At 39.1% G+C, this 68,574-nt stretch overlaps 8 protein-coding genes across 11 annotated transcripts; 4 read left to right on the top strand and 4 right to left on the bottom strand.

Annotated features, from left to right (window-relative positions):
• Positions 1-1,955: 1,955 nt before the first annotated feature.
• Positions 1,956-2,957, bottom strand: ccl20a.3 (chemokine (C-C motif) ligand 20a, duplicate 3). Its single transcript, XM_014984758.2, has 4 exons — positions 2,793-2,957; positions 2,555-2,663; positions 2,369-2,443; positions 1,956-2,279 (listed from the first exon to the last, which is right to left on the bottom strand). Exons 1-4 carry the CDS (start codon positions 2,866-2,868, stop codon positions 2,231-2,233), a joined length of 309 nt encoding a protein of 102 aa, XP_014840244.2. The 5' UTR covers positions 2,869-2,957; the 3' UTR covers positions 1,956-2,230.
• Positions 2,958-8,764: 5,807 nt separating this feature from the next.
• Positions 8,765-9,604, top strand: ccl20a.4 (chemokine (C-C motif) ligand 20a, duplicate 4). Its single transcript, XM_014984759.2, has 4 exons — positions 8,765-8,907; positions 9,055-9,166; positions 9,256-9,336; positions 9,445-9,604. The coding sequence occupies exons 1-4, from the start codon at positions 8,844-8,846 to the stop codon at positions 9,491-9,493; spliced, it is 306 nt and encodes a 101-aa protein (XP_014840245.2). The 5' UTR covers positions 8,765-8,843; the 3' UTR covers positions 9,494-9,604.
• A 2,341-nt stretch (positions 9,605-11,945) lies between these two features.
• Positions 11,946-25,925, top strand: capn10 (calpain 10). 2 transcript variants are annotated; one of them, XM_014984779.2, is made up of 13 exons: positions 11,946-12,258; positions 12,489-12,680; positions 14,875-15,006; positions 15,101-15,297; positions 15,449-15,681; positions 15,772-15,913; positions 18,370-18,536; positions 18,640-18,896; positions 18,969-19,171; positions 20,121-20,376; positions 20,580-20,764; positions 23,730-23,775; positions 24,695-25,925. In XM_014984779.2, the coding sequence occupies exons 2-13, from the start codon at positions 12,549-12,551 to the stop codon at positions 24,722-24,724; spliced, it is 1,980 nt and encodes a 659-aa protein (XP_014840265.2). In that variant the 5' UTR covers positions 11,946-12,258; positions 12,489-12,548; the 3' UTR covers positions 24,725-25,925. The 2 variants fall into 2 exon arrangements, with proteins under 2 accessions (XP_014840265.2, XP_087870560.1); XM_088014434.1 differs by lacking the exons at positions 11,946-12,258; positions 12,489-12,680 and adding an exon at positions 12,707-12,852.
• Positions 25,926-26,727: 802 nt separating this feature from the next.
• On the top strand, positions 26,728-36,671 carry eif4e2 (eukaryotic translation initiation factor 4E family member 2). Of its 3 annotated transcripts, XM_014984784.2 has the most exons (9): positions 26,731-26,901; positions 31,747-31,855; positions 32,276-32,410; positions 32,513-32,617; positions 32,720-32,872; positions 32,960-33,096; positions 33,525-33,579; positions 35,481-35,557; positions 35,656-36,671. In XM_014984784.2, the coding sequence occupies exons 1-8, from the start codon at positions 26,882-26,884 to the stop codon at positions 35,514-35,516; spliced, it is 750 nt and encodes a 249-aa protein (XP_014840270.1). In that variant the 5' UTR covers positions 26,731-26,881; the 3' UTR covers positions 35,517-35,557; positions 35,656-36,671. The 3 variants fall into 3 exon arrangements, with proteins under 3 accessions (XP_014840271.1, XP_014840272.1, XP_014840270.1); XM_014984785.2 differs by lacking the exon at positions 33,525-33,579 and having other exon boundaries at positions 26,728-26,901; XM_014984786.2 differs by lacking the exon at positions 33,525-33,579 and having other exon boundaries at positions 26,728-26,901; positions 32,960-33,100.
• Positions 36,672-37,031: 360 nt separating this feature from the next.
• LOC106916468 (phospholipid scramblase family member 5) lies at positions 37,032-40,987 on the bottom strand. Its single transcript, XM_014984782.2, has 6 exons — positions 40,444-40,987; positions 40,150-40,227; positions 39,847-40,039; positions 38,223-38,334; positions 37,832-37,931; positions 37,032-37,216 (listed from the first exon to the last, which is right to left on the bottom strand). The coding sequence occupies exons 1-6, from the start codon at positions 40,790-40,792 to the stop codon at positions 37,032-37,034; spliced, it is 1,017 nt and encodes a 338-aa protein (XP_014840268.2). The 5' UTR covers positions 40,793-40,987.
• A 2,620-nt stretch (positions 40,988-43,607) lies between these two features.
• On the bottom strand, positions 43,608-49,834 carry chrng (cholinergic receptor, nicotinic, gamma). Its single transcript, XM_014984760.2, has 12 exons — positions 49,061-49,834; positions 48,257-48,393; positions 48,120-48,164; positions 47,910-48,034; positions 47,596-47,751; positions 46,742-46,839; positions 46,434-46,634; positions 45,683-45,797; positions 45,473-45,587; positions 45,132-45,381; positions 44,855-44,988; positions 43,608-44,772 (listed from the first exon to the last, which is right to left on the bottom strand). The coding sequence occupies exons 1-12, from the start codon at positions 49,122-49,124 to the stop codon at positions 44,578-44,580; spliced, it is 1,635 nt and encodes a 544-aa protein (XP_014840246.2). The 5' UTR covers positions 49,125-49,834; the 3' UTR covers positions 43,608-44,577.
• Positions 49,835-51,417: 1,583 nt separating this feature from the next.
• On the top strand, positions 51,418-52,467 carry LOC148154794 (C-C motif chemokine 20-like). The gene is made up of 3 exons (XM_088014933.1): positions 51,418-51,858; positions 51,987-52,095; positions 52,204-52,467. The coding sequence occupies exons 1-3, from the start codon at positions 51,783-51,785 to the stop codon at positions 52,280-52,282; spliced, it is 264 nt and encodes an 87-aa protein (XP_087871059.1). The 5' UTR covers positions 51,418-51,782; the 3' UTR covers positions 52,283-52,467.
• A 1,930-nt stretch (positions 52,468-54,397) lies between these two features.
• On the bottom strand, positions 54,398-62,113 carry prss56 (serine protease 56). The gene is made up of 14 exons (XM_088014952.1): positions 61,790-62,113; positions 60,049-60,207; positions 59,700-59,954; positions 59,425-59,614; positions 59,209-59,317; positions 58,982-59,138; positions 58,429-58,571; positions 58,095-58,254; positions 57,788-57,976; positions 57,485-57,676; positions 57,131-57,333; positions 55,750-56,299; positions 55,559-55,665; positions 54,398-55,474 (listed from the first exon to the last, which is right to left on the bottom strand). The coding sequence occupies exons 1-14, from the start codon at positions 61,890-61,892 to the stop codon at positions 55,295-55,297; spliced, it is 2,697 nt and encodes an 898-aa protein (XP_087871078.1). The 5' UTR covers positions 61,893-62,113; the 3' UTR covers positions 54,398-55,294.
• Positions 62,114-68,574: the final 6,461 nt, after the last annotated feature.

The raw sequence follows: 68,574 nt of genomic DNA, 5'->3' as shown, positions 1-68,574 counted from the left end.
TCTTTTCTAAGAGCAAAAGTGATATTACGTGAGTTACGTGGGTCCTGGATTTTCCCAGGTTGAGTATGCCAGACTGGTTCGTGGAAATTTTATGTCAGTGATTCGTTAATTAAAATTTAACCTTGTTTTGAATTCACAGCTTAAAAAAACATTTGTGAATTTAATTTGAATGTGCTCTACAACATAATAGAAATGACAAGATCATTACAACATCACTGGTAGAACCTGCTGCTGATGTAGACTGGAGATGAATATTATCTTATTCACTCTGTAAAATCATAATCCTACTAATATTAATAAATGCCACGAACCATGATGTGAGGTTGAAAGGAAACCTCACATTTTTATTGAAAAGTGATGGTTAAAAAAGCAGCACAGTTAAATCACGCTCTTCAGGAGTCTGATTGTTGCCAAAATAATTTAGAGCTTTTAATGATGGAAGTGTCATGGTTACACCTACAGGTTAAACTATAATCTAGTTATGTTTTATAAATTAAACTGTGCTCTGATGAGGTTTGGTTGTCAGAATAAAAGGATCTTTTGAAAATAATCTTTTCATTTAGTCCACATTTCTTTATTAAAAATGTTGTTTATTGGTCTGCTGTAATAGTCTAACCTTAAATGTTTTGTTTTTTCATCTGTAAGCAGAAAACTAAACTAAATGAACAAGAATTAAAGTCTGAAAACATCAGTCTTTGAGTAATTAATCTATATAATGTATTTCACTCAATGAATTAAGTTTCTGAAATCAATTAACTTTCCAACAATGCTTCAATCAGCTGAATGGGTTTGTTTATAAACTGCTAATATGCGGCATAATTCTGGCTTAATCTAAATTCATCTCAGTTTGTTGGCTTCCAGTAACAAGCTTAGCATTTATTGAAAAACCACACATTTTAAATAAAACTGAAGTCAAGAAGCCTAATGTTAGCCCGACTCGTCCATCTGAAAAACAGTTTTGTGTGCTTGGGGTCTATGTTGTGTTGGAACAATCAAGTGTGTCTTTGTTTCAACAATCGAGTTGTTGATTTGAAATGAAGTTGATTTTTAATAATTACAGGGGTAAAATATCCAGCTGCAATTATAACAGACGTCTGATAGTGGCTACAAAAGGTGTGTGGTTTGTCTGAAGCGCTCTAAGGGATATTTATATGAATATTAGTGGAGTGGTGAGTATTTGAGTCTACATAAATAATCTTTACCCAGTTTGCATTAATGAAAATCCACAATAAATTTAAACTTGTTCATGCAGATCTCCTAAAAATCTCACAAAAGGTGTCAACTACATAAATAACCCATCCAGCAAAAAGAAACGTTCAAACTCATCATTAAAAGACCATTTTTATTAAAATTATAACCATCATTTATAACGATGCATGTAAACGTCTGACCGGTTTTTGTGTCTTGCATCACATAGCTGCAGAACAGGTTGGACCTAAAACCTGTTCTGCATGGGGGAAAAACAACACATCAACCAGCACAAAACATTAATTTGATCTTAGATTTTCATTCACTAATTACAAATAAATCACCCAGCATATAAATAAACGCAACTGAGTTCAAGCTGACATCAGCATTGATACAACAGCTTTGAATATCCGCATGAAAAGCCGGTTCTGTTGTGTGCTTTTAAAGAAGAGATTATCTGTAACTTCCTCTAGATTGCATCACCTTCAGGGCTTTCATAGTTGAACTCGTTTTCAGCTCCCGTGACGTTACTCAAAACTCAAAACTCCCAGAGGTGGAACTTCCTGACAGGTAAAAAACTGACGAGGAAGTTTTACGTTTACACGCTGCTTAGATGTGCTGCTGATTGGCTGCTGCTGTACAACAGATTCTCCCATGTGGGAAAATAAAGAACTGAACTGAACTTTTAAAGGACCAAAGAGGGTTTTTTTTTCTATTATCCAATGTCATTTGGATTAAGATTTTTTATGAACTCCACAGACAGATGATTCTTTCCAAAGCAAATCTTTATTTTGTGTAAAAGTGAATACAAAATTAATATAAAGAGCATAATATATAATATATAATATGTACAGTGCTCTTACAACTGAGCCACTATGAGCATTGCTTTTACAGCATTACAATATCAGCTTTGCTTTTTTAAGCTGGTGTTCACAAAGCAGCAAAGCTTTTTCTGTTTGTGGATAGCAGGCGAAGCGAAGATTGTAAACAGGTTTGCAGTAGCTGGCCTCGGCATCCTCTGCAGGTTATTCCAATGGAAGCTCTATTTCTTCCTCCCTTTTGATTTCTTATGAACTTTCTGTGCCTCATATCTGCAATGAGATCAGTTTAAAGATATGTTAAATCTCTTGATTTTTTTTTTGGTCAGATAATGTTATTTTTGGGGTGAAATAGTACTCACTCCATTTGTTGGACGTAGTCCAGCACCCATTCAAGAGCGGGGTCAGCACATCTTTTGCCTTTCTTTGTGTGGAAACTGGATCAAAAAGGAGTAAGGTTAATTAAAAATGCATGCATATTCACTAATGGAAAGTAAATGTAAATACATGTGAATTGTGAATCTTTGTCAAAACATTTAATCACTCACATGATGGCATTGATCGGACATAATTCTGTGCTTTTCTGCACCGAGAAGCCCTTGATCTCTGAGAATGGTATTTTCCAAGGTAAGTATCTTCTACAGCAAAAAATATAAGCTGCCAGGAAAGATAAGAGATGAGTAAGGCATAAGTATCTGTGTCCGTCATTTATGTTTGTATAATCAAGAAAACAAGAACATAAAAAAAGACAAGCTCGAGAGAAGAAATCTGAAAGCAAATGCTTACCTCCCTGTGTGTTTGTCGCCAGGGCACAAAGAGTAACCAGTGTCACCACCATCACTGTTACTTTCATTGACGCCATAGTTTCAGTTTGCTGGCTGGAGCTGGTCTGGTCTGAAAGTGGTCTCTCCTTCCCTCTCTCGGGTTTCTGTGAGCTGCTGATCACCGAACTCTTTTATATACACCTCAGAGCAGGCTCTGCCCACTCGGCCAGTTGTGTCATAGCATGACTGAAATTCCCCAGAGTTTGCCCCAAGCAAAGCCTGAATAAAGTTCACCTGGTCACGTGCTGAAGTAGTGAAGTGGTAAATTTAGATGTTAATCTAACCTGGTGTTGTTGTTGACACATGCTGTCGGAATGAAAAAACAAACAAACAATAAAACAGAGGTGAAAAAAAAAACATTTGGTTGTAAAAATGTTATGCTTATAGCAAAAATTATAAAAGGTTTGCTTAATCCTTCACAATCACATGAATACATTTCATTACTTTGATTACAGTTTTTTGTCCATTCAATCAAATTCCTCATCTTACAAACAAACCATTAAGCTGATTTCATATATAGATCTCAGTAAGTGATACAGCAAGAGACACAAATGACTAAGTTTATAAGGAATGTGTGGGCATGTGGACATATTTTATGAAGGTTAGTGAGAGGAGAGGACAGGAAGATCTCAGGTGAAACACAGCGATCTCATGTTGCACGAGTTTTAAGTTACTCTTTACCAGTGGAATGGTGATTATTGGCTTGCAAATGCCTAGTTAAAAAAGTATGTATGGTCATCATGAAACAGCATAAAGATAAAAATGCTTCAACCTTTTAGTTGATCATAATTTTTATTAACTCAGTTAAACTCAAACATAGTTATTTGTTTGGAAGGCCTTCCCTCTATTACACTTGTCGGTTTGGCTATGAGTAACTATTAACGAAATGCCAGAGGCAATTATTAACAAAGTCAGTTATTCAGGTTGAAATGAACAAGTAGGAGCATCACCAGATGATCAGGAATAAATAGTCAAAGAAGCGATCAGTTTCAGTGAACTGATGTTTTATGAATGCCTCCCTGGTGAGGTGTGGTGTGTGGAACATCAGAGGAATAAAATAATTTGCACACTGGTATTCTCAAATAGCATGCTCTGCTAACAGAATAAACAACTTTTCTCACAGACGTAAGAATGTGCTAATAAAATACTTAAACTTCAAGTTAAAATACTTGGTAACACTTTATTTGAAGGGGGTTGAATAAGACTGTCATGACACTTTCATAAACATGACATAACACCTGTCATGAACATGAATAAGCCTTCATGAATATTTATGACTGTTGTCATAAAGCGTCATTCGGTAAATTATGACACTTTTAATACAAAGTTGACATTATTCAAAATGTCTTTGTTATGACAACTTGACATTAACCAGGGAATCATTATTCTTTAAACTTTACCTTTAATAACATAAAGATACCTCATTTTTAAAGTGAAATCAGTAATACTTTTATAACAAATTTATATCAGTAATGATTTCCTTTATTTATGACAACAGTCATAAATATTCATGAAGGCTTATTCATGTTCATGACAGGTGTTATGTCATGTTTATGAAAGTGTCATGACAGTCTTATTCAACCCCCTTCAAATAAAGTGTTACCAAATACTTTAGTCGACAAACTCCTTAATTAGGCTAGTTTTAAACTCAGTAAAACGCAAAGAATAAGGAAAACTAATAAAGTACAAAAAGTAAAAACAAACAACAAAGTAAAAGACCAATAACCAATAAAACGATGCATTAAAATTACAGTTCAGTGAATCAATATGTATGTATGCGTAAAGCAGGCTTGATTATGTGACACAGAATTAAGATCTCAATTTACCAAAGAAACTATTGAGAAATCCTTTTAAGTTCTACATGCACTTTTAAGCACCATTAATAATATCAATATACTGTCAGATTATGTGACTTTTTTCTCCATGACAACTTTATTTTTGGCCAGGCTGTGTATGTTTTTTTCAAAGAGGCAGTCTTTTATGCTGCCAGCGAGCGAAATGATTTTACGTGTGAGTGTCCCCAAAGGACCACCTGCAGCCTACGGGAAAACAGAGAGGAAGCACTCTGGAGCGCTGATGTTTTTATTCTTCTGTGAAGCTCCTCCTTTCTGGGAACAGCGGATGAAAATGGGTTAATGCAGTGTATTCTGGCATCCATCTCTTTTGTTCTCTGTCTTGTTCAGTCCTTTCTATTCCTCCCACTGCCGGCTCCAACACCGTAATCTTACAAAGTTTCTTTATCAGACTCAACACTCAGGCGGGTCGCTTCAAACTGTAAATATTACTTCCTGTTAGGAGAAACATCCTGGTTGTCTTAAGTCTAAATCTTTTAGGAGTTTGAGTATTTTTGGACTTTAGTGTAAGTGAAGTGTAGTCAGAGGTGGAATAGAAGAAAAATGAAACTCGGAGAGAGGTGGAAGAGCGCGATAAGGCTCTGGTGAGGATTTCTAGAAAACAGAGGCAGAAGTTCAGAAATGGCAAAAAAAAAAAAAAAAAAAAAAAAAAAAAAACCCTCAGAGCATTAGAAATGATTCCCACACAACTGCTGACTTCACAACCAGAGAAGACATGTTGCACCTCCTTGAGGTAGAAAAGTACCACAGCAGCAGAGGAAAAGGGAAAAAATGACTTACAGCCCACACTGCCACCTCAAGATCGGGACAGCTGACGTTAAAAGAAAGACGTTTATACGACCGAGAACAAATACGCTAGTAAAATGGAAAGCAACTGTAGAAATTCTTAAAGTACGGGATCGAACATTTACGTTAATGATTTTTGAGGTCAAAGGTGACATTAACTAATAGGTGTGAAACAGTTTAAAAAGTTGTGTATGTTAGGATATCCGTACTTTTCTAATGACCCTTATCATCGCTAAACTTGGGGATGTTGACATAGAAACAGTATTAAAGAGAAATGAAGGGCTCATGTCTGTTATTTGAGAATAGTGCATGTCACTTATTGTATAAGTCATGAGAATATTTAGTGGAATTGTTTTTTCTTGCTTGAATAATGTGCTTAGTGCATTTTATGCAGTAAAATGCAATAAACTGTCCCAGCGATAAACTAACTACTAAAACCGTTACAAACAGAAAGCTAAAATTCTTTTACTGTAGATTAGAATATCTACATGTAGATATTCTACATGTAGATAGATGTAGAATATCAAGATTGATGACTCAGCTACATTTAATTACTTTTAATTACACTTTTAACAACATCTTAAATAGCATAACCACTTTGACTTCTTCCAAGACTTTAAGGGGCCTCAATGCTTGAGAAAATCTGTTGCAAATTCTAGTTGTTCATAATTTAATACAAGGTTAACATTTTGCATCTTTTGTCAGAGGAACAGCTTATTGGAGAGAAAAGGGTCATAAAGGACTCTCATGTAAGAACTGATGATCAAATCTGTGACTTAATTTGTGAGTTTTGTCGTATCAAATGCGTAATAAAAAGAAAGAAAAAAGTAGCTGCAAGTCATCTCTTGCTTAAAGTAGCCCTTGGTTGGGGGCGCGTGTTGGTATTTCCACCAGAATACTCCATTCTTGCATATAAAATAGAAGAAGCGACGCTAAATAAAACACAATCTAATACATGACATTTAGAGGTAAGTGGAAAACTGGAAGAAGAAAATCTGAGAAGACCTCCGTGCATAAGTCTTAAGTGGGTCGCTTGTTGTGGGTTGGTGTGGGGTTCCGTACAGATTCTTTTCTAGGTCAGAGGAACGTTTAAGCTTATACTCAAGACCCGCACATCAAACACAGAGTGCATTTAGTGCACTGAAATAGGTCACAATAACCTAAAACCTTCTGTCATCAACTTTCCACCCAAACCACAGCAGTCATTTAGGTACATCTGTTGCTTGTACGTTCCTTTGCTTTGTCATATCTATAGAGTTGCGATGTTATATAATGCACGTTGATATACTTTTATTTATAGAATTATTTAGAGTAAAGGGCTCCAATCTTGCTTCACAAGAAAAATGTGTGTTTCTTTGTCTATACTGCATAAATGTTTGTTACTGACTACACAATACTGAAAGACATATTTTTAGAAAACAGTTTAAATGATGTCTTTTATAAAACAGTTTTCGACTCAACTCCTCTTGTTCATTCCAAAGCAAAAGCACACGAAAAAAAATAAAAAAAAAACTAATATGAAGAGTAACTTGAAGGTTTATGGTCAAAAATAAAACTGAAGGTCTTCGTCTGTCTGATTCAAAAAGATCCCACGGTCACGTAAAATCTTGTGAGCATTTTCTTCATTCAGACTCGAGCGTTAAAAATCCTCTGATGTAGTTCATAACTGTCTTTAGCGGAATGGGGGTCTGAGCAGCTCAAAGCCTCACTTCCTTTTACTGATAATCATCTACCACATACAGTACTTGTTCAGACAAAGTCCTTCTATTGTTTGACGTTTTGCTGCGTCACAGCAGAGCACGTGCCCTCATTATATTGAAGCAAATATTGCTATCTAGCAGTCAAGTGTGACTGACATCATTTGTTTTTTTTTTTTTTTGTTTTGTTTTTTTCAGCACAACCAGGTTTGAGTCATTTTAACTGGGATTTTTCAGGAGGAACTCTGACTTATCCAACAGACAATAAAATATGACATTTGTCACCTGAAAGACGTAAGAACAGACGTTAACTTTCAGGTATTAACTTGCATGCTGGTTTCGATCCATAAAATAACCAAACAAAGAGCTGACAAAGACACAATTAACAGCGGGATTTATTGAAATAATAACCGGAATAACTTGCAAGCGACATCAAACGCGCCCGGACAGACCAGAATTCCAGAAAATTCACACATGGATTCTTGTTATTTACTGCTGCTTATGCTTCTGACGTCAAAGAGCAAAAGCAAAACATGTTTGCTTCTACTTGTTGACAGATTGCAATCCATAACACTGTAATCTGTCAACATTTAGATTACCATCTTATACTAAACACATATCTTTCCTTTACATGAGTTTTTAGCTTCAGATTAGGTCGATTTTGTTTTGGTTTAATCAGCTTTCACTGTGCATCTCCTGCTGGAACAAAATAAACTTTTCAATACTGTATTGCAGCTTCTTATCTTATCAGCGAGACACAATTAGTGTGGTGGACAAGAAATAAGGTTCATTAAATGAGAATAGGAAGAGTTTATAGATAAACAAAATGGCTGTCGCACATTGCAACATAATGCTGATGCTGCAAACAATAAGGTCAGCAGGATGTGTTGTGAGGTTTGGGTTTGTAGAATTTGTTTTATACTTTCAGGTCTCTCTTGAATCCTGAAGCGTGGGGGAAGAATTTACGCAACCCCTTGAAGGGCTTCATGTAAATTTGGTTAATATTTAGTAAAATGTTTGCATTAAAAATGTAATTTAACCCCACTGAAACTTTTTCTCATTACATAGTCAGTACTAGACTGTGGTGCAGTCATAACATTCGGTAGCAAATGAAATTACCGCATTCCATCGCTGAGCAAGGTGGAGCTAGCTTGATTGTTTTGTGCAGAGTGAATCACTGATGCAAAATTCCTCACAGCTTAAAGTCAACTTGAAAAGAGATCAGTCATTTCAAGGTGATGAAATATTACTTTCATAAAAGGTAAAACAAGGTTTGCAGCTCAAGTTGCTCCATCTACCTTTTGAATTATCAAATGGAGGAACTGAGTCATCAGTGTTATGTCAACTCCATAAATAGAGGAAATTAAATAGAACAATAAAATAATGTGTAAGTGTAATGTGTAATTGTCCTTTGGATATCAACAAAAGGTGCCAATCTGGGGCCTGAATGGGGGATTTTATGTTACAAAGTGGGTAAAGTACACGGAACATTGTACTTCCCGGATGACCTAAATACATTGTTGCCTTGTGCTTTCCAGCTTGTTTTTTGGTATGTGGTTTGGACAGTTTCCTTCCGTTTCATAACGTATTTAAACTTCACAGCCAGAGGCAGACGTTATCTCGCAATCCCATCTGACAATCCACATCAGCTCTCTGATTTACCTCTGACTGAGAAGGATGGCAAAGCTGGCCGTGTGCGTCTCTGCTGTGCTGCTGCTGCTGGTGGCGCTCAGTGAAACCTGTAAGTGAGATTTTACAGCTTCTTTCTTCGTTTAGGATCATTGAAAAAGTCTGTGCTATTGTTTTTGGGATAATATTATTTCTAATTTGTTAACTGAGATATGAAAAAATTGATTTTCTCTAACATGTCACTGTTTCTTTGTTGCAGCCTACCGTGGACCTTGCTGCACAAAAAATTATGACAAGCCAATTGCGTTAAAAAATCTGAAGAGTTTCACCATTCAAAACGACACAGAGATCTGCAACATCAAGTCAATAATGTAAGAAAGAATTTGGTTGCTATGATGTGTGCAATAGGTGCTGCCACTGTGACTGTATAAATAATTATTTTCCTCTTTTATGATTACAGTTTCCTCACTGTGAAAGACAAACTTGTCTGCGCCAATCCTGAGATGCCTTGGGTTAACAGGGCTATGGAGCATCTGAAAAAGTAAGTTGTTATCGTCACGTAGCAACTCCCAGCACTCCAGCATCACAATTTGTTCAAGATTTAACATTTAATAACAAAATTTTAATGCTCTACTTTTTTGTTTACCAGGAAACAACAAACTGGATCAGTGGAGGGTCTTCTGAGAAGATCAGCTTAGAGATATCAATCTAATTAATCAGAGTATTATATATTTGTGATTTGTGATGAGCATATATTTGTTTTCACTTTTGTACTCATTTATACTCAATAAAGTTTATATTTTGCTAAATGTTTTTGTCCATTGACGTATTTATTTAACAGGAGTTAGTTTTATTCAGATTCAGAAACAGCAGTTTTTATGATCAGTTGCAGTCAGCAGCAACGTGGTCACAAAGGCAAGAAACTATGAAAAATATGGTAGAAGACTGTACAAATCTATTTAATTATAATATTCTCTGTATTTCACATGGCCACCAAAAGAGCAGAGTGAGTCTACAGAACTATTATGACTTTGACACCTGGTGTAGTATTTCAAAATGCCATCATCAGAGAGACAAAAGCCATAAACTCTTTGTACTTCCTCATTGCTGAAAAATGTTCTGTGCAAATAAACTTCACGTGACTTATGCTTATGCGCACAGCTTGGAATATTAAATAACATAATGAAAAATAAATGTATGACATAATTACAAAATAACAGATCAAAGCAGAAGAAACATTTTTCCAAAAAACTTCTTTGAACATGACATTTATTAAACTAATATAGTAGGTAATGTCTACGCACACTGTAAAACATTTGGGCCGCGCTGAGTTGTGTCTACTATCTTTTACTCTTTAAGTCAAATAGCGAGTTTTGGATTTTGAAACCAAATGTGTGAGTTTGTGAAAGATAAACTTACAGTATTAAGTTGTGTTAACTTTTTATTAATTTTGTTAAACCTCCAAGAGTTGAATAAAGAGCTAAACTAGAGTTCTTAATTTAGCACTTAGAAAAACTGAAACATGCCGCTAAGCAAAAACGTGTGCTTAGCGGCACATGTCTGCGCCGTGAGTGACATGGAAGTACGTTACATTGATCTGCCTCTCATGTCATTACGGCAAATGTTTATTTTAATGCAACTCAGTTTTGCAAAGCTGAAGGACAATGTCCTGTTCACACTAAATGCTTTTGAGCAGAATTCCTTGTAACGCTTAATAAACTTAAGCACTTTTCCAAATAACTTCTTTCAACATAAAACTTATTAAATTAATATAGTAGGTAATGTTTATGCACAATGTAAAACATCTGAGCCTCACTGAGAATATAAATTTATAAGTAGTTATTTTAGCTTGATATTGAGTAAAAGTAATAGAGAAATGTGGGCTCTTAAACTAGGTGAGGGCAGTTTTTTCTTGCATATTGTGGAATAATTATTTGGTTTAAATTGCAGCATTAAAATGCACAGTTCAAGATTAATAAAATTAAAAACAATGTTTGGACAACTTCATGAACTTTCATTTCTGAGTAAATATAACTGAATAAAAGTAACTACCTCTGGGAACATGGCATTATTTACTACAAATATATATATATATATATATATATATATATATATATATATATATATATATATATATATATATATATATATAAAGCTGAAATGTGTATGCTACAATATGCATCATGCTGATTTGGGTTTTGTTGTTCTGTTTTTACAATGCCCTGGAAAAGTACTCTTAATTCTTAATCTTTTTCACATTTTGTCACCTTAAAACCACAAAGCTCCGTCTATTTTGAAGCTAAAGGGGTGGTATTATGTATTTTCCATGCATATAGTGCTTTTTTTTTATAGCACAGGCAAGTATGTTACCTCCAGGCATGGTTTAGATGAGGAAATGACATTATAATATCATATCAAAATCCAGAAAGTCAGTCCCTTCCACTTCAAAGGAAAATAACTCAATTTATAACAATATGAAAAAAAATGTGCAGTGCACTTTTCTATTCAGCCCTCCTTTAGTCCAATACTGCTAAATAAAAGTCAAGCAAACATGAGTGTTGTTTAATTTTAATATTTGTCCATCTGCTCTTTGAAGGCCTCAGAAGTTTTTTTTTTTTTTTTTTTTTTTTTTTAGAAAATATTAGCTGCAAAGGTTCACAATTCAGGAGAAAAATGACCCCCAGATACCGAGCCAGAACTAAAATGGTTCAGTGAAAGTTCAGGCCAAAATCAATTTGAAAAACTGTTGGAGTGGAAAATTATCTATTTTCACTTTGAATACAATGGAATTAAAAACCTAGTTATCTATAACCTATTTTTAAAAGAATACGTAAGACTAAGCTACATATTAGCATTATATATTTTTATTAGCTTGTAATGTTTTTTTTTTAAATGTGAAAATGCAATTTAAGTAAATAAAGATTTGATCCTATTTTGTAATCTGACAACGAACATTTTATTTTACACACATATATATATATATATATATATATATATATATATATATATATATATATATATATATATATATATATATATATATATATATAGTACTAATAACATTAAATGTTTTTAACAAAATGTATTAACATTAAAAGCGCCTCATGCTGAACTGTTGCTGCGTTCACTAGACTGTGTAATTTAAGGAACCGAAAGTGGGCGGCAGTGGTGAGCGGCTTCACAGGAAGGATCCTCTATATGAATGGTTTCCGACATGTCTAAGCTGAGGTCGCTTACCTTTAACAGTAAAGCGCTATGTACAACTTAAGTGTTGTACATAGCGAAAGTTGAAAATGTGATAAGACATCCGTGCGGTTGTAGATCTGAAACCAGGATAAGATAAAGAGATACGATAATGTCGGAGTCACTCTGAACGTAGCATAAGCTAGCTGAAGCTAACCGAGCTAGTTGCGCTGTTGATGATGACAACTGCAGAGGGAGAGATGCTGAGAAGACAAGAAAGGTAAGATTAAAAAAAATTAAGGAAATGTCTCTAATTTCCAACTCTTATGCAACATTTCTGTGTTGTTACTGCTTTGTTAGAGAATTATACGAACAAAATGGTGAAAGTAATGCACTTTTAAATCGTCGATTTTCATGCTTCCACTGAGAAACGGCTAACCCCTGCATGCAACCAATTTCTTACAGAAATGTTTAAATATCCAGCTAATGCAGCCATTATTTCCTCTTTAGGTGTCTCACAGATGTGAACAGACTGTGACTGCTGGCAGAGCCAGCAGGCTTCCAGTAGCCATGAAAGAGGAATGTGCAGGTCCGTCTTTGTTCGAGGACTTGGATTTTCCCATAACAGACTCCTCCCTGTTCTCTGACAGCTCCACACCCATCGCTCAGCTGCACGGAGAAATCACATGGCGACGTCCACAGGTTAGTTACCCGGGTTGGGTTGCGGAGAGGAGGAAGAAATTCCTGCTCACTTTGATATTGATGCTTCTGGCAGACGACAAAAGTTTGCTGGTTTGTTCTCTCAGCCAGGGACTGATTTCCCATAACAGGTGTTTGAGCTGGTGCTGATGAAAGATATTTGCACGATCGTCACGTAAGCAAAAAATTCAGTGATGAAATAAATAATATCACCTTACAAAACCGGTTACAGATACTGTGGGACATTCTCACAGTTTAGTCCCTTGCGCAATAATGAGTCTGTGAAATGATTTAATCCAGTGATCTCAAACTGCATTCCTCAAGGTCTGGAGTCCTGGGACGTCTAGATGTGTCCCTTGTCCTTCACACTCGAATTAAATGGTGAGGCCATCTCACTAGCAGGCAGCCAAGCTCTGCTAATAATGGAGTCAGGTGTGCTGAAGCAGAGAGCTTTCTAAAAGTTGCAGAACTTTGGCTTTGATGAATGCAGTTTGAGACCCCTGAGGGTTGAGGCAAAGGAGGAGGCATTATGTAAATTTGACTTTCTTCATCTTTACATCATGTTACAGTGTTACTCCCTCTTCTAGAACATACCTGCAGTGTGGCTTTGATTCTTTCATGCATGTTTGAGGAATCCTTGAATGTCTCTCGGCAGCCATTTAGGGTGCCTAAATGCTTGTCCCCACAAAGCGCTACCTTTTTCTACAAAGCTCTTTCTTGGAAAAGCACAGAGCAGCCCTCCCTGGGCAGCAATGGCAATTAGCAAACACCTGGTGGAAGAGCAGCGTCTGCTGAGATCATTATAGGACCATCTTCTCAGTCCAGTGCTCCTAACAACAGCTGTAAATGGCATAATGGGGGAGCATTGTTCTAATGTCGTGCTAAAGGCAGAATGGTCCAGGAGCTTTTTGCATACACAGAGGCCAACATCAAACTGTCAAATTGCTGTTATGTTTGATGTACAGCATTTTTATAACAACTGAAGGTTGACCTGATTGTGCTATAAAATGGCACCATAGCTAATACTGGGCCTGTCATGTTAACACATTTTCCTGAATGTCATGGTAACAAATTTTGTTGCACCAGAGTGAAGCCCTTTGTCCTCCAGGCTTTGGTAGGAAGAGAGGAAAGAGGAAAAACTAATCACGTGTTTGTAAAATCAACAGACTTGTGTATAAAATGTATGAATGCTTTTCAGATTCCAGGGCTGGGAGTCTTCAGGCGCTTTACACTTCCATTCAATGTGCTTCAGAAGTCTGTGAAGCTGTTCTAAATCAATTATTGACACATCACAAATAAGTGAGAAGTCTAGACTTTGTATTTCTGAAAAAAATAAAAAAATAAGAATGTTCCCAGTCTGCACTGTTTATGTAACCAGAAACAATGATATCAAATATAATGTGCATCTCAGTTTGTTGCATGTTTGGCTGGATTTGGTGTAAAGAATATACTCTGATACCTGTAGTCTTTTTTTTTTTTGGCAGGATAATGCATCCTTGCCACAAAAAGAAAATGTCCAGGTATCATCCGAGAAGCACAACAACAAAGTCTGAAGTGTTAGACTCCAAATTCTAGTAGGATGTCCAAGAATAACAGACCTGTAAAAGGATACCTTTATTATGCAAGCAGCTGTAAAGTCATGCCAAGTCAGTGTGTAGCACACTTTGCTGCTTTGTTAGTATCAGGGTTCTCCATCGTTTTCCAGTTGCTGAGAGCCACTGTCCTTCAACTTTTACATGCATCAGTGCTTGTTACCGGGCCTCTGCAGAACTTAAAGACGTACTGAGGAGGTAATTCATTCATTTGATTCAGGTGTGTTGGAGCAGATATGCATCTAGACGTTCAGGACAGTGGCTCTCAAAGAACGGACCTAAAGTTGGACTACTTTTTTCAAGCAATTGAGGAGAAAGTAAAAGTGTTGCAGCCTTCTTTTAGCCAACTGACTAGCAGCAGTCATGTTACTCTTTGCTTCATAAAGCTTGAGAAAACACAAGTCCCCCCCCCACATTGGCTCTAGAACCTGATTAGGACTTTAAACAGGATTTTTTTTTTAAAGACTTGACACAATAACTTGTTTAATGCCTTGATATTAGCCACCTACTGTTCATTTAAATTGTTCACAATACATTTCTGCAGACTCTCTTTGAGTCTCTAACTTTATTTCTTCTTCGTTTCTACCTTTAATCCATATCTCAAGGAGATCTGCCGGTCGCCGTCTCTCTTCCCCACCAACGCTAACCTGGCTCATGCTAAACAAGGTCTGCTGGGTGACTGCTGGTTTCTCTGTGCGTGCACCTTCCTGCTCAAGAACCAACATCTTTTAGACAAGGTACACAAACACCACTTTTATTGTCCCTTGTCCTACTTGAGTGCTTTAAAATCTTACACATGCATTGCTCAGTATTTTTTTGTTGAATGTGTAGGTGTTTCCTCCTGGCCAGCCCCAGTGGGGCAGCAGCAGGTACAGGGGCTCCTTTCGGTTTCTCATTTGGCAGCAGGGCCACTGGACAGAGGTGACCGTCGATGACCGTCTCCCCTGCATGGATTCCTGTCTCTGTTTCTCACGCTGCCACTCCCCTTCTGCGTTTTGGGTTGCTTTGTTGGAGAAGGCCTATGCCAAGTAGGTAACTTGAGAACTTCCCCCCCGAGTCTCTTATCTTTGTTTGACCTGATAAACCGTCAAGATTTTGTTTCCTTGATGCTTTGTTGAACATTCCCAGAAACATTTTGTTGAGTTATCAGCAATTGAATTCCTGCTCAATTCCTTGCAGGCTGCATGGTTCATACGAGCAGCTCTGGGCTGGACAGGTGTCGGAGGCCCTTGTGGATTTGACCGGCGGTGTCGCCGAGCGCTGGAGCCTGAGGGAGTTTGGTTCAGACAAGGAAGAACGGGAAGCGGTGCTGGACAGTGACCAAGTCAGGAGGAAAAAGCTGGACCTGAACCTCCTGTGCTGTGTGAAAGAAGAGTGTGCATTGAGCTGCTCCACCCACAGCACTCCTGGAGGTTAGGGAAAGTATTGCTTTGTAGATAATCCCACCACTGATCCCCCCCTCCTTGCCTAACTCCGTCTTTGGCATCCCCCCTCGAATTAAGGACTCGGTGAGCTGGATCAGCATCACGCTCTGACTGTGATGGAGTGGTTGGACGTGAGGAAGGTGTCAGGGAGTGAAGTGCGGCTGCTCAGGATCAGAAATCCGTGGGGACGATGCTGCTGGGCAGGTGCTTGGACTTGGAGGTAGAATGTTGTCGTGGGGGATGTTTACAGTCACGTTGGGTTTTTAGGAATATCCAAGTATGCACAAACCTGTTGGTACACCTCTGTAAATCCCCCCAAAAAAACCCTCAATAGTAACTAAAATAGCTTGAAACTGATAATAAATAAAAAATGCACTGAAAATTAACCTATGAAAATCAAACATTGGTTTTACAGAATTTGTTTAGAAAATAAACTAATGCAAGAGGCCTGGATAAAATGATGGTATCTCCAGAAAAGATCCATAGGGATGTGTTAAAACAAAGGTGTGTCCTCTAATTAGCATCCCAGGTGTCTTCAAGTTTGTAACAAAATCAGTCTGCATATTTAAATGTTGACAAGTAGTCACTCTGCTGTTTGCTGACAAGGTGTGCACCTTAGTGAACATGGCCCACAGGCAGCAAAGCAGAGAGTTGCCCCAGGAGATTAGAAAGACAGTTATAGACAAAACATGTTGAAGGTAAGGGCTATAATACCATCATCTAGCAATTGATGCTCCTGTCACTACAGTTGTGCTCATCATTCAGAAATTTAAGGTAGCAAACCTCCCTGACTGCAGGAGGAAAACTGGAGAGAAAGATGACATGTCCAGAACATCCTCCAAAAAAAAATTAAAAAATGACCTCCGATGTGAAGGTGCATCAGTGTCAGACCTAACCATCTGTCAGTGTTTAATCCCAAGTGGATTTCACTCGAGACAATGGAGGAGGACAGCAAATCTCGAAAAAGCCAGACTTGTGAACACGTGCAGAAATATCATCGACGGATAACAAAATTATTTGATCGCCTCGAAAGATTGAGCAACAAAACATTAAGTTGCAGGGATCATCATTTTTGCCCAGGTCTGTTTCTATATGTTTTAAATAATTATTTTGTTGAAGCGCATTCGAAACACAATGTCTGATTTTCATTGGTTAACTTTCAGTACATTTTTTGTTCACCGTTATTATTTTAATCAGTTTCAAGTTACATCAGTGGTACTGTGGGCATTTTGGTCATTAAGAATGTTGTCCACATGTGCATGCTGTTGTGGAAAGTTACTAAAACCTGCAGGAGAAAAAAAAAAAAAGGTCTGGAAGTTTTAAATACTTTTCCTGAGCTTGACTTAAAAAAATAGCTATGCTGAGAATGCAATCAGCTGCTGATCATATGCATCTAAACCTGATTTTGGGAACTTTTGAGAAGTGTTGTTTTAGATTACAGAGGTAAAAATAGACTGAGATGGAGTTTCCCATGGACACATTGAGTTACACCACGACTCCTGCTTTTCTTATTGTTTCGCTCAAACAAAGGGCGTGGAGCTATAGGTGCGTGAGAATACATTATAACTCTCATTTAAAAGGGATACATGAGACGATCATTGACATATAAACATCTGTCACTGTCATGCTTACATAACGATATGAGTCACAATCACTACCTTCCCTGACTTCCTTTTGGGAGTAATTTTTTTTGCACAAAATTTTTCAACATAAAACAAAATATCTGATGTCCACTTCACCGTGTAGTAAAGACCAGGTGGTAGGCTCAGTTTAATTTGTCTCAGGACCGTCCATTTTTGCTCATAATGAAGATTTGATAGCTTCAAATTTGAGGAGACAGTCGAATTGCTTTTTAATTTCACCCAGGGAAACCATAAACAGCAGGCGTGCACTTTAGTGCACTCAAAGCTGCTTTTAGTTAATGTGTTAAACTTGTCTAAATATAGCAAGCTTTTACAAGAAGGACAGAAATATTTTTCTTATCAATCAAGCCCAAAAGATTTTGTAAAGTGATGCCTATCTCATAATGAGGAAATCGCACAAAACCCTTTTTAGATTTTAGATCTGCAACGATGCTCCTACAAAAACCTGACTTCGTTTATTTAATTAAAATGCTCCATGCTAAGTTTAATTTTTGAGCAAGCAATACAATTCATAATGTAACGAATGGAAGTAGTTGTTTCACTTCTCTACATGAAGACGGCAAGCCACATTTTCCCAGCAGAACTTCACCACCAATGCGCCATGTCTCTCCTATGGTGCCCCCTGGTGGTAGGTTTTACTCAGGTCAGCTGCAAACCCTCGCCTGAGACTTCATCCGTTATCAGACCAATCCGGCCTGGTCTGTTGCTCTCGCATTCGTCTTTGATGTGAATGCTGAGGTGCTCTGTTTAAATGCTTTGACCCAGATTAGCATGCAGATTCTGCACAGCTCCGTCGGCTGTGTGCAGAACATCTCTCTGTCTGAACAGTCCCTGCATGTTTTCACTTTTGGTATGAGCTTCACAATGGCACAGCTGTCTTGTTTGTCAAATACCTTTTTGCTTAAAACACTTAATACCAGTTGACTCATTAGCAAAATTAGCAAAAATAATCCGTGTCTGTTGAACTCAGACTAGTGAATGTATTAAACCCTTTTTCGAGTTGATCTCGTCTTTCAAACTGTTTGACTTTCAGCGGCATTGGTTGGAGTTTCCTCGACCCGGTTTGCGCTGCAGAACTGCGAGCCCGAACAGCAGAGGGCGAATTCTGGTTAGACGAGGCCGAGTTTACGTCTCAGTTTGATGACATCACAGTGGGATATCCAATTGGCAAAGATGGACTCTTGAAGAGCGTTTACACAGGTTATTCATCTGTTATCTTTAGAAACTAGTGTCAAACATTTAGTGGTTGGCTGAGACTTTCTGATGTTTAAACGTGTTTTGTAAGTTTCTCCTCCTCTTACAGGAACCCTTCTCACACACAGCCACCAGCTGGCTAGCCGGTGGATTAAAGGCCACTCTGCTGGCGGAAGCCGAAACACCAGCAGCTACAGCAGCAATCCCAAGTTTTGGCTCAGAGTGTGCGAGACAGGCGAGGTTCTCGTGTCCTTGCTGCAGCATCGAAAACGCCGAAACACGGGAAAATACGCACAAGCAGACCCGGAGGACAGCAGTAACACAAAGCACCAGCATTACCAAGCTATCGCTCTGCATATGTGGAAGGTCTGTGCCGTGCAAAACATGATGGTGACGCGTGTGTTGCTGTGCAATTTACTTGGAAATGATTCTCCACAGGTGGAAAAGAAGCGTTTCAGTCTGAGCCGGATGTTAAACAAACCGCCTTGTGCTTCTACTCACTGCCACTCCTACGAGAGAGAGGTGGTCCTGTGCCGGCCGCTGGAGCCTGGATACTACCTCCTCATTCCCAGCACCTACCAGCCAGGAGCCGAGGCCCGCTTCCTCATCCGGGTCTTTTCCTCCTCCCCTACGTCACTCAGGTAGGAATCACCTGTAGGGAGCAGAAAGTGCACCACACATTTACAACATTAGAATAACGATCTTCAATTTATCGTGGGAGATTTTATGTGATAGACTAGCACAGGAGGTTCTCGACTTTCTGCAACCTTTTTGTCTATCTAGGGTGTTTCCTGTTTATATTTCCGTTAAAATTACAATGTTTCTGTTGATTACGTCCTTTTAATCTGAGCATCTTCTCCCGAGGCGAGTGTTGCACAACTTCAACCGACCAAGATGATCGTCAATCTAAACAGAACAGCTGCTTAAGAAGAGTGTAAATAAGAGCCAAGAGTGCTAAAAGTAACTCTGGAGGAACTTCAGAGGTCCCCAGCTCAGCTCCAGGGAAAAATGGATCAAATTTAACGCTCAGTGAATATCTCCATTGAATCTGACTGAACTCGTAAAGAAGAGAAGGGAAAATATCAGACTTGAAATCTGTGAAGCAGGCAGAGACAAATCCATAAAGAAAGGTGCTTCTGCAACTATTTGCACATGTAGACTGAACACAGCTGCGGTTCACATTTTTCAGGTTTCTGTTTAAGAAAATTGACAATCATGCACCAACTTCCTTTCACTTTGCAAATATATTCTGCTTATTGTCGGTTCATCTCACAAAATCCCTATAAGATTTATAGAATTTGGTGGTTTATGAACACGTCAAGATAAGCAAAATTGTGTTTACAAGATTTTGGTTAATTCCCCCACCCCCCAACTTTGGTAGATTTTCTCAGATGTATCATGAGGAAATGACCATGTGTGACTAATTAAAAAGCAAAAGCTGACATTTAAACAATAAAACCTCTTTCTTTTTACAGAGCATGGGTTTATTTGTAAATATTTATGTCTCTATAAATATCACACTTTTCCCCCTTAGAAGAAGTGTGACATGATTGTTTGTTAGTTAAATAACAAGGCCATTGCTTTCCTCAGTGCCCTAAAAAGCCCAGCGCCCTCACTGCCACTGACGTCGGATGGTGAGTGGGAGACCAGCTTCTTCCGCGGCTCGTGGATAGAAGGAAGGACGGCAGGAGGAAGCAGGAACTTCCCGTCGTACTGGCAGAACCCCTGCTTCCCTTTTGCGGTGTGTGATGAGCCAGCACTGACATCTGGAGTTAATGTCAGGATTACTCTGCACCAGAGCCGCCCGGACACCGATTTGCATCCCATTGGTTTCCACGTTTACAAGGTCGGTCAAATATCAAGGGATTAGCCCTGCAGTCTGTTTACACGTGAGCTGAAATTGACTTTTTTTTTTTTTTCCACTTTTTTGTCTAAAGATGACTTAAGTTATTTTTTATCAGCATCAAATAAACTTTAACTCATCTTACAAAATGATGAATCTGAGATAATATTTTAATTTTAGGTTTATAATTTACTCGGGTACTGCAGGTGGAGTCGGAACAGACGGCAGCCAAAGAAAAGGATCCTGTGGCCAGCTGCGTCCCGCACTGTTACACCCAGGACGTCAGTCTGGCCTGCGCTCTTCCTCCTGGATCCTACACCGTAGTGCCGTCCACTTATCAGCCCGACTGCTCAGCAAAGTTTATAATCAGCCTGGCTAGGAAAATACACAGGTTAGCTCTGTTTTCTATGGTTTTATCAACAACTCTGTCACATCAAAGTATAAATGTTTGGTATTAACAGGATGAGATGAGAAGATCTATTCAGCTGTTACTTTATTAAATACAAGTCCCTGTCTAAGCTGCTCTGACCTTTCACCTATTTACCAGCTTTTTTCTATCCTTATGTATAGTTCATAACACCCTCTTTTTCTCACTTTAGATATTAAATCAGGCTAATGTTCTCCCGTTTTAGTTCGGCTAGGATTACTAGCATTATTTTTATTTGTTAAATGCTAGAATAATTTATATTTTCACTTTTTTTTGTTTGCATTTTATTTTTCTGTCTTAAGTTTACACACACCTCCTTAGTACCGTATTTTCCGCACTATAAGGCGCACCTAAAATCCTTCAATTTCCTCAAAAGCCCACAGTGCGCCTTATAATCCGGTGCACCTTATTTATGGACCAATATTGAGCCACGACAGGTCTAGCAACTACAGTAAGCTTAGACATAATATAAGGATAGACGCCTCATGGACCGCTCTCGCCTATTGTCGCTGACGAGATTTAGGGCGGCCATCTTGGAGCGGTACTCCACTCCACTCAGCGTTTCGTGTTTAGCAGGCACAATGACGTATCAGCGCATTTAATCGATCATAACACGCTTTTTTGTTACTGTAAACCTTATTCAAAAATGTATCAAAGCAACATTTATAAACAACTGTATTTTTTAAGTATGTTTTTAATACATACTTCAGCATATTTATAGCTTAGTGGCTATAACAATAGGAATGGAATATACTGATATTGATGTATGATGAGCATATTACAAAGCTCATCATACATACATTTTATGTATGTATACATTTTATTAATAATTTTTATTATTAATAAAAATTATGTATTTATTTAATAAATAAATTTAATAATTTATTTATTAAATTTAATAATTTAATAAATAAATTATTAAATTTATTTAATAAATTATTTAGTAATATCAATACATATTTATATAACTATAAACACAAATAAATAATGATTAATAATGACACAAATAATAATTAATACTGAATAATATATATTGGATACATGTTTATATATATATATATGTATGTATATACATACATATATATATATATAGATATGTATATGTTTTTCAGCCGACGAGTTCTAGCTTCAGAGTGATTCAGCAGCTGAGATTGAGTCCAAAATCCGATGCGAGATTCATCCGTGCTGCAGTGAATCCGTCTCTCTTTATAGATATCTCCCTCTTCTTCCTCACATCGTGTCTTTAGGAAACTTTCAAAACAAAAACGGAAGATTTGGGATGTATCTTACTTTTGACATAGTGAAAGAATTACATATAAATAATAGTCTTTACCGCCTGTGTAAACTTTGCTGGTGAATGTTCTAACACATAATATAAGTTTTATATGTTACATTGTTTCTTTTCTAATATAGGCCCTTGTGTCAGATAATCTAAGTCAATGTTGGAGAATAATAAATTTTTTTAGATTTACAGAATCTCAGTTAGCCTTCATAGCGGGGCTGAACCCGTATTACACCAAGCACTGTAGCTAATATTAGCTGGTATCTCGCCGGTGGACATAAATTAAATATGTCTGTGCTACCCAGAAAGCAGTTGGGCACAATATCGCAACACCAACACCATGAGTGAAACAATGACTGGGGACCGCTTCTTTATTCTACACATCCACATTTGTAGAGCAGGGTGGCAACCCTAACTGTAGTGTCTATTCTATGCGCCTTATATATGAAAAAAGTTTTAAAATAGGTCATTCATTGAAGGTGCGCCTTATAGTGCGGAAAATACGGTATTTAGTAGATTTCTCTTTTAAAAGGTATGACTTTCAGTATTTCTACATAATCTTCTTTCCATGTGACGACAGCTATTCTGTGAAGTGCACCAATTGCTTTTTGCAGCAAAAAATCCACACTTGATGCTGCCAATGCCATACTTCATCACACATCTTCAAAAATGTATTTATTTTTCTCCCTGAAAGCTTTTTACCATCGACAATCTTGCTTACTATATTCTGCATCATTTTAATTAGCAAATATAAATAATTTTAGTATACCCAACTGACTTAAAACAGGAACAGTTGAGTCTGAGTCAATGTTTGTGAGGAAGAGAGATAAAAAGGTTATGCATCTTTTCAAACGGTGTCTTTAAATATGTGTTTTGGTGGTGGCGTCCCCGGCTAGTAAACTCGGCCAAAACATCCTTCCTTCTGTTCTGCAGTCTGCTCTGAGTGTGTCACACTTCTGTTTTTGGTTAAATGTAGACATTACAAAGGCTTATTGATACATGTATACAACAAGTGAAGTCCTCTAAGCGTGAAGGAGAGAAGCTGATGCTGACTGAAATGAGTTTGTGTAACTCTTCTTATGTAGTTGTCGATCACCTAGTACAATACAGAATAAAAAACTCTTCACAATGTGGCTTTGACGGTAGGCAAGTGGTCCGACAGGGTGAAAAAAAAAGACACGGTTAGCGTCGTGACTGAGTGGTCAGCCACGAACACCAACCGGCGCAGCTCCCGCTCATAGGGTCACATTTTTCCAGGCCAACTACGAGAAAAACTTTACAATTTATATTTGTAGATGCTAAATATTCTTACAGTACTTCGTTAATTGTTGAACTAGAAAAATATGACCCTAAGTAAAAAAAGAAGTGAAGAGCTGCCTCTCTCGCGCACCCACCCCCAGCAGCCCTCCTCAGAATTCTGGTGGGGGAAGCCGCGAGAGTGCCTGACGGACCCGTTGCCTGCAGTCACTCATCACACCACTAGGTGGCTCCAAACAAACGCATTGATCAAAAATCTCATAAACAGACACACAAGCTTTTCTCTCTGTTACAGTTGCGTATAATAACTTATTGAAGAACCGCCATTTCAGTTTTGATCTAAAACAATGTTTTTGATCTAAAACAATGTCTGTCTTGTGTTTCTGCCAGGAAAGTGGTGAAAAGTCAGGAAAAGCTCGGGAGTGCCATTCACGAGGTTGGTTAGTCTGGTTACATGATGCATCATGTCAAAACGACATCGAAAGAGATAAAAAAAAATCATTAACTTTGATTATTGATAAAATATGCATTTTTCTGTTTCTTAAACAGTCTTGGATAAAAGGGTTAGTCTTTCTTTTTCTGTCATTCCTGGGTTTTGGATTGCAGCTACAGTTATACTGCATTTTGAAGACATACTTATGGAAGCTAAATTTAGCAACTACAACTAAGTAATAAAATATCTGGTCAGTATTTAAGTCTGTCATTTATGATGTAACCTTCAAAGACTGTCGTTGTTAAGTTAAAGCACAGAAAATATAAAAAAATATTTATACATCTAGTGAAACTTTACTTAGTTTTACTATCATATTTACTCTGAGTGGATATAATATTAAGGTTTTGCAGCAGCTCAGTCAGAGTCCCTCACTTGAATCTGATAGTGAATCTGTGGAGGGAGCTAAAGATTAGGGTTATGTTACAGAGGCCTTCCAACTTTAGAGATTTAGCTTATCATCAAGTCAGTAGAAACATACAAAAAGCTACTCGGCAATGATTAAAAAGGTTTGATTGCTTTAATCCCACAATAGATCTTTCCACTTATTATTGAGACAGTTATAAATAGTTTTTGACAAGTAAATAAAAACAAATATATTTTAAGAATAATTTTAAGTTGAAATCTGCCAGGGGTATGAGTAATTTATTTCTGCCCACTTTTTATGCTATCTAAAGATCAAAAGGATATATTTGATAGAGAAAATCAACAGAATGGGATCCAGGGAGATTTGACAGAATGTGTCACATCGACATGACAGAAGCATGCATGTTGAACTTACTTTTAGATTTTAACTTTACCACTTGTCGTCAGAAGGTGGCAGTACTGAATAACCTGTCTTGTGTTTTGTGTCTCTGGGTGGCAGGTCTCTCACATCTCTGTGATGAAAACCTAGTTCTCTGGGACTGACGTCAGCCCACCACCCCGTGCCTCTTGGCCCACGATGAAACGCCCGGTTCCACCGTCAGCGCCGACCACAGAAAGCATGACTGTGTTTGTGTTTGTATATATGGACCATGAGCGGCTGGCCAGGCAGAGGGACAAACCACCGGGGTCTCTGTACAGCTCCACAATCATCTGTGATTAGGACATCAGAGGTTGTCGGTGGGCTGGGCTGCTAATGAAGTATGACGGGACCGGCTGGTGTAAACAAACAGCGGCAACTGAAGAATACCGCCACTGCTCTCGCTCATTCACTCACTGGTGCGCCCGCCGGCCCGGAACAAAGAGTCCTCTCATGAGGGTCCACACAGAGGCATGGGAGGCATGGGGGGCAAGGGGAGCGGGGATGGTCTGCGGTAGCAGAACCAACCAAACCGCACAACACCAACCCAAACCAAGCCATACCAACCTAGAATTTTTCCAGACATTCCTTCCCCTGCAAACATTGTTGCATTGTTTGTGTCAAGAGGCAAACACTGCTTTGACTATCATTTTACATCAAAACGACTAAAACTTTGAGCCAAACCCAGAGAAGTCTACCTAGTTCCCTTCCTCACCCTTCACCTCCTTTTTAGTCCCTTATACTCGGTCCACAGCTCTTGCTGGACCTGATCACAGCCACTGTTTGAAGTTGCCGCAAGAACAGAGGACAAGCAAAGGGGATGAGACGAGAAACACGGCACATCAGAGGATGCCGATTCAAACAACGAGGCTGCCAGTTCTCGTTTTCTTGTATTGAGGCTGTGCATGTGCGGTGGTGTGTGTCCATCTGCTCGTACCCGTCCATATCTGTGAGCTGAAGTCACCAGACTTCTGATCGCTGCAGCCAGAGGGACTGCACACTTTTACATAAACAGGATCTCATTGACCACTGGTACTTTGTTGTAGATTTATACCATTAGTTATTTATCATATTTGGAAATATTTATTATAAATTTAATAAAATGTTAAACTAAACAAAAATTAGTTGTTTTAATGAAATTTTGACATGTTGGTTTCTCTTTGCGTTGTATTTTTTTCCAGTGAGAATTTGTTTCTAAAAGTTTTGAGACAGTTTTTTTTTCCTGTCAGACTTTATTGTTTTAACTTTGACTTCTCTTTCTCATACCTCTATGCTATATTGAAGGTTAGTAATAAATGTGCCTTGTTTTAAATTTTTTATGAAGAAATACATCAGGTTTATGTTTTAGTCATTGTTTTAGACCACTGAATTGGGCCACGTTTTCCCTGTGACACAGCGCTCCTTCAGGCTGTAGGAAACCTTGTTCATCAAAATGCTACTGGATCTGGAATGCTACTTGTAAAGAAAGTTTTGGTATAATTTTTAGTAATTTATTTAGATGAGAACACATTTAACATTTTGGCTAGCACAGCTTATTGGGAAATTAAGGTCCCAGAGTCTAGAAGAAGAGTACAAAGGCACTAAATTAAAGTTGCTTGAATTTAGTGCCTTTATATATTTAGTGCCAGTATAAACGTTTCCAAAGTAAGCCGTAATTTTGGGATCGTGGAGATGCTGGTTTAGTTCTTAGAAGGACTTGGTACCATGCCCCCATTTCACACAACTCGTAACAAAAAAATGCCCCAAGTACATAGTGTAAAATGTGGCAGACATGCATATTATTATGTTGGCATTTGTGCTTGAAAAACGTTTCAATCATTGTCACAAAATAACTTATTTTTCTGAAAAAAGGAAATTTGGGTTTTCCAAATTTAATAAAATTATTTTTAAAAACTGAGTTATATCACTAGATATAACTCAGTTTTTGTTAATGAAGCAAAATATATCGCACTCATTTTTTTTTTTTTTTTTTTTTTTGTTAATTTAAGGAATGTTATTAAAGAAAATCAACTCTTTAACCATATTCTTCTTTATCGTGGTGCGCGCCATTGACTCATAATCTCGTTTTTTCACGCCAAAAAACGAGATTCTCGGTGTCAAAACTTCTGGGGCTCTGCGCCTGCGCGCCTCACTCTTGACCTCTCCAGCTCGCTGCAACTGCCAACAAGCCGCATGCGCGTCCATGAGCAAGGACCGCGCGTCACCGTTCCTGCGGAACTCGGGAGGCTGTTGTCGGACTCCGAAAGCTAGACTTCTATCTAGAAAATAATGAACAACAAATTTGATGCGTGAGTACAGGTTTTGATTAAATATGTGCGTTACAGCGGGCGTGATGGTCGCTTTTAGACACTAACCGAGGGTTGAAAAGTTACTATGGGCGACGTTGTATTAAATGAGAGGTGTGTCAGCTTTATGGCGTGGTAGTATATTCTTTGAATGTTTTTTTTTTTTAAGTCATCTGAGAGTGAGGTTCTCTAATATGAAAGTATATATTGCCGAATAAAGCAATAATGTAAAGTAGAAGGTTTACTCAAGGTTGGTCAGTAGTTAGCTATAGCTTAGCATGCCGTAAGCCAATTAGGCCCTCGATCCTCGGTGTTGTAGTAGTTGAGAAGTGAAAGACGGCGTGCGAACCCGGGGAGAAAAGTAGAATCAGAGATCCCTAATATACAGACAGATGTACTAGCTCTCCGTTTGACAGAAAGTGAGTTGCATTTAATGCACCACATTCATAGAGGAGGATATGCGCTTCTGTTTTTCAATTAAACATGATCTGTTTTAAGATTACGGGGGAAATAAGTTTATCAGAACCGGTCTTGTGAGAAATTCTGTTCCCCTGTGAAAATCTGTTCCCCCTGTGTCGGGAGCGCGCATTGCAGCCAGAGAAGTGGATTCGGCGGATCTGACCATTTTCACGGCGCTTCTGATCGATTTCTCGGTAAAAACTACTCATATAATCATGTCAGTGTTGTAACTTTCAGTTTAATCGGCAGCTATCAAAATAAAAATACATACGTAAATAAACGAGGTCTGGTGTGGAGGTCTTTTTACGCTGTTTTGTGTTATTTTAAACGTGAAGAGAATCGATCTTTTTTTTCAGCTTTTGTCTCGTAAGCCTCACAAATAAAAGTCAGTCAACAAACACGTTCCCAACACGAAGTGTGCATTTATAATTTTTCATTTCTGATAAAGGAGGAGGGAAGCTGGCTGATAGCAGGGCACAAAAATAAAGACTTCCTGAAAAGATCAGAGTGTAAACTTTTTGGCCAGTCACGTTCTAATGATAAATAAGGAAAATAAGGAAATGTCTAGTATGCTATCACACATAATAATTTTTGAGAATTTGGAAACAGTTACTTTTTATTTCCCAAAGTTATGGGGGAGAAGAGGAGAGAATGGATATTTCACCAGCCTGATAAAATCTGTTCCCCCAACTTAAAATGGAAACAAATTAATTTACCTGCAAGTCTTTTGCTGTGTTGATTCCACTCATTATCAACAATAAATCCTGCAAGTTTGAAAACATTTGCTCTATTTTTGACAAAGTTAGGATGGGGGAACAAAATATTTTAAGCACCTGATAAAATCTGTTCCCCCCCTTAAAATGGAAACAAATTAATTTATCCACAAAGTCTTTTACTGTGTTGATTCCACTCATCATCAACAACAAATCCTGTGATTTTCATAACATTTGCTCTATTTTTGCCAAAGTTAGGATGGGGGAACAAAATATCTTAACCGCCTGATAAAATCTGTTCCCCCTACTTAAAATGGAAACAAATTAATTTACCTGCAAGTCTTTTGCTGTGTTGATTCCACTCATTATCAACAATAAATCCTGCAAGTTTGAAAACATTTGCTCTATTTTTGACAAAGTTAGGATGGGGGAACAAAATATCTTAACCGCCTGATAAAATCTGTTCCCCCCCCTTAAAATGGAAACAAATTAATTTATCCACAAAGTCTTTTGCTGTGTTGATTCCACTCATTATCAACAATAAATCCTGCAAGTTTGAAAACATTTGCTCTATTTTTGACAAAGTTAGGATGGGGGAACAAAATATCTTAACCGCCTGATAAAATCTGTTCCCCCCCCTTAAAATGGAAACAAATTAATTTATCCACAAAGTCTTTTGCTGTGTTGATTCCACTCATTATCAACAATAAATCCTGCAAGTTTGAAAACATTTGCTCTATTTTTGACAAAGTTAGGATGGGGGAACAAAATATCTTAACCGCCTGATAAAATCTGTTCCCCCCCCCTTAAAATGGAAACAAATTAATTTATCCACAAAGTCTTTTACTGTGTTGATTCCACTCATCATCAACAACAAATCCTGTGATTTTCATAACATTTGCTCTATTTTTGCCAAAGTTAGGATGGGGGAACAAAATATCTTAACCGCCTGATAAAATCTGTTCCCCCTACTTAAAATGGAAACAAATTAATTTACCTGCAAGTCTTTTGCTGTGTTGATTCCACTCATTATCAACAATAAATCCTGCAAGTTTGAAAACATTTGCTCTATTTTTGACAAAGTTAGGATGGGGGAACAAAATATCTTAACCGCCTGATAAAATCTGTTCCCCCCCCTTAAAATGGAAACAAATTAATTTATCCACAAAGTCTTTTACTGTGTTGATTCCACTCATCATCAACAACAAATCCTGTGATTTTCATAACATTTGCTCTATTTTTGCCAAAGTTAGGATGGGGGAACAAAATATCTTAACCGCCTGATAAAATCTGTTCCCCCTACTTAAAATGGAAACAAATTAATTTACCTGCAAGTCTTTTGCTGTGTTGATTCCACTCATTATCAACAACAAATCCTGTGATTTTCATAACATTTGCTCTTTTTTTGACAAAGTTAGGTGGGGGAACAAAATATTTTAGCTTTCAGCCACCTGAAATAATCTGTTCCCCCTACATGAAATGGACATGTACAGTGAATTATTTTATTTGTTACCTAAAATGTGAATCATTAAATGAAGCTGTTTATTTCAGTTTGCAGAAAAAACTCCTAGCAAAAGAGGTTGTGGATTTTCCTGTTTCCACTGCGGCGTCTACAGCGTGAGGTTGGACATTGCTGTGAGACTTATTCTTAACAGTGGTTGTTATAACATTAATATTCTTATTTTGAGTGTTAATGAAAATTTTTGTCATGACTATAATTTGTATGTTTTGATAAAAAAAATATGTACTTAGCCAAACTTAATACATCAACATGTGAAAACAGTTATTTAACAAAATTGTTAAATATGAACACTTAATAAGTACAATAACTGAAACTTCAATAAAGGTTAATTTCAGATGTTTTTTGGATCTGTGTCACATGAGACCTGCTCCAACTCCAAAACTCACACCTAGACTCTTCAAATCTACACTAAATTATTCTCAACTAATAGCAGAATATTTTAATCCATGTTTGGGATTTGTGAAACCTTTAAGTGATTTGTCAGACTTCAATAAAGATGAGATTACCATTCACACTTGTCCCATGCAGTCTTTTTCAAAATCAATTCTAATTCTTCTTCTTGAAGAGGAGAATAATCTAGTCCAGATTTTAAGTGTCACATTTTTAATTTTTTCTAATAATGTTCATATGCAGGATGTTGGGGGTTTTCTTGACCCTCAACCGCATCTACTTTTAATTAACTACAGGAAATGAAATTATTAAGTTATAGACAAACAATTTTTGTTAATTAATGTTATAACAACCACTGTTAAGAATAAGTCTCACAGCAATGTCCAACCTCATGCTGTAGACGCCGCAGTGGAAACAGGAAAATCCACAACCTCTTTTGCTAGGAGTTTTTTCTGCAAACTGAAATAAACAGCTTCATTTAATGATTCACATTTTAGGTAACAAATAAAATAATTCACTGTACATGTCCATTTCATGTAGGGGGAACAGATTATTTCAGGTGGCTGAAAGCTAAAATATTTTGTTCCCCCACCTAACTTTGTCAAAAAAAGAGCAAATGTTATGAAAATCACAGGATTTGTTGTTGATAATGAGTGGAATCAACACAGTAAAAGACTTTGTGGATAAATTAATTTGTTTCCATTTTAAGGGGGGGGAACAGATTTTATCAGGCGGTTAAGATATTTTGTTCCCCCATCCTAACTTTGTCAAAAATAGAGCAAATGTTTTCAAACTTGCAGGATTTATTGTTGATAATGAGTGGAATCAACACAGCAAAAGACTTGCAGGTAAATTAATTTGTTTCCATTTTAAGTTGGGGGAACAGATTTTATCAGGCTGGTGAAATATCCATTCTCTCCTCTTCTCCCCCATAACTTTGGGAAATAAAAAGTAACTGTTTCCAAATTCTCAAAAATTATTATGTGTGATAGCATACTAGACATTTCCTTATTTTCCTTATTTATCATTAGAACGTGACTGGCCAAAAAGTTTACACTCTGATCTTTTCAGGAAGTCTTTATTTTTGTGCCCTGCTATCAGCCAGCTTCCCTCCTCCTTTATCAGAAATGAAAAATTATAAATGCACACTTCGTGTTGGGAACGTGTTTGTTGACTGACTTTTATTTGTGAGGCTTACGAGACAAAAGCTGAAAAAAAAGATCGATTCTCTTCACGTTTAAAATAACACAAAACAGCGTAAAAAGACCTCCACACCAGACCTCGTTTATTTACGTATGTATTTTTATTTTGATAGCTGCCGATTAAACTGAAAGTTACAACACTGACATGATTATATGAGTAGTTTTTACCGAGAAATCGATCAGAAGCGCCGTGAAAATGGTCAGATCCGCCGAATCCACTTCTCTGGCTGCAATGCGCGCTCCCGACACAGGGGGAACAGATTTTCACAGGGGAACAGAATTTCTCACAAGACCGGCTAGCTAAAGTAACCTGCAGCGGATCTTCACGCCACGAGGTCATCATAATTGACATTTATGTTTTGGGGTTTGTGTTACATGTTCAGCCGTCCGTCTATTACAGTTGTGAATAAAAACAAGAATGGACTTTGTCCTAACTAAAGCACCACTAATAATTAAAGCCTCAATTATAATCATAGACATTATTAAAATTTGTTTGCCTTTGGTATCAATTTAGAGTCAACTCCTGGATTTATTTTGGTCCTTATGTTTCCATCTAATCCAGGTTGAAAGACGATGACAGTGGAGATCACGAGCAGGATCAAGGCTCACCGAAAGACAGTGAAAAGGAAAAACTTGAAGAAGACAAGGAGCAAAACATTATAAAGAAAAAAGTAAGGCAGTACAACAACCTCTTGTCACCCCTGCAGAAATGTAGGAAAACCACAGACCCTGATGGCAATGCCTAGTCTTCTTTGAGGTTTGACTTCAGGATTAAGATTTTTATTTCTTTTTTACTTCTTGAAGAAAACAATGTGCTTTGGGTTCTTTAATCAAACTGGTTTTGGAAATTAATACAAATGAAATATGACCATTTGCATTAAAAATTGTATAAAGTAAAAACTGCTGTTTTAGTTTAATGACATTAAAGCTGAGAGTTCTTGATTTTGATTAAAGTAATAAATGTGGGTAATTTTCATTATTTTACCTGCTGATAAAGGCCATTCCAAGTAAAGTCTTTTTTTTTTTTTTTTATCCCTTCCTCACAGTGATGTAATAACAGTTATAACTACACTGGTTTCTTGTTGTGGTAGATGGTGGTGCCAGGACCAGGAGAGCATCCCCTTCAGTACAACTACACGTTCTGGTACTCGAGGCGTACTCCAGGGAGACCGGCCAGCACTCAGAGCTACGAACAGAACATCAAGCAGATCGGCAGCTTTGCCTCGGTCGGTTACTTATCAACTCATCTGCATATACGGTCTCCACATGCTACATTTGTTGCCCCTTTTCATCTTTTTATTTACGTAAAATCCTTTGCTATTCTCAAGGTGGAGCAGTTTTGGCGCTTCTACAGCCACATGATCCGGCCTGGTGATCTCACAGGTCATAGTGACTTCCACCTGTTTAAGGAAGGCATAAAGCCCATGTGGGAGGTGAGGATTTTTGAGATCCTAAATGATGATCTCAAACCTTTCTGCTTGGTCCATTTGGAGCATGATTTTCAACCTTGCCTTGGGATCATTCCTCGTCTTTAGGATGATGCCAATAAAATGGGTGGGAAGTGGATCATTCGCCTAAGGAAAGGCCTGGCGTCTCGATGCTGGGAGAACCTGATCCTGGCCATGCTTGGGGAGCAGTTCATGGTCGGAGAGGAGATCTGTGGCGCTGTCGTGTCGGTACGCTTCCAGGTGAATCCAGCGACACACAAACAGGCAAAGCACACACCCGCTGCATCGCTTGATCTCAGCACTCAGACCCGTTTTGTTTTGAATCAGGAGGACATTATATCCATCTGGAACAAAACGGCAAGCGACCAAGCGACGACGGCCCGCATCAGAGACACGCTGCGCCGAGTCCTCAACCTGCCTCCCAACACCATCATGGAGTACAAGACACATACAGACAGCATTAAGTATGTATGTCTCCTCGTTTTATTATTTTTTCCTTCAACCTTTCTGTTTCCTAATCATTTTAATAATTTTTGCATGCTTTTTAGTAGCGAATCATATGAATTTAAAATTCTGCAACTTGTCACCTTTAATTTATGTATTATAACTTACATAATATACTCTTATAACAACCACAAACTTCAATGTGTTTTTATTGGACTTTTAAATGATCACTCCTCAAATAAATCACCTTTACTTAATTTTTTACATAAATTTGCCTGTGTGTAATTTAATCTGAGGCTAGAAAACATTATTGATCTAGCAGCATCTTCAAGACCGAGGAGCACAGCAGGGCTAGGTTTGAAAGCAATTTCCCAAGCTTTCAGCATCTCACTGTTCAATCAAATCATTTGAAAATAGAGTATGGCACAACTTAACTTTCTAATCATAGACGCAGCCTAGAGGTCCATGGTAACTTGGAGGAGCTGCAGAGATCTCCAGCTCAGGTACGGAAATGTGTGGATTGGTCAGCTGGAAAACCCAGCAGGGTGCTCTGATCAGAGGAGACTAAATTAGACCCTTTATTTATTTTTTTGTTCTTTCTTTCTTTCCTGCAAAATGCTGCTTGGTGGAAGGTTAACACTTGCACATCACCACTGTGAAAAATGGGAGTGGGAGCTGTGCGGGTGTTTTTCCTTCAGCGCAAACGGGGCAGCTGGTTAGAGTTGGCGCTAGATACGGAGCAGTACTAGAAAGAAAGTTTGTTAGAGGCAAAGTTGTTAGTCTGATGTAAGACGCTGGTAGTGCCTCATCCCAAAACACAGCAACGTTCACTCAGCAGGCAAAACGACCCGTGTCCGACTTTTTCATGGATGTCAGAACAACGCAGAAAATCCAGTTTGTGCCACGTCCATATGTGGTACTAAATCGGATACATAGTTTTCAGCGATGTCTGCAGTGTGAACGGTCAAGCAGCATTTTATCAGACTTTTACGTCATTGATCATAGACGTAAAAATCTATGATCAATGCAAGACAAGCATCATAATCATTCACCAGAAGAAGCTAGACGCTGTAAATTATAATTATAAAATTATGAAGTAGTCAGACTATGGATCCAGATAGACTTCTCTCCAGAAGTTACAGTCAAAGCCACACAAACAGCTTTAGCTATTTGGTGGCTTTCTTTCCTTTTTTTTACTTGGCGCGGGACACTTTGGGTTTGTAAACTGTTCACACAGAAGTCTGACTGCGACCACATCATTCAGTAATCTAAACAAACGCAAAAACAAAACAAATGGATTTGAGCATTAAGACCTAACGTCAGAACGTAGCCGATTTGGTGTAATATATTCAGACACTTACTCATGCATACCTTTGCAATACCGCGAAATTAAAATTTGATTCACATTTGTAATTAAAATTTAAAACCTCAGCATTATTTTCCTTCTATTTCACAGTTACACACTAGTATGTTTTTGTCTGCCACATAAATCCTGATGAAATGCATTGAGGTTTGTGGATTTTCTGAGAAGTTATTTTAGTTCAGTTGGAGAAAAAAGGCTTAAGTTTTGCACAATAAATATTGTGTTGTCCTGTTTTAAATAACGTATCATTTAACAAGATTCACATTTTGTAGTGAGATCAGATTGTAAAACTATCTTCAAAAAAGCCGTGGGACGAAGAAGCATTTAAACGTCTGCAGCATATGGGAGGAAACTGGCTGTAATGGATGCTCCACACTCTGTCGCCATGTTGCTAATCGGGTTCTGTATCCTGAACCCACTCGTGTCTTTTCTGCTCTTGCCAGATTTCCAGCTTGCTTATCTGTCTTATGCAGAACATTCATTTTTATTTCATTTCTCCTTACAATAATGACGGAAGCAGATTTTTTTTTTTCCTGAAACTGCCTCCTAATCTCACCTGCTTGAGGATGAGAACCATAAAGACTTCTTCTTAATCATGATGCTTTAATTCAGTTTCAATCAAATTCAGCTTAAACACCTGAAGCAGACTATAGTTTTTCCTCAGTAGTCTTTCTTATGTGTGCTGTATTTTTCCTGTGGATTTCTGCCTCTTGTTTCTAGATTTTGAGTTTCCTTTGACTTACGACCTCTTAGAAAACACCTGGCTTGTAGAAACCTGGATGCTTTATGGGAAATGTTTGCTAGCTTCACCTCGCTTAGATATTTACACCCAGAGAGTAATTAGAGAAAATGTTTCAGTTTTAAAATCCTCAAGTGATCCCGGCTTTTATGGGAGACGGTTTCCCCAAAGAAAGCAAATCATAAATATGTCGACAAAGAAGTGGAAATCTGGGTTGTTTTTACTGCTGTTTGAGTGACCTTAAAGTAAACCTTTATATTTTACTGTGAATGATGAAGCACTGGATGCTCCTCTCTTCGCAGAGCCTGGGAAGACTTCCATGGTCTGGTGAATGCTAGCGGCGGACGTTAGCCCCTCACACGGAGATACTCTGGGAAGAGTAAGAGCTGCTTCTGGTTTAGCTAATGAGAACTAAACGGGATTCCCTTCCCGGTGCGTTTTAACATCCTCCTGCCGTTGTCCGTCTGGTTCGTGCAGGTTTGTGTGTTTACGTGGCGTGTTGAGGGGTGGACGAGTCCAGGGCTGGATACCTCTGCGTGGATCGGCACTGTGCAACATGAGGACAGAGGAAATATCCACAGGAACAGAGGGCCTGAAGACCATTCCCTATTTTTGTCCAGTTTTGATGCTTGAAAGGAAAGACACACCAGCGATCGGCAAAGCGAAGAGAAATAATCAGTCAACCGGAGAAGAACGAAGCCTTCATTATTCTTGTTTACGAGTTTTAACATGTTAACTTGCCAGCAGAGGGAGGCTGTGTGACTGGTGTCTGCTCATCCGTCTGTTTGCTGCCAAAGTGTGCTGGACAAAATACAACGAAACTTGTTTGATGTAGAAATGAATGTCATGTATTGTTGAGCAGAAGCTGTTGACACGAGTCTGCTGAGGAGTTTTAGTGGGACTCAAACAGGCCAACAGGTGGACAAAGTTTTATTACAGCGATGTATTTTAAATGCCATTCCTGTCATTCTGAACACAATCGCATCATTTTCGTGTACGATATACTCGTGTATACTTTATGAATCTGTCACTTCACTCTCTCCGACATGGACCTTTTACTCTGAACAGAGACGGGCCGTCCCGCGGTGAGCAGAACGTCGCATCGGAGCTTTCTTTAAGGTTCACTACTAGCTGCCTCAATCACAGTGCCTGGCCTCGAGCCTCGAGCTGTCCCATCAGTTCAAGGTATACGACGTCTTCAACTGGTTCATAGAAAGGACTTTACTTAAACGTCCACAGTGAAAGCCTCCCGAGTCCAATATTTATCACCTTTTACAGTTTATCAGCAAATTACATGAAACTTTACCCAGGATCAGGGTTTGTTATAGATTTCATCCTGGGCAATTCTTCTTTTTTTCTTTTTAAGGTCTGAAGTTTGTGAGAAAGTCTAATTCTGCCCAATATGTTGTGGCAAATGATGGAAGAGTAACATTGTTGGAGATGTGCACCTGATGGATTCTAGCAATAAAAGTTAAATATGCATCTGCTGCTAAGGGTGGCTCCGTTTTGTTTTTCTGCGTTGTAGACGAAGAATCCAATGTTTTCGTTTCTTCCTGCCTTTGTTCATCTTCTTTGCCATCGGAGGAGCTTGGCTTTCTTTTTCTTAGTTTTTGGTTTTCAACTCATCTCAAAGAACATGTGGTTCTGAAAAGACAGCAACAGTTTAGAGAACGTACTTGCTATTATTCCTGCTGCTGCAAAATATGTTACAGAAATGTCAACATTTGTTTTAATACATAGTTGAACAAAAATCTAGAGTAAACTGGTAAATTGATCATCGGTTTTAAAAAAGTTTTCAAAACCTCAGTAACCAAGACATGCCCTGGATTTGATCAAATCTACCATCTTGAGTTTCACGATCTTAGCTGGCACATGATCACAGGTATTGCATACTTATAGAAAAATATGACAGGATGATCTCTGAAGCTATGAAGAGAAGTTATGGGAGTCCAAGCAGCTACACTAAGTTTCATACTTGCCAGTAAGAAAGTAGCTGCCAGAAGCAGGAGTTTAGTATGTGGCTCCAAGCTCTGCGGCACTGCAGAAAAAGAACAAACCCACCAAAGTTAGGAAACTGATTTTTATTCAGAAAAAATTAAATGTCTACCTCAAAGAAACTCATTCACCAAACGGGTAAGAAATGTCTAGGAAGAGACTGATAACTCAGCTTCTGTCTTTGGAGCTATAATGGCCTTTTTTGTAGTTTTTTTTTTTTTTTTTCTATTTAGACACGCAACCACCACTAACTTTATTTTGCTGGGATTTTATGTGATACACCAACAAAGGGTGGTGCAGAACGAGAGCCCCTTAATGATTATCTATGTGAATGAAACCAGCATCAGAGAGGTAACGAACACGAAGAAGATCTCCTAATTACTTGAGACAAAGTTCCATTTATGTGGGAAAACCTACACTGCAGATCGCCCTGAACGATCTTTTTGAAAATCAGGTCTCATTTTGCTCCCACTTCAAGGTTATGCACCACCTCATATGTGGTTCACTTCAATAAAACTTTAAATACTTTGGCAAAGCACTGCATTGTGCCAGCACAATCTACCGTCCTACACTGGAACAGATAATGAGAAAAAGAAAAGATCTCTCACTGTTTCACAGGTGTCATTTTTGTAACAAATGATGAAGGGTTAGAACTCACCCTCCAAGCCAAAATATTCATGATCCGTGTTACGTTCATTGCTGAAGCCGGGCCACTTCTTCCATATTGTACCCATTTGCTCTCCAATGTTGGAAACAATCTGTGAATCATTTTAAAATCATTATTAAAATAGCGCTGTGTTGGTGGTGAGGGGATTTGGAGTGACTTGCAAAAGTACTCATGCCTGTGGAGCCTCCTTGTGCCACCAATTTAATAATTTTATGCAATAGACAACAGAGCTAATGGGGAGATGAATGGAGCTAAATACAGGGCAATTCTAAAAGAAAACCTGCTGGACGCTGCCAGGGATTTTCAAATGATGCGACAAAAATGTGAAAAAGTCCAACAGGCATGAATGCTTTTGCAAGACATCGTAAATAAATAAGATCACCTGAAACTGTTGGTTGGCGAAGCAGCGGAAGGGGCAGCAGGGGCCCTGAATTTGGATCCTGGAGGCTCCTTGTGGGTCGCAGACCTCCAGGAGAGGGGTGAACATGCTCCACCTGACCACACAACCAGGCAAACACGCAGCAATAAGCGACCTGGCAGAAACACGGCGCAGTGCTTCACACGGTGGCACGGCCTGCCCTGATGCTTGGGTAACCACATTTTCAGCTGTCGTGACTCTGCAGCACAAAAACCATTGTCTGCTCAGTGTCGGAAGGGCTCAAACTGGGGCACGATTTATTCTCGCACGACTGAGAGAATATTTATATCAAGTCAGTCTCTGGTCACTGGAACCTCTGAGGGGTCAGTCCTAATTAGACTCAACGTTGAAGAGTGCGGATTCACGTAAAGGCACTCCAGAAAGCCTCGGGGTTAGATTGAGGCCATAGGAAGAAAGGAAGTATTTTTGGGGCGACTCTTCCCATCACTGAGCATCTCTGTCGGTGTATTTCCATGCAGGCAGCTGCTTGGTGAACTCTTCCAGGTTTAGACTGCAGCTGCAACTGCGTGGAACATTAAAGACTCGCATTGCTATTTACAGAAAGGCCTGAGAATCTAAAGTGGCTCAGTCTGGACAGAGGATGGAGTGACATGGAAAAATGTCCATGTGATTAGCTGTTCAGTCGCTCAATCTGATACAGTATGGTATTATTTATACTTAACAAATCCAATTTCCAAAAAAAAAGGTCCTGATTAACAACATTTAGATTAACAAATGGCCCTTTTAATATTTTATTTGGTCTCAGATCTCAGCTGCTGTCCAATCAGACTGAACTTGGTCCAAGTTGTCTGTGTACCATGAATTATTTTTGTATAGTTACCAGTTTGGTATCTATTTGCATTTTCATTTAAACTTTAAACTTAAGAATATGTTCCAGGTGGTGCTGTATGTTATCCAGTACATTGTATTGTGCTCTGTAGATTTGGTACTCTTGCCTGTTTGCAGCTTATTCTTTCTCATTTGTTGCATGTACAAAAAGTGGCTCAACAATGACACAAAGATTTACCTAGATATTATTATTATTAGAACACATCAGTTTTAAAGTTGGTATTATTGATGACACAGAAAATTTTAAAATCAGACTGCTACTGAATATGTTGTTTGGTTTATTTTCCAAAATAATTTAGACTTAGACCTACTCTCCCCTACCTGTAGATCTTATGTACTTCAGCCTCATAATTTCAAAAGATACTTACTGTAATCATATTACTCATACAACCAACACCTAAAAATATAAAAATATAATTTTTGTGTTTTTGTGTGTGCTCCGGTGGCCAAGCAAGGACATTTCTTTGCCAATTTTGCTTATGTTTCTTTGTACAATGACGATAAAAATAAGTCTGAGTCTAATACAAATACAAGAACAGCAGCAACCACAATGCAAAACATGCATGAAAGTGTTAAAAAAAACCTACAATAGGCCTGCATATCACCAACGTTTCAACAGTTCTGTCAAATTAAAGCGACAGAGAAAACTTAACGTCGAAAAGTTGTAACATAAAATATACAACAAAGTTCAGGTTCCTTTAAAGGCAAATGCTGTAGATCAGTGTTTATCCCGACTGACCTCTGACATACGGTGCCAATGAGATGCTTCGTAGATGAATAAGCCCTCATCTCCATCAGGCAGCAGCCCAAGCAGCAGGCGTCCACCCGGAGGGGCCTTTCAAAGTAAAAGACCTGCTGCCCCTGATAGTCGAACCCCTGCAGGGAGCAGGCCCGAGCCGGGCCACAGAAATGGAGGCACATACAAGAGCTCTCTGACAGGAAAGGGGCAGAACCAGGAATAAGGGGAATACATTAAAATGCACGACCTTTGACTCTACAGTCAATATTTTTCGTTTTGATCGTAGTTGAAACAAGCGAGTACCCTCCACAGCCACAAACATCTGTGACTTGCTGCTTCCGGTGGTGATGCTGTAAATCTTTCTGGAAACACACTGTGGACCTGCAGCGAAAGAGCAAGAGTCACACTTCAACACAACAAAACAAGCAGATACACAAAAGCATAGCAAGGGTTTTATGTGAAACTATAAATCCACTCCATGATAATGTGTACTTCTGTATGAAACAGGTTGTATTTAAAAGAAAAAAAAAACAGGGACCTGATAAAGTGTTAAAATTGTTATTTTTTTTCACCATGCCTGCGTTCACCCACACTCACCCCGTAGGTCGGGTCTCGCAGTGACATGTATCCGCCTGACTGTATCTAACGCCGACAAAAACTGCAGTCCTGCTTCATCGTCAAGGTCCTGCTCCACCTCCTCGGGCGTCTTCGGCGCTGGTGGCTGCATGCACACGTCCTGTATCCCACCCCCATGAGGCCTGAGATCGGAACTGTGTTTTTCAGATTCCAAGTCAGGAGCCACTTGGTGGGACTTGGCGTCTTCCACTTGAGTCTGGCACTCGCAGGACGGCCCGCATCGGTTCTTGAAAGCCCTGAAGACGCCCTGGATGTGCTTCTCTCGCTCAAGTGGACCAAAAGGAGGAGGCTGACTGGTCACTGCTGACATGATGTGCACCTGAACATTTGGTACACAGCCAGTGTTTAATGTCTGCTTATCTCACATATGTAGGAAATGTGTCCAAAAGTATTTCCATTGTGTAGAAGAGCAACAGTTTTTGAAAATGTTTTTATGTGAAACTCAGTCAGATAAGACGGAGATTATGGTTTGGACTTTGACTGGGTCATTTTAATGAAATAATTAACTTTAATTTAAACTATTCTATTGCAAATGTGGTTGTATATTTAAAATAGCTGGAAAGTAAACCCAACAACCACAGTCTCAAGACTTTTGCAGCCTCTAATAGTTTTTTTCTTTCAGGGTTATTACGTCCATTTATCTTCTCATCACCAGCTTCCTTGGCCCTTCAGAAGAGTAGCCTTCCCACAGCATCATGCTGCCGCCACCATGTTTGTTTGGAGATGATGTGTTCAGGGTGATGTGCAGTGTTAGTTTTCCACTCCACATACGTTCAAATCTGTTGTTTGCAACAGAAAACGTGAGTTTGAATGCAAAGTTCTCCAAACATTGGACTTTTTAAATTCCTATCCTCTTGTAAAAATGCAAAGACAACAAATGATTTCTTATAGAAGGCCTTGCCTTATTCAGTATGTCTACAAGTTGCATAAGATTTAGAAACTCTCTTTTCTGACTCAGTGTTTCTCACTAGTCTGCTCCCTGGTAGCAATATAAACATCAGTCTTGCCACAGAAGCCAGGCTGTGGCTCTTTTCGTATTCACATCACACACTAGCACTGTTGTCTTACTCTTCGGCCCGTGGGGATACCAAACTAAACTCCTGCTTAACGGTACACTCAACATGTAACGTGACCCCCAACAAGGTCACAAGGCTAAACATTGTAGTTCTCTTCTAGTTCTATATCTCTGGTCAAGAGCAACAATAAGAAAAGCATCTCATTCGTTCTTACCGATAGCGGTCACCCTTCATGCATCTGGTCAGCTAACTATGAGCTGGAAGCAACCAGGCAAACTTTAAATTTCAGGAGGAGTTCAGCGTCAACCTCATCACCATCTGTGCGTGTGTGACTATTCATGTAGCCAATGCCTCGCTTTGTGTGTGTGTGTGGATCTCCGGACGTCTCACGCCAACTAAGTCTCCCTGCCGGCTTTCGTTTCCATCTCAACCAGCCGGATCCACCTTTTGTTGCTCCAGAAAAGCGCCACTCAGCCATGAAATTGAAGTCCGGCTCCCAGAGGTGGGTGGACGGTGCGGTGAGATTGTGTTTCAGGGGGAGGACGGAGATGTTTCTGCTCTCTTGACCTCGAAGATGATGTTGGACGTTGGATCATAGTTGTGATGAACATTATAAAAGAAAACTGTCAAATGTGCAAAGTAGCAGCAATCTGAAAGCCATGCAGTTGTTTTGGAATGAAGCAGATATTTGCTGCATTTAAAATAGATGTTTGAACCTCAAGATGCTCTTTCCTATAATCCTGACACTGTCAATGTGAAGAAGTAGTGTTTTAGACATACTGTGCTACGAAAAAAAAAAGTTTGTCCCTTACAGATGTCTTTTAAATTAGCTTTTTTTTATACCACAGGTAAATAAGAAATGCATCAATCACAACAAGTTTATGTCTTGAAGAGCAAAGCTGTACCAGACAGTAACATTACAACCTTATTATGTTTTACTGCTATGATGTTATTTTTCTGTAAAGGGTTGCACAACTATTGATAAGTTAAAATACTTATAATAGCAATCGCTGTTAAAAAAAAAAATCAGCATAAAACCAACAACATTTAGCAATGTAATGTGCAGCCATGAATTTGATCTTGTTTCAACAACCAGTATAAATAAAAAGTGAAAACATTTAAAATAGCATACAGCAATAAGCTATGTGATGCGAAAGATCATAGCAGAACTGTTTGATATGTTTAAATGTGTAACATTTGAAGTCATTTCTGCCACACAACCTAATTAATGTCCGTTTTGCTCAGAAAAATCCAGTTCAGCTTCCAGTGGATGGAGGTGTTTCTTTGTTGGATCCAGAATGGCGTTTCCAATCAATGTTTTGGGCGAATTAGTTTGGAGGTAGAAACCCTGTGTTTATGTGATTATGTTCAGCCCTCCTGACCATCACCAATCAACAGTTTGCATGAGAAATGTATTGTAGAGGGAAAATTTGTTAAAAGTGACGTCTTAGGCTTGTTTTTTTTATTTATTAAAAATATGCTTTAATTTTGGTTGCAACAATAAAATGATTAAAATTAGAATAAGAAACTGATATTTCATCTGTATTTATGTTTGATAAACAATAAATAAATAAAAAGGGCCACAGAGTGGTCGCCAGAACAGGTGGTGAGTGGAGTCTAATTACTCCACACACACTCTGTGATGACTGACTGGGGTGCATTGAGGTTACTGTGTGTGTTAGGGCTTCTGTACAAGTTACAGAAATACTCAACATGATAACATATGAATCCCAAGTCAACAAGGCTACAAGTAAAGGCAGCTGTGACACACACAAGAGGTCCTATACATATCTTGAAGCAGCATATGGCAAAGATGTTGGTAATGTTAATGCAGGACATCAGCTGGTGTTGTTATGATTCTTAATATACATACAGCGCACTGATAATGTGTTTTCCTGCTTACAGATTACTTCTAGAAATATAAAGGCACTGTACATGTATATGCAAGCTGAGCCAGGACTGTGTATCTGCAGGTTAACTAGCCAGGAGATGCAGAGGAGCCTCATGCAGCCCTGGAGCCGGACAGTGTGAGGTTCAACTGCTTGCATTGCAGTCCTGCAAGGCCGCTGAAGCAGAAAGATTTCTGGTGATTGTCATGGAAAAAAAAACTTTATTTATTTATTTGAATGTATTTTTATTTGTTTATTGCATATGAACAATTAACAAGAACAGTGAAAGTCAACACACCTTACTTTCTCACAACCAGAAAATAATGAAATGCATATCAGGTTACGGGTTCTGCATTGTGCTCTGCAGCCTACACAGCCTACAGCAGAGGTTCCCAAACTGTGGGGCGCGCCCCCTAGGGGGGGCGCGGGAAGCCGTCTGGATGAAAATAAAACAAAACATGAACACTGTATGCGCTGGGTTTTTACCTTAGAATGGCCAACTCTCTGTTATTCCTATTTCAATTTGATACAGTAGAGGCTTCCACACTTCCCATATCTGTGTCCTCTGTCACTTTTATCAGCAGTTAAAACTGTTTAATCCGTTGTTAACATGTTGTAACCTGTTTTTCCGAGCCGCCTTTAAACGCAACATGAGCGCTACGACGCTCGCGCTGGGTTTACACCTGTGAAGGAGACCTGCTGCTGCTGTGCGGAGCTACGTAGGTTTGTGTTAGAATCACAGCAGCAAACCAGCAAAACGCAAAGAACTTTTCACAGTTTTTCCCTCCAAACTAACCGACTGAGTTGAGTAAAGCTGTTGGATGCAGGTAATGTTAGCTAAAAGATGACTAGCTAATATCAATACAGAGCCTTAAGCTTAACAAGTACCTTGTAGGCTACCGATGTTGGTGTCTATTTTCAGCTACGTACATTCATTTTGCCCCCAAAAAAGTTGATGCCCCCCTCCCCTCCCCCGTCACACGCTCGTTTCAACCAGACAGCCATTTGTAATCCATAGGGGGGTGCGCAGAAAATGTTTGGAAACCACTGGGGGGTCGCAGAAGAAAAAGTTTGGGAACCACTGGCCTACAGGATGCGGGCGCTGTAGCTCTCGCCTATGATCCTGATGCAGCTTTCAGAGTTCAGTTCGCCCGACAGGCAGCGAAAGTCCTGAGGCTTGTGTCCTGCTCCTATTCTGTTACGTTGGTGTGGTTCTCTAATGGAGGGAGATACTCCTTTGGATCCCCACCAAACGGTTTGGAGGGAGGCTGGTTGAAGTGGCCCATTAGGAAGATGCCGGTCGTGCCGATGAAAAACACCAACGCCATGACGATAAAGCAGACCCTGTCGATCACCCGAGCAACCAGGAACCATTCTTCATTTTCCTAGGACGAAGTCGAGTGTTAAATGTTTATGACTTCTCCCCACAATCAGCACAAACATGCTTAACACTTTGCAGGAGCTTACACTCTGGAAGCTGTTTTGCTGCCTTGCGGTCTCTGCTATGTGTTTGCAGGATTCCACACACTGCCTGAGCTCCGGAGAGGCCTGAGCCAGACTGACGCTGAGCTGCTCCGCTGTGCCTCCTTTCAGCCCACCGTCTGCGTAAAAGACGGATCATGTAGTTACGTTACACTGGCACTGCATCTTATTACCATCCACGATAAGTATGTTCTGATCAGAACTTTGCTTTCACTGTGTGAGGTAAAGCACATTCAGAAAACCCAAAGATGGCGATGCTTACGAAGCTTTTCTAACACCGACTTCATTAATCCGTTCCTCTCTTTGAGTTTTTCAAACATCAGCTCAGATCGAGCCACTTTCACTAAATATTCCTCTGCTTTGGCGATGAGGGTAACGGAGCTGCGACGCCGGCTGTGGGTTCTGTCTCTGCCGGGAGTTTTTCCGTCAGTGGTTTCAGAGGCTCCTTCACAGCTTGGCGTCCAGGGTTTCATCCTCATCCTGAGCAGCTGAGGCAACACGTTCAGGAAGATCTGAAGTCGAGAAGGAATTGGGGGTGAATCTCCAAGGAAAAAGTCACTTATCAGGGTTAAACAGCATCTGATCTGGAAAAAAACGTCCTACCTTGCGAACTTTGTTTGTCATTTTGTGAGTGTTTGGGGTTCTTAAGGACACGTTGAGGACAATCACGCAGTTTATTATTACAACGGTGGTCACTGACATCACAAACATCAGATATCTGCAGTGGAAGATTTCGGAAAAGAGATGAATCACAGTTTTAAGTCAGCAAAAAGGCAGCCAGAAGGGAACTAAAAGTGAAGGACATGGACTTACTTTCCAATAAGAGGAACTGCTTTTGACGTCTCCGGTACTTTCTTAGCGATCAGAAAGAGAAACACGGTTTGGCCCAGGAGAGAGTAAATAGCCATGTTGCACTTCTGGCCACCAGCTGTGAAAATTTAAATCGATATTCAATCAGAGCTGAAACCAGAATTTTATTTATTTATTTTTTCAATGTACAAAAACACACTTAACCTTTTTTGTTTACCGACTGACATTTAATCAGAATGAACTTTTTTTTTTTGTCTCGGGGTGGATATAATTGATAAATTATTTCTAATTTTTAAATCAATGCATGTGGAAATATTAAGGTCATTTCTCAAACTATCAGCCATGTAATTAGAAGCAAATGGCTCGTTCAAAATGGTACCGGGTCTAAGTGGGTTCAGCAAAGTCAGTTTTTCAGAGTTGATCTCAGTCTTATAGAAAAACTGTGCTGAAAATGTGAGTGAAAACAACTCATCAAACTTGAGTCAGTTACACTTGTTCTAGTAGGAGAATGGGCCTAAACTTAGCAAACTATTGTGAGAATCTTACTGAAGGATAAATAAAAAAAATCTGACCCAACTAACACAGTTTAAAATTAAGTTTTTACAAATTTTAAGGAAATCCATGTAAACCTTTTGTTTAAATTAGAAATTCTCTTAACTATTTTGGCGCTTAGCAAACAGAAATAAGTTTGATTATGTTTTTGTATTTTAATGTGAGACAGGAGAACATTTTTTTGTTTTAGAAGAATAGAAACCTTTGGCAGGTAAAAAGTAAACCAGGAGGCCGAGGGAGGAGAAGAGTACGCAGGGGACAATAATGTTGATGACGTAGAAAACAGGTTTTCTCTGGATGATGAGGAAGAAAACAATCTGCTGGTACTCCAGGTCGTCTTTGGTATACTGAGTGTTGATTATCTTCTTGGCTGGTCTGTGTTTGATCGCCCACTCGCCGTTCTCTAAAACCACAAGCGTCGACGATTTCAGTTTCCACTGTAAAAGCATCAGCTTCTAAACCTTAAACTGTTTACAGCTCTTCAAAAGCTTGTTAAATGAGTTTCTGTACCTGTAAAAGCTTCTTTATCAATTTCCACCCACTCCAGTGTGTAGTTATCTTTCTTTTGGAGCTTCAGTTCAATCTCACTGGCGCTGTAAGTCTGGGATCTGAACACAGAGAAGAAGAACATGGTCTGACTCCTTAGTGAGGACAATTATAAATAATCTGATAAAAAGTCCTGCTCCAGATCAGAAATTGAAGTGTTCAGAAATGAACAATGAATTATTTTAATGCCTAAAGAGACTGGATTAGAAATGATCTGTTTCAGCGTTTTCATATTTAAGCTGTCTTTTGAATGACCTCAGGATGAAGCATTTTCTGTGTATTTCTTTGCTGGTGGTTTATCTTTATTTTACATTTTCATCCTATCACAACTTTGACTTCACTCCTGTCGTGTTCGCAGAATTTTAAAGTGCACTACCTACAGTTGCAGTGGCTTTAGTTCATTTAGTTTGTCTTATTGGACCCAACAAGCATCTGATAAACATTAAATGCTTCAAAGAAGGGATGTGTGGCAGACAAAAACAAGGAGAGTCAAACTGAAAAAATTGAGCAGAAGTGATTCAAGACAGACCAATTTAAAAAATAAATGAAATTGTAATGGATAATCTGGAAGTAAAAAAATTATAAAATCAGGAGATATTCAAAGTGAGATCAGTGCAACAAACCAATAAACACTGATCATGATTTTGTGCCACATACTGACATATAAACCCTTAAAATAAATCCCAGAAAACAAATTAAACAGACTTATAATATTTTATCCTTTCAGATCAGCATGTTAGGACATGAACTGATTAACATCGCTTCTATTCACGTCTTTTCTCAGTTTCTCTCTTCGATTACTGTCTCGGCGTACCTACCGGAAGACCATTGTGCAGTTTTGCCAGTCAAAGGGAAAATAGTTGACTGTGATGGCGCAGGCACTGCGGTAGATGGCGGGAGGCAGCCAGTACACACAGCCGTCCGGCGATACCAGTGCGTTACAGTAATATGCTATCTCAAACTGTCCATCCACACTGGAGCAAAGAAACGTAGGCAGAGATGAACCAGAGTAACACCCACAAATAAACTGTCATTCTACAACATTTGCACACTTCATGTATGAGTTCATTTAAACAAAAAAAAAAAAAAGCTTGAGTCACTCTTAAAGAAATGCTAGTTTAGATGAACTTACTTGTTTTCTAACATGACATCGGGCAGCCAGATGTTTTTGGAGGGAACCCGCAGTTGAGATGTTATGTTCCCGTATAAAGCTGATCTCGGTGGTTCGTCCCACCTCAGTCTGTAGTCACACCAAACCTGCACACAGCAGGCCTGCTTGCTTCACTTTTGAATTTCTAACCAGCATCACATCTCTGCACAGTTTAACTGTACGCAAAGTTACCATTTCTATCCACACGCTGGTTGTCAGAACCTCCTCTTTTTCATTCTTAGTGGAAGAGAGAACAGGTTTGAGTGTTAGATCATAAGCCTGTGCAGCGACTGGCTTTAAAGGAAGCCATCAGAGTGAGAACAGGTCACCAGAGAGATGAGGTTGGTGAGAGTCATCTTGATGGAGACTTGGGTGGCATTTCCATTTTTCTCGTTCGGTTGCACGTTCTTGTTGTAGCCCTTCATCAAATCTTTGAAAAGTTGTCCCTCAAGGTTGACCGCACACGCTTCAAACAAAGCACAAGAACACAGGAAAACATCCGATGTCTCATTGACTACAGTGAACCGTTTTTCAATATTAAACTGGAATTTACTGGGGAAAATAACAGAATCCAACAGAATAAGATTTGTTTCAACTATTATTTTGAAACCCACTTTAGCAGACAAATAAACCAATCAGACAACAAAGATGTTAAAACAGTTCATTCTATTAACAGATTTGAGGTAATAAACACATTTGAATGATGCTTTTTTATTTAATATTTAAAGTTATTAAAAAAGAGAACCATTCATTCAGTGTATGTTGATACTGGCTTACAGAACGTGTTTAGCAGATCATATTACAAAAGCACACACGAAGCATAAGCACCGTCTGGTTGTCTGAAATCGAGACAACCAGTTGTTTTTCTTTTGTTGGGTGTAATGAAAAAGCCAAAATCACAGCAAAAATAATTTACAATGCTTCGATGAAGGAATAAATAAAAATGCTTGAGTTTATTTTTTGCATACTTCTTATCAGATACCAGCTACACTTTATATAAAAAAATTATTTCTTAACTCCTTGAATTATTATTTTTCACGTTAAAAGTAGAACATAAACTGAATGTAACCTGAGTCGTATTTATTAAGTCACAATAATTTTGAACCATAACAGGTTTTGCTGTGAATCCCTACCTGCAGCAGAAATCATGACAACTCTTAGAAAAAGTAGCAGAGAGCGTCCAGGTCCAGAATCCATGAGTGTGTTTCTGCAGCACTGTCTGACAAAAGTTCACCACATGTGCATGAACTGTACCAGGTGGAGAAGCTCTGCTTTGGATTACAGGTCTGGTCTGCATGTGGATGGCTGAAGGATGGGGAAGCCGTTGCTGGTTAGGGTTAAATCTAAAATGTATTTCTGTCATGAGCAGCTGACACACGCACGCACACACACACGCACGCACGCACGCGCGCGCACACACACACATAAACGAGTCATGACATGCTAACCGTTTGGGCTAAGCTCTCTCTATATGCCTCCAGTGTTGCATTCACGCTCAGTGCACCTGTCCATTGTCATTCATCGGCTGGCATGAACATTGTAATATAGAGTCTGATGGCAAATTTAGCACACATGTGACCTGCGATGGGCTTTTCATGTTTTTAAAAAGTAGAAATCAGACTTTGCTGTGGTTAAAACAAAACTAGAATTTGAAAATAAATAAAGTTAGATTATTTGTGATGACAAGTAAAACAGAAAAAAAAAAAAAAAAAAACTCCCTGGTGGTCAAGAGAACAGGTGGTAAGTCCTATTCATTTGCAGCACATGTGATGAGTGACTGCAGTCTGCTGTGGGTACTTTGAGGTTGGGTGCAAAAATACTTCCTACAATAAGCCGCACTTCCCACTCACATCAACACACAAGCATCATTCAGTGCCTGATTAATCAAAACAGATTTATGTACTCAATAAATAAATTAATTAATTAATTAATTTTCAAAATCCCACACACAAAAACAGCTCATTGCAAAAGGGGTTACCCAGGGTAATTTAACAATATATAGTAAAAACATTGATTGCAACTAAAATCTATGTTTTGCAGAACTAAATCTACTGCAGAAAACTGCTTTTTCTGCAGTAGATGCAGAAAAAGCAGTAGATACTTTTTCTGTATCTACTGCCTGTAGATGCAGAAAAGGCAGATTGAGTTAACTGGAAATTCTTACTTGCAATCTTATGTGAATTTGGTTTTGGAAATTCTTTCATACACTTGCTAAAATTATCATACAACTCCCCAACAACATGTGCCAAGGGGACAAATTAACAAATATCTTCCAGCTTTTGTCTTTAGAGGGGCATCAGGTGAGGATGGTGTCTATCTCTCACACCGTTTACTATTTTTATTTGAACTGCTAGCGGCAGCAGTCTGGCAAACTTAAGATATTAAAGGTATAAGAACATATAGAGCATAACATCAGTCTTTATACAGACTATTTATTACTTTTTCTCTAGCATTCACAAGCTTCTCTCTCTCGTGTAATTAGATTGATAAATTCTTACTCTAGAGTTTCTGATTATTCTAACTGGCTTTCAATACTTTCAATTCACAAATGCAGGAAATATTACAAAGTTTGATATAAATGTTTCTCCTGGCCTGATAGGTTAAGCAAAACAACTCAACATCCTGGTTTTAGATAAGGAGAAGGATGAATTTGTTAGATGGAAATCTTTACGCACTCTTGGGAAAAGCAGCTTTAATAAAAATGACAGTATTGCCAAGAATTAAGTACTTACTTTCAATAATCCCAAACTAAATGCCATCTGGCTGATTTAGATCTCTGAACACAGAACCCAAAGATAAAGAAGGACTAAATCTTTCATCATTACTTCTGAGCCAACAGGCTATAACACGTTTTAATATGAGTTAAAAAATCAAATCTCTGAGAGAATGGTGGGAGTTTTTAAAAATGGGAGGGTCTTTACTTATCCCACGCAGATGTACACACATCTGGAACAACCACAACATCCTGCAAAATAATAATAATAATAATAATAATAATAATAATAATAATAATAATAATAATAATAATAATAATAATAATAATAATATGAACTTCACAGACCTGATATTGAATAACTTGAACATGTTCGAATGAATAGACTTATCCCATTCAACAGATTAATAAAACAATATGGAATCTCAACCCTCCCAAATTAATGTCAAAATATGTATAGGACACTGTCTAAAATAGATGAATTAATATCCCTTCCTACTATGAAATGGAAGACAGATCTATCAGTCAGCATTGGTCAAAACTTCTGGTCTCAAATATATTTAAGAACTTTTAAAATGACTAGAAACCCCACTATGGTTCCTCGGTTATAGAAACAGCCTTAGAGTGATTTCTTGTATTCTCTTTATCTTTTTTTCTCTCTTCTAATTGTATCTCCTTCTTTCCTTTTTACTTTTTGCCCTGTTTCTCTTTTCCATGTCCATTGCATCCAATTTTGAGGGCTATACGACCAGAACATATTAAAGAGACAGACAACACACACACAAAAAATCAGATACACAAGGCTTTAGTGATCAGGTACTTGTGTTATTGGCACCAGTTCAAGGGGAACCTGAGCCAGCAGCAAGTGGTACACAGGCAGAAGAGCCATGTGCAGCCAATATCTGTGGATCACATAGGAAACTAGTTGTTATAATGTTCAGCCAGAGCTAATTTATTCTAAGCTGCACGCTGTCAATTTAAAACAAGGAAACAGAAGCTAAGTTAAAAGTAGGGGGTGTGTTAAGGTTAGTTTTTTATTTATTTTTTTTTTTTTTACTATTTCTCTACCTACACTTGGAGTACATGGAGAGAGAACAGGAAGTCACATCAGATCACCAGCATCTGCCGGCACAGTTGAAGGTATGGTGTCAATGAGAGTTACAGTGATGGCAGCAACACTTGTTGCTCTTTGTGTCCTGGCTACAAACACGCACGCAGGTAAGCCTTTTCTCTCATATCTCTTCACTACTTGTTTTCTTTCTTTTATGTTCTTGATTATATAAACAATTGACAGATACAGAGACTGGCAGTGTTATGCATTAATTATTTATTCTTTTTATTTACAGCTTATATTTTTTGCTGTAGAAGGTACATACCTTGGAAATTACCATTCTCAGAGATCAAGGGCTTCTTGGTGCAGAAAAGCACAGAATTATGTCCGGTCAATGCCGTCATGTAAGTGGTCAGGTATTTATAACCAAGGATTCCCAATCCATACTTTTTATTTATATATTTGTAATTTATAATTTGTTTGTTATTAACTTTGATTCCTTTTTAATCCAGTTTCCACACAAAGAGAGGCAAAAGATGTGCTGACCCCACCTTGGAATGGGTGAAGAACTACGTCAGCCGAATAGAGTGAGTAATTTTAATAAAGAAAATAAATAAATAAATAAATAAATAAATAAATAAATAAAAGAACTCTTAAATTTTAAGACAAAAAAATCAAGAGAAGAAATAATTCTGGAAACTGTGCCACATATGTGATTCCAGAAATCTGGTAAGATGTCAGTATCGAGGCTTCGCACGTGACTCAGACAACTTCAACCCAGGAGGGTGAGTAATTTTATTGGAAAAAAAAATAAAATGCTAAATTTTAAGACAAATACATCAAAAATATGTAATATTTCTTCTAGTAGATCTTGCAGTTCTGTTGCACCAAAAGATGATCAGAAGCCAAAGCCCCAGCCGAAGCCCCAGCCAAAGCAGAGCTTAACCACGGCCCCGGACAAAATCATAACAGATGGGCCCCCACCTGTGAAATTGTGTAAATGGTAGAAAATGTATTCACATGTACCTTTATCAACACATAACTGGTAATGCATTATATTATTTCTATTTATTTCCATATTTTTTCTCATTCTATCAGCTGTACTCTGTTTTCTTTATGTAGCTTTCTGTTCAGAAAAGCTTCTAGATGATATTCCTGTTGTAGAATATTAACATTCACATTAGTGCCAAAAATCTATGAGTTTATAAACTGTCATTGCACACTGTTTGTTATAATAATTTGAATTAAGTTGTACACAAATACAATCAAACAAAAATGTTATTTTCAATATACTAAGATTAGTTTTGTAAAAAAATTGATCCTGTCCTTGTATATTTCCAATAAAGTCCTTACTTGATCCATTTGTTGTTGTTTATTCCAAAGGTGGAGAAACTTCACTGTTTCGTTTAATGATTGATCTAGGTCACTAAGCAGATTATGTTATGGTGCTAAGTCTCAGTGTTTACACATATTCATCACACAGTAGATAAATTGTGTCTTCTTACTGAAAGTACCAAGCTGAAAGAAACGGACATAGGTTTACGCTCTATAAATTGGGCCCTACTAGCTTAAAACAGAAAGAACAGGCCACAGTAGATTTTAAAATAACTCATGATTTATTTATCACCCTGTCCAACGTTTTTTGTTTATAAAACACTTATTTATAAAATATAAGAATAGACTTATAAGAATAAACCCTAAGATATAAGAATAAGTTTTAAAATGATTAAACAGCTGTCTTTTAGTAATTTCTTGTTTTTTTTTTATTCTTTTATTGTTTACAAATAATTGTGGAATATTTGTGGAAAATTACGGTAGTTGTTGCTGCTGCAACTTACTAAACAAACCCTAATATTTGTCTGGTTAGCCTGCACTGCGATTCAGCTGCAGACTGGTTTACAGATCAAAATCATTCTGATGGAGCAGAAGCATGTCTGTGAGGTTTTGTTTTGTAAGGGGAGAAAAGCCACCGAGCATGAAGCAACATTATTTATGAAGTTACTAGTAACTTAAATATGAAATAACTATGTATTTATTTGACTGCTTAAGATAAAGACTGATCAGTTGTATGGATGCATTTTAAATATTTATTTAAAAAAATTCACAAACATGAATATCAAATGCTTTAGAGGGTGAGGTGAACTAAGCCTGGGGGTTTTATGTCTTATGTAAGTTGATCAAATATTAGGGGATCCATATCGAGCTGTGGTTTCGACTAAATACATCTTGTACCAGTTAGTACCATGTGGTTTTCAGCAACGTTCTTGCTGTTAAATATACATGTTTTTTGCCATTGTGGTTTCTCAATGTGTATGTAGCGAGGTGAAGAAAAAAAAACAACAAAAAAACAAGCAAAAAACATGTGATTAGCAGCTTGCAGGGTCCAGAGAGAAAACAGGAAACAGCGTTCAGATCAGAGCAGCCTCTGCTTTGGTTTTTGTTTCCCTTCTGATTCTCTCATTGGGTAACATGGTGAGAAACTAGAGAGGTACATGTGTCCACACTCTGCAGCAGCTGCAGTGATGATGCCTATTATATCATATCATTACAGGAAGTCAGAGGAGTGTCACAAAGTCTTGTTCATCTGTTTTCTTCGGTGTGGGCTTTGGTTCTGGTAGAGCTGCAGCAGTGGTAATGTAGGATGAGTTGTGTTGCTCTCAAACCTCTAAATGCGTCTCAACTCAGCATACAAAAACAGTTGCAGCATTTTTCAGTATATAAATGATTTTATTAAAAAAATACAACTTTCTCAATGCAAATAAATATGTTAGGGATAAAGATAGTATGCATCATATATACAATCTGTGTGCTTCACAAGAGGCTCAACCTTTGTAAAATACATTAGGAATAAGTTATTTTTTTGTACAAGTTTATAACTTAATCATGGCTACATCTCCAACCACAAATACTGACAACATTTATTCACACCCCTGATAACGATGTGTGAAAAACCCTAAAATAAATTTCTGTCTTATTGCAAAGTGGAACAGTAGAGAAATTCAGCCTTCGACTTAGGTACGCTTTAAGAACTATTGTTTTAAAGAAAACCGCTAATCGCACAAGCACTGAAAACAATTCCTTAAAGTAAATTTGACTGATCTTTTTTAAAGTCATGCTTTGTTTTACTTGGGTCTTTTTCTTTTCTGAAGATCCTTTGGAAACTCGTTAAACGGCATCACTCTCTGAAGTACCCAATCGATATAATAAAAGATTTGGAGTTCTGCACCAATGAACTGGAAATTGTTTGTGATTATGTAACACGATATTGTTTGAAAACATTTTTAGTCAGATCAACAGACAGAAAATCATTCATTTTCCATTGAACTCAGATTAAGGACTGAATCGAATACATTTGTTTGAAATTTTGTTGCAATAATAAGAATTAACTTAGTTTAAGGGTTTTGCACATCTCTATCAGAAAGGCAATAAATGTGAAAGTAGAACTGTTGTCACCAATTAAACAGGTACATTCATGTTTGCATGGAAAGTCAAAGTAATGGCTTTTGCTGAAGACAGTAGGATTATTCGTAGGTGTGCGCTTGATGAGCATCTTCTGCTGATGCCGTTCAGAATGCTCTCATCTTTTCAGTTCTCTCCCGGTAATCAAGGTGAAGTCTTCAGAGTGTCCAGAGCCACGGCGATGATCCTCGGCACGCTGCGGTAAAACGATTCATTCTCAAGACCCACAAGACTGTAGAAGGTCAAGGGTCGTCCTGCCACCACGGCTCTGATCCGTGCCTGGTAAAGTCCTCGATCATTTTTGGAGGTCAGATCGACTAAAACCTGAGGAGCAACAAAATAGAAATAAGTTATTTCACAATGCAAATAAAATTTGCATCTGAAACTTAATATTTAACAGTGATTTACCTCTTGGAAGCTCATCTGCAGATTGCTGTTTGGTATGTTTAGGATCCATTTGTACGTCTCTTGGATTTGGCTAACTTGTCGTGAAGACTCTCTCAATCCAGGACAAACTACAGGGAAGCACAAATGCATGTTAATTTGGTCCATAATGCGCAACATCTTTAAATCAACGCCAGAAATGTTTTGATAAGTACTTTTCTCACTGGTAGCAGGGATCTGCCTCTTCTTTAGAACACGTCTGGGTCTTCTTTGAACGCCCAATGATGTTCCATCACGTTTGAGGTCAGAGCTTTCTGTGTGAGCGAGCTGAGCTTTCTTGACGGCAGATGTCAACGCGTCAGGAAGTGGTGCCGCTGAAGGTTTTAATTCTCCTCCATCCCCGATGTCATCAGAAGTGAAATCCTCCGATGTGGCGCTCCGCTCAGGAGAAACTGCTCCTTTGAAGGAAGCTTCACTTTGTGAAGCGCCATCAACCACAGTCTCATCTCGTGCTCCTATTCCTCTAAGTTCCTCCATCAACACTGACAGAAGTGACCAGGGATCCCTGGACTTTTGGGGTGAGGATGATGGAGCAGTGTGGCCCAGTGCTATGGCTGAAGAAGGACTGTAAGGAGAGTCTTCTTCAGGATAGACTGAGTCCAAGTTCAGACGAGGAGGAGCTGCTCTGGAGCCCAGTTTCGAGTGAAGGCCAGAAATAAGAGACTGAAATTGTGCAGACAATTGATGCAGCCACGAATCCTGTTTCTGCACAAAATTAGAGACATAAATAGATGTTAAGATTAGGGTAAAGTAAATCCACAGTGAGTCCAATATAACCCTTAATATTTTAATTGAAAAAATCTCATATTTAATTGACTGAAGTAAGTTTACTTTATATAGAATATGTCCACTTCGATACAACATAAATAATTTTTACCAAGCTATTAAAGCCTCTTCATACTTAAAGATGACATGGATATAATATTTACATGTTTGAAACCTTAAACATGAAAGATGGCTTCAGAAAGAAAATAACATGTTTTCTACAAACATGCTGGTTGAAAATGTTGGTCTTTTTATGTAGCAAGAAACGTGTCATTTTCATTGTCTCTCATAGTGAATGTGTTTTGCTAAGTCAAGTTGATTGGTTGATCAGCACCTTGTGACAACTTCCTGAAAAGCTGTCACGGTTCTGAAACTTTGAATTCATCCGTGCCATTGCAGGCGCGCCAGTGGGGCGCGCCTGCAATGACACGGCGCCCCCCACTAGGGGGCGCGCCCAACAGTTTGAGAACCTCTGGTTTGATGATGGTAACCAAATCTCAATGTAATAAATATATAGACATTTCCCACAGTTCAGTTGATAGATTATTGGACTTCTGGATTTCTGGTCAATGCTACCTATATCATGTTTTTTTCTGCAGTAGACATTTATTCCCTGGAATAACTTTTATAAATCTTCAAAATTTTTGTTAAATCAAACATTATTTTATTGCACAAATAACTGTTGTACAGAACAAGAAAAAAAAACCCTGGGATATATATACATATGTATATGTAGGTTTTTTTTGTTTTTTTTTTAAAGAAGCAATTTACCTGTTGAAAAATATCCTCTTCGTCACTTTTTGGTGTGGAGGAAGTATCTGTCATTCCAGTCTGGTGCTGTTTGTCCATGTCATCAGCCATGTTTCTCAGGTATTCCTCCCACTCATCCACTGAAGGACCAACATGTCTAAATAAAGATGGCGGCGCATGAGGCGGATCCTGCGCTGCTGGTGTCACAGCTCCCCCTAGCTGTTCTGCAAATAATGAAAACACAAGTTAGAAAGGTCATGTTAGATATTCAATATTATACTGAACTGTACTGTCTAAAAGCGCGGATGGCGCATGAGCTTTTGTGTGCTTGTGGAAAACACAACGCCGCAGGAGAATAATCTTTCAAACCTTTACCTTTGATCTGACTGAGACCACGGCTCAAGCCGAGGTCCCTCCTCTCTCTGTTATGGGTTAAAGCTGCACTGTAGATGTGCTCCACAAGCTGAGGGAGAGTCTGAGTGAAGAACGTCAGGTCCATCTTGTCCCTGATGTAGTCTTCAGCCCTCTGGAGTAAGTCCAACAGGGTTTGCAGGAATGAACGCAACTCTACAGGGTAGAGAGATAAAAAATAAATAAATAAATAAAAAATGTTCCAGGAATTTCAAACTAACTGAGATGTTTTACATATAAATTGAAATTTTTGATGGGGGCACTTACGGCACTTCTTGAAGCGGGTGAGGCATTTGTCCTCGGCCATTCGACTGCAAGCAGCAGCAGGGTGACTGGGAGGACAGGTCAGGGTGTAGAAATGACAGAGAGAGCTAAACTCAGACCTCTGCTCCTCCTCCGTCATGTCTGTTGTTTTCAGGAGTTCTGGGCATGTTGGTGCTCTGCTCCGTAAAGACTCTGAAAGCAACACGCAGCACTCAGGTGATTCTGGTGTTTATTGTTATTATTTTTGTCCAACAATATGAAGAAGAAAAAAAAAAAAAACGGCGTTGGGTCACAGCTGCGTGAAACTCACTCTGTATCTCGGCCTGAACCCAGTCAGAGAAAGCAGACACGCGTGTGTAAACTCCAGGTTTTCCTTTTTCTCCGCAACCGTCCCCCCAGGAGGTGACACCAAAGAGCTGGAAGCGACCTGAGATTCGGTCCTGGTAGATTAGGGGGCCTCCAGAGTCCCCCTATAGATGACAAGTACCACATATTTTTTATAAAAAAGTGTTTTGATATCCTTAAGGTTTCATACAGAGCATTAATCATGAATGATTCAGCTTCTGATGGAAGCGTGCAAACACAGCATGAGAGAAACCATTTAAAACGAAACCGCAGGATCCAAAAGTTGTTGCTCTGCCCACCTGACAGGAGTCTATGCCTCCAGAGAGATAGCCGGCACAAAGCATGGTGTTGGTGACCAGGTCTTTGCCGAGCGCGCTCTTACAGGTGCTCTGAGGAAGCAGGGGGACCTTGGCCTCCATCACCACATCAGCAGAAGGCCCATCTAAAAGACACACAAACATGTTTTTCCATCAACTCTCACTTCATATTTCATTGCTTCAAATAACAATTCTTAAGCGAATTCTCAAGCAATTCTTGTGCTTCTTCACTTTGTGTGAAGAAGCACCAAGTTTTTTGGGTGAAACTTAAAGTAACTAAAGAATAAAATCACTTGTAAAATTGTGCATTTGAATACATAAAATGTTTCCCTGATTATATTATTGATAAATAATTGTTATGTATTTTGTGTGTGAACGTTAACTTTGCTTCCTTCTTGTGGTTCATTAAATTGCAAATGCATGCCGACAAAACTTTAACTTCAGCAAAAAGAGATGGAAAAGAAAACTTGACATGTTGAGCTTTTAAAATCTTTTACCAACTGCGACCGAGACAAGAGTGAGAGTGTGCTCTCACCTTCATAGAGGGACCCCCAGCCTGCCACAAGACACCCACTGCCTGTCGGGGGGTCCACACCCGAAGGAAGACACACCGGTGTCACGTGTTCAGACAGGACCGCCGGGGACGTCAGCTCCACCAGGGCTATGTCGTTGTTGAAAGTCTTTGGACTGAACTGCAGGAAAGTGAGAATTTGGATTATTGCACTGTTATGTTGACGTTGTTGTATAATTATTTCTTTGTACCTTAGGGTGCTGGATGACGCGGTTCACTTTGAGAACCTGCTCATCCGGGTCTTTCTTGGTGATGTCAAACTCTCCTACCACGGCTGTCCAGTAGCTCTCGCTGCGGCTGCTGAAGAGGAGAGATGGATAAGCAATGCAGGTTTATTTGTTTAGTAATATTTACACATAATTTAGTCTCTGTCTGCCAAATCAGATATCAATCAATCCAACACTTACCCAGCAAAACAATGTGCCGCAGTCACCACCCAGGAGCTGTCCACCAAGACCCCTCCACACATTAGCTCGCCGTTTAGCTGCAGGTTGACCAGCCAGGGCCAGCTGCCCAGAGGTGCAGGGGAGCCACCCACTATCCTTGAGCGCGGCTGTGTGTTGTTCTGCACTCTGGATGACCTCTGACCGCACACTGCTGCTAAGACAGACATCAAGACAGGCTTCAGCACGAATTCTTATGGAGCGCATAAAAAGGAGAAACTGGGGAAAACGCGTCGTACCTTGTGCGTGTGACTGCATGTCAGGCTCAAGGTTCTGCATCGTGTGAAGCAGGCTGCACTGGAGGACACGGGCACTGCAGCTCTCACCCATGATCCTGATGCAGCTCTCGGTGTTGAGCTCACCTGGCAGACAGCGGCGCTGGTAGAACCCGCAGGCCTGACTCAGAGCCCAGCTCCGCTCGGCCTCACCCTGAAGCTTCTGAGCCCTGCTGATCACGTCGCAGCTGGGCTCCGACGAGGCACCGGAGGGGGACGCTGTCGAATGAGGAAGCAAAAAACAAGTCAGTGTCAAAAACACGCTGGAGAGACTCAAGAATAGGATCTGACGAGGGATAAGAACTGCACTCACAGCAGGATCCCGACAGCTGTCCACAGTTCTGAAACAGACAAGGAGCGCAGCCTCGACATCCTGCCTCGGTCTGGCCTCTTTGGGCCGAAGCTCGCTCCAGAGCAGACAGGGCGCTCGTCATGGCAGCTTCCAGGACCACCGTGCCCCGATCAGACAGAGCTGCGCCAGAGGACAAGAAGGGACATCGACGTATTGGTCAAAGAGGAGGGAAGAGTAGCATTTCCATTTCACATCCTGATAAATGTATGTGCTCAGCAAGAGCACCTTGTTTAAACCTATCTTGCCTCCATTATACAGTTAATCTGTAGTTCTCCTCATCGAAGCACATTTTCACAAATTTATTTAGTTTTGAAAAGTGTTTTTCCTGAAAGCTTGAATGAAAGGAATCTTGGCGATTCAATGGAAAGACTGACATTTTGCTGAGGGAACACTCAGTACGTGTGAGCATTAGCATGGATTGTTGCGTACTGGTGTGTGTGTGTGTGTGTGTGTGTGTGTGTGCCTGTGTGCGGCTCCTCTTTTCTCATGCTGCTTTTTGAGCTCATTGGCAGCTTTTTTAGGGAAGCTAGCTCATGCTCTGCCCGCTAGTGAGTCCTTCAAACCTTCAAACGCGCCGCTGACCCCACATCGCCCCTCCCTCCCCTCTGCGCTGCGCCACATTACAGGGCAGGACCACTGACAACAACAATGCCGACTGAAGACTTAATTAGAAGGCCAGGGCTGAGCGGGCAGAGGCTGAGGGGCTTTGGGGCAGGCCTGGAGGGCACTGGCTGGCAGCCCTGGGGCCAACAGGAGCCCAGAGACTCGGTGCGTCTCGTCATGTTTGAAGGCTCAGCTGCATCTTAACATTGAGTTTTATTGAGCATTTTTGACAGATTTTGTTCATGTTTACGAAGCGGTATAATTGTCAGCCCTTTACTGGAGGAAAACTCATGGAGACATTGTTAACTAGGCACCGGCAGATCACTGGTAGCTACAGACGGATGTTTCCAAATCTGGCTTTTTTTTTCCCCCAACACACTCTTCTCATTCCTCTTAACTAGATTCTAAGAAAAATAAAGGAGCGACCAGAGTTTTATGAGACTTTATGAGGCATAGGTAAATGTGTTATCCCTATCACACCTGCTGCTGCGCACTGCTGGCCAGCTAGCAGGAAAGAGCTGGTGATTTACATATTACTATAAACTTCAACAAAGACATATTCAGCTTTAAAAAAAAGTTTTCTGGTCACAACCCTCCACCCTCTAAAATAGTACATTTTTAACTATGACAAACAATATGGCGTACTTTTTAAGCAAAGTAGGATTTCTGGATTAACATGGATTGTATCAGGTCCCACTGTAATATTTTCATTGAAGGTTTTCATACTGTGAGAACCACATACCCACGCGTCCATTAATATTTCTAACTGTGTGGACGAACTAGACACTGAACAGCTGCTAAATTTCTGTAAAGCACTTATGAGTACATCCATTACAAAAGCTAAGGAGACACCTGGCTCTCTTTAAGACAATTTGTTTCAACAGAAGTTTGAGAGTATAGTTAACGTTTAAGTGCCACAAACCAGTAATGTTAATTTAAAATGTCACGGCTAAGATAAAATGAACATTAATAAATGTGTAACTTGAGTTACTTGCATCTGAGTTGTCCCTCCCCCCAGGAAGAGCTAATAATCAGATTAGTCATTGATCATTTTAGCATATTTCATGACAAACAGCTTCAGTAAGTTGAGAAAAGGTACCTTTGAGAGCGCTCTGGGGCATCCTGTAGGCTTCTCTACCTGTCGGGGCTCCCTGCAAACACTCCAGCCCCATTAGCAGCAGCGAGATGAACAGCGGCGGCATCGTCCTACAGCATCAGACCCCCCGTTCCACCGTGACAGCAGGTGGACAAACGGGATTGCCGCAGAATGAATGAAGAGGATGCAGAGGTGATGGAGACCGGGCCGGTCTGCAGAGTTTCCTCGTCCGTGTTGTCTGGGGGCTCTGTCTCCCTCCTCCTGACTTTCTGGGCTCTCTCCCACACTGTGATGCAGGGCATCTGTCTGTAAGGTTACTCTGAGGAACAATAGGCCCCTGAAGTGGTCCCTGGAATATATATAGAGTCCCCGAGGGAAGACCAGAGAGAGGGAAGGAGGGGTGGGAGAACAGGAAAGGGAGGGAGAGATGCTCTCATGGCCAATGCACAAACAGATGAATTCATTAAGACTATGACAGCAAATCGGGCGCAACTTGCCAAGGCTGACCATCACAAAGAGGTTTGGTTTTATGAAAGGAGACAGAGGGAGGGAGATGCAGAGACGCAGATCAGGAAAGAGGGGGAGCCGGGGATGAGCCGACGGATTGGCTGGGCGGAAGGGAACAGGGAGTTGTTTGAATTAATTAGTGTGAGAGAAAGAGGGAGAAAGTTTTGTCGAAAAGGATATGCGCTGATGTGACACGGGGGGGAATGCGCAGCTAAAAGGGAGCCTAAAGTAAAAAATCCCAGCGAGATTCAAAGCGAGCCAGATCCGGGACGCTGAGTGTTCGAGGGAGAGGGAAGTGTCTGCCATTCGTGTCCCTCAAAGAGGGCATTGTCCCCGGCGTCCCTCTGAGGATGCCCACATCAAAGCAGGCCCCCGGGCATCACTTGGCTGCCGCGTCCATTGATCACTTACAGTCTTTTGTCTCTCCCATTAAAATATTGTCAATTCACATCACTTTTGTCTTTCTCTGCTGAACTCTGCTTTTGTTACATAAAGGTACAGTAACGACAACAAGCTTACAAACATGAAGTATTTTCATGGAAAATTATTTGGCAAATTATATAAATTATACAGTATATTCATAGTATTATTTAGTGACTTTTTTATCAGTTCAAATTCACTTTGTGATCTCTTAAATTTAACATCTGAATTGCCTTAGACGTTTGATTTTGTATTGTGAGCGGCCGTGAATTTATTGTGGAAAAGTCTCTAAATACTAAATACTAACCGACTCAGTTAGTAACATCTCGCAACTAAAAGGTGAAGCTGAGCATTAACTTGATCTGCAGATACATTTATTCAAGTTAGGAAAATATTTATTATAATACTAAATACATTTAAAATTATAAATCGTGATAGGCCAACTTATTGTTTTTGATTTGTACCCATACTTTTTTCAAAAACTGTATAAGGTGTAAATATATATATATATATACACACACGTGTGTGGGGGTGTGTGTGTGTGTGTGTGTGTGTGTGTGTGTGTGTGTGTGTGTGTGTGTGTGTGTGTGTGTAAATTAAAATAATTAAATCAAATTGATTAGACTAGCTGTTATTATCCTGCTGATGTTAAAACTGCAGAAACATTAGCAAAATAGAGGCAAACAGTAGATTGGTTTGCTCGTATGCTGCAGGAGAACCTCAGCAGACTGTTTAGAAAAGCTGGCTGTGCTCTGGGAACGGCTCTGGAGTCTCTGCAGACGATTAGTCGGGTAGAAAGACACTCAAAATAAGCCAAAATCTGCTGGAAGTTTTTCTTCTTTGTCACTAAACACATGCTAGGTACAAGGAATTGCTGTAAAGTCAGTAAAGTGTTTTGAAATGACATGCTGTGAATTGGTGCTATATAAATCAGTTGAATTGAACTGAATAAATAAAATAGCCTCATAAAATGAACAGCATGACGAATGATTCTGAGTGTCCTTTTCACAAGACTGTTATAAAAATTGACTCCAGTCAGAGGCAGTTTTACATATGCTGAGATACAGACTGCTACATCTTTCTGTCTACGGATGTCACCATCTAAGTCTCAATGAAGAAATTTCTGTTAACTGAGTTACAACAACATTTAAGTTACTTTTGAGATCAATAAAGCTTTTTTAAATTGAACTGAATACAAATTACTGCCATATTTTAGAAACTGCTTAAAGGAATGACGACTAAATCTACAAAACTTTCCTGAAGGAGCGTCATCAACTTGTAACCAAAAGTCGGGTCTTCAGCTTACTTAGAAACCAACACGCAGCTTTTTTAAAATTTTTGACCATCTGCTTTTCAGCTAAGTTTTCAAAATCTCATAAGATTGAAGAAGAATGACGGCTACAGATTTAAAAACTAGAAAACAGAAAAACTCCAGCCTTTTTTTTTTTTCCCAGCCTTCCTTAATGGCACGATGACTGTGAGATCTGAGAGCAGGATCAGGCAGAGCGGGGCGGGAGCAGCATGGGCCGACCGGGCGGCTCTCTTTCATTCCTTCCTTTTCTCCACTCATCTGCCTTTGATGTGCTTTGATTAATTTGCCTTCTGCTCACTCTTCTTCTGTCCACCAGGCATGGACAACTTCCCTTTTGTCCACTGCCAGCCTGCCTCAGCTTCTACATCCGTGAAGTTCTGTTTTTTTTATGACTTCATTACCAGTCGTACACATGCAACTGTGGCGGTCCGGTCATTGAAAATCACGTCTGAACCACGTTTCCAGGGCAAGAGCCATGGCTTAACATAACAGTGCTTTATATCCAGAAAAATGTGGACAAAAAAAGCTTTTTTTTTTTTTTTTTTTTACTTCACACTGGTTACACTGTTATCTACTAGAAAGCTTTTTGGAAAAAGTGTTCATTTTCTTGTTTTTCATCACAATGTCTCCAAATATAACTCCAAATTAACAAAGGTGTGACTTTTTCAGAAGAGGATAAACATTTTGGACTTACTTAGGGTCTAGAAGTTTATGATGGACACCAAAGAAAACCAAACGCAGAAATTTTATCAAAAGATGAGTCAACAAATAATTAGTTCAAGGTAATCATACTTATGCAATGAGTGTATTTTTGTTTGTTCTTCTTACAGATTTGTTTGCTTTTCAAATAAAATGTAAAGGATATTTACCAAATTTACAAAACGCTTTAGCGCGACTGAGTCTGTAAGTCCGCTCTGTCGCAGATCACGAATGCTCTAACGTGTTACATAAAACGTAAAACAAGACAGCACAAACTCGCTCATAACAATGAGCACCTTCGCAACAATCAGTGTTGAATAACACCCAGCCATTGTGCTCAGTTATGAAACCAATTCTTCCATTGTCTCACAGAGAAAACAATTGAAATCTGGGTCAGTGGGGTACGGTACGCAAGGGAGAAGAGGCTCCCAACATTTCTGCACAGGGAGACACTTGAGCTCCCTGACAATAGTCGAGCAGAAGCGTTTCGACTGCATGTGCGTCTTCTACTGGTCATTGTTGTTAATTAAATCCCTCAAGGCCGCAACAATCCCATTAGCCGCCATTTGATTCACGTTAAGCATCATTAAATGAATGAATGCTTTTAAATAAGGGAGTGTGAACATTGGTTTGGTGGAGAAGATGTTGGAAAGAGTATCTATTTATCAGTTTTGAAAATAAATGTTTGAGTGCGCATGTCAAATATTAAATTACATTTCAATGCATGAAAGAAGACATAATAAAACACTAAACATTTGCTTCATACAGCCTTTATAGGGATATCTAAGGGCTGCATGAGAATCTACAGCATAACTTCTGTCCTTCAGCCACTAGAGAGCAGATTCATCCTGGCTCTTTAATAGTAACTTCTAATGATACCTGTATTTGACAGGATTTCAATTTATTTGTTCATTATTCAGAAATCAAACAAAGGGAGCATCATGCTTTTCAGGTTTTTTTGTTTGTTTGTTTTTTGCACCTGAAGTAACTAATTTTGCTTCTCACTTTGACGTTTGCCTCAGTTACGCAACTAGATATGACAGAGCTAAGGTGCTCTATGTGGAGTTTAGTACAAAAAGAAGAGATTTTCACAATCATCTAAAGATTTTGTTTTCTCAAATGTTATGAATTGTTAAGTTTTACTGTGCAATCACAATCTTTCAGAATCAGCTCTTAATGTTTTCATTTAAGAACTGGTAACTCTGCTAGCTTGTACTAGTACTTATTTCTTTTACCAGTATCTTTTGGGTAGCATTTAGATTCACAAACGCAGAAAATATTTTGAGAAATTTCCTTGCAGCATTGAACTTCCTTTTGAGTTGGGGAAAAGCACAGGATGGTTCAGGCTGGTTCCTCGAAAGCACCATGTCTAGGGAACTGAAATAGGAGCATGATGACATAAAGAGATTTTGGTTCGTTATTAACAAGCTGCTCCTGATTTGCAAACACTGACATCTAGTGTTACAGCTGCTACTTTCACTCATTTCGGAGAAAATTCATGTCCACTTGAAGTTACGGTTTTTCCGGATTGCTTTCGCGCAGCTGCCAACCTAAAGTCCACATTTTCAAAACAGTGAACGGCTTTGTGAATTCTGGGCAAACATCTCTACTTTTCTCTCTTTTCTGTCCAAAGAACGTAAATCCAGAGGAAACTTTGAAAACCTAATTTATGCTTCAGTATTCTCTTTTAGAAAATAATTTAACATGCTGACTCAGGCCTGTAGAAAATGAAATGGACTTCCACACTGTGAAAAAGGGACGATGGTGTCATGATATCCATCCATCCATCAACTATCTTCCATCCCTACAGGGTCGCGAGGGAATCTTGTGCCTGTGTAAATATGATCCGTTCAAATAGCTGGCAATATTCTTTATTTTATTCTATTTATTGCATTTTTTTCTGAGAAGTGAAGAATGTAACATTGGAATGAATTGCTGGTACGCCCATTTCTAACCTAGATAACAGTTTTAAATGTTTTTGGCATAAAAAAATGCTTTTTTTCCCCCCTCAACCAGATATTTTTTTAATATTTAGAAGTCTGTACATTGAGAGCAGAGTGGAATCAAAGGCCAACTTCTTTGTTTTCTGCATCAGTTTGGCTAATAAAGCTGTAAAACACTGACTTTTAATTGTTTTTTAAAAAGCCTCATAAGTCCTTTGCAGATTGATGAGGTCAGAAATTGCTTCTACAAGCTCATTGCTGACACTCTTTCTTCTTGGCATTTGGTTAACAACAAATGAACAAAATACAATGCTTTTCTATGTATTTCATGGTACTTTAAACCACAGAGCATTTTCCGTGGCTGCAGGTATTATTCCCCCCCGGGAAAAAAAATATGCAGTAAGTGATTCAAAACAGCTGTCAAATGGAGGAAGAATTGTTCGTTTTTGTCATCATTCTCCAGTTCATTCACATTTTTACAAAAAGGAAGGCTGAAATGGAGGAAAAACGTAAAGGAAAAACAATTCAAAGTGGACTCAGAAATCAAAGAGGCCACATGGTGGCAGAATGGGACAGAGACTGGAAACATTAATGGCTCTATCAGCCTATCTGACAAACACACAGCTACCCAAAAACAGAACATTTTAGTAATGGAAGAATTTATGTTACACCCAAATTACCTTCTACTTTGTCAAAAAAAATAAAAATAAAATAAATAAATAAATAAATAAATAAATAAAACAAATGGAAAATACAGCGGCACCATATGACTGTAGCTCAAGATGAAAACAACACAAACATCAAAACAGAATCCTGAGTGCTTCACTGAGGGATGTCTTCCATTATTCTGACCTTTCCTGAACTCTTTTTCTCTCTCTGCATCCGACCGCCTCACTCGGGCACAAAACGCAGCTGCAGGAGTTACAGAAAACAAATCCAATGAAAACTAACGTCCAAAGAAAATACCATTTTATTAAGAGAAAACAACTGAGTGTTGCACATAAAAGGTACAACATGAGTGAGAAAATACAGTTCAGCAATAAATGACAGGGAAATTTCATACACATTAAAAATCAACTTGCAGCCAAGCAAAGCACCGGATATCTTCTTACTCCCGTCTCTATACTTTTGCACTGCATTGTGCTGGGTTGAAGCCATTAAAGTGGAGACAGAATGTCTAAAATGCTATTGGTTTCACCTATCCCTGCCTGCTGCTGTCTGACTGACCTGTTGGAAGAGGCTGAACACACCCCCATCCCCACCCCTCCTCTCCTTTCTGTAGCCAAGCCATTAGCCATGAATTATGGTGCTGCTACCATCACGGCCAATTGTCTGGACGAAACGCAGACTCTGCCTGACTTACCGCTGTGTGTTAGCTTGTGCCTGAGCAGCAGGTTCAGGATCATAGTTTTTTTTTTTTTTTAACAGCTCCTCGGTTCAGGACAGATGCAGGTAAGCAGATGACTTTTATTAACATAAAAAAGTAGGTTTATGCACGGCTATGATTGACGATTATAGTTTTTTTTTCATTTGTCACAGTCCTCTAAACTGGCAACAAATTCTGTAAATTTTATAGATTCCACAGATGGAAGATAGACAAGTGTCCAATTTGTCTCATGCGAATTGGAAAGGCTGCTTCTGATTCTCAGATTTGCTTTAACAACTGACTTTCCTAACACAGGACGGCTGGTAAATTTGTAGAGGGAGGGGGACATCGAAAGAGAGAGGGGAGAGAGCAGCATCCCCAAGCAGGAAAACTCTTCTAACATATAACCGGGAAACCTATAGGAGCTGATGCGATGGTGGAGTGATGCAGAGAACAGATACTGGTGCACATTATCCTACATTGCACTGAGGAGTGGAGTAAGTGTTCACCAGTGGTTTTATTTGCTTCTCATGTAGGGTTT

The sequence above is a fragment of the Poecilia mexicana genome, unplaced genomic scaffold, assembly GCF_051168715.1.
Source record: "Poecilia mexicana isolate PSO_F unplaced genomic scaffold, ASM5116871v1 scaffold_17, whole genome shotgun sequence".
In the NCBI taxonomy this organism is placed as follows: domain Eukaryota; kingdom Metazoa; phylum Chordata; class Actinopteri; order Cyprinodontiformes; family Poeciliidae; genus Poecilia; species Poecilia mexicana.
The sequence above is the reverse complement of the archived record's forward strand: the minus strand, read 5'-3'. Positions and strand labels throughout refer to the sequence as shown.

Coding starts and splice junctions, on each gene's coding strand:
- ccl20a.3 (XM_014984758.2), bottom strand. CDS start 2,868: ATGGCGTCAATGAAAGTAACAGTGATGGTGGTGACACTGGTTACTCTT. Junction 2,444..2,554: donor TGTCCGATCAATGCCATCAT/GTGAGTGATTAA, acceptor TTTTTGATCCAG/TTTCCACACAAAGAAAGGCA. Junction 2,280..2,368: donor GACTACGTCCAACAAATGGA/GTGAGTACTATT, acceptor ATCTCATTGCAG/ATATGAGGCACAGAAAGTTC.
- ccl20a.4 (XM_014984759.2), top strand. CDS start 8,844: ATGGCAAAGCTGGCCGTGTGCGTCTCTGCTGTGCTGCTGCTGCTGGTG. Junction 9,167..9,255: donor TGCAACATCAAGTCAATAAT/GTAAGAAAGAAT, acceptor TTATGATTACAG/TTTCCTCACTGTGAAAGACA. Junction 9,337..9,444: donor GCTATGGAGCATCTGAAAAA/GTAAGTTGTTAT, acceptor TTTGTTTACCAG/GAAACAACAAACTGGATCAG.
- capn10 (XM_014984779.2), top strand. CDS start 12,549: ATGAAAGAGGAATGTGCAGGTCCGTCTTTGTTCGAGGACTTGGATTTT. Junction 12,681..14,874: donor TCACATGGCGACGTCCACAG/GTTAGTTACCCG, acceptor CCATATCTCAAG/GAGATCTGCCGGTCGCCGTC. Junction 15,914..18,369: donor GCAGGTGCTTGGACTTGGAG/GTAGAATGTTGT, acceptor TTTGACTTTCAG/CGGCATTGGTTGGAGTTTCC.
- eif4e2 (XM_014984784.2), top strand. CDS start 26,882: ATGAACAACAAATTTGATGC. Junction 32,873..32,959: donor TCGTGTCGGTACGCTTCCAG/GTGAATCCAGCG, acceptor GTTTTGAATCAG/GAGGACATTATATCCATCTG. Junction 33,097..33,524: donor ACACATACAGACAGCATTAA/GTATGTATGTCT, acceptor TTCTAATCATAG/ACGCAGCCTAGAGGTCCATG.
- LOC106916468 (XM_014984782.2), bottom strand. CDS start 40,792: ATGTCAGCAGTGACCAGTCAGCCTCCTCCTTTTGGTCCACTTGAGCGA. Junction 40,228..40,443: donor TGCGAGACCCGACCTACGGG/GTGAGTGTGGGT, acceptor CTTTCGCTGCAG/GTCCACAGTGTGTTTCCAGA. Junction 40,040..40,149: donor GATGTTTGTGGCTGTGGAGG/GTACTCGCTTGT, acceptor CTTTCCTGTCAG/AGAGCTCTTGTATGTGCCTC.
- chrng (XM_014984760.2), bottom strand. CDS start 49,124: ATGGATTCTGGACCTGGACGCTCTCTGCTACTTTTTCTAAGAGTTGTC. Junction 48,394..49,060: donor TGTCATGATTTCTGCTGCAG/GTAGGGATTCAC, acceptor CTTTGTTTGAAG/CGTGTGCGGTCAACCTTGAG. Junction 48,165..48,256: donor TCACCAACCTCATCTCTCTG/GTGACCTGTTCT, acceptor TCTTCCACTAAG/AATGAAAAAGAGGAGGTTCT.
- LOC148154794 (XM_088014933.1), top strand. CDS start 51,783: ATGGTGTCAATGAGAGTTACAGTGATGGCAGCAACACTTGTTGCTCTT. Junction 51,859..51,986: donor GGCTACAAACACGCACGCAG/GTAAGCCTTTTC, acceptor TTTTATTTACAG/CTTATATTTTTTGCTGTAGA. Junction 52,096..52,203: donor TGTCCGGTCAATGCCGTCAT/GTAAGTGGTCAG, acceptor TTTTTAATCCAG/TTTCCACACAAAGAGAGGCA.
- prss56 (XM_088014952.1), bottom strand. CDS start 61,892: ATGCCGCCGCTGTTCATCTCGCTGCTGCTAATGGGGCTGGAGTGTTTG. Junction 59,955..60,048: donor ACAGCTGTCGGGATCCTGCT/GTGAGTGCAGTT, acceptor CTCATTCGACAG/CGTCCCCCTCCGGTGCCTCG. Junction 57,977..58,094: donor GGTTCAGGCCGAGATACAGA/GTGAGTTTCACG, acceptor TGTTGCTTTCAG/AGTCTTTACGGAGCAGAGCA.